At 41.5% G+C, this 72,089-nt stretch overlaps 1 protein-coding gene across 1 annotated transcript; it reads left to right on the forward strand.

The window, feature by feature from the left end:
* The first annotated feature begins 2,461 nt into the window (after positions 1-2,461).
* Positions 2,462-59,612, forward strand: LOC142098082 (baculoviral IAP repeat-containing protein 1-like). The gene is made up of 11 exons (XM_075180560.1): positions 2,462-2,513; positions 5,284-5,905; positions 7,130-7,229; positions 8,454-8,535; positions 24,250-24,298; positions 40,136-42,280; positions 42,810-42,980; positions 48,339-48,500; positions 50,178-50,264; positions 54,172-54,336; positions 56,344-59,612. The coding sequence occupies exons 2-11, from the start codon at positions 5,356-5,358 to the stop codon at positions 56,706-56,708; spliced, it is 3,876 nt and encodes a 1,291-aa protein (XP_075036661.1). The 5' UTR covers positions 2,462-2,513; positions 5,284-5,355; the 3' UTR covers positions 56,709-59,612.
* The last annotated feature ends 12,477 nt before the right edge of the window (positions 59,613-72,089 follow it).

The following is a 72,089-nucleotide window of genomic DNA, read 5'->3' on the forward strand; positions in this document are numbered from 1 at the left end:
TGCTGAATTTCTAAAAAGAATGACACCCGCCCACATGCTGCTGTTTCATGAAGGCATAGCTAGTAAAATTCACTAATTGGTCCACTAATTGCAGCAAAAACACATTGAAAATCTCTGTGGCAAAGATCTATCAAGTTATCTACACACACACAAGATAATATAGACCACAAATCTCTGGTGGCTTTGGTCAATTCTTTAACAGTAGACAAGCCCAGATGTCAAAATTTTCTGCTCAGTCATCTGCATCATCAATGGGTGTCTAAGAGTTCTGAAAAGCACACAACACTATATAGCACATGTAGGTAACATTGGCACACAGCGGTAGCTGAAAGGAAAAGTGGTGCAAGATGGAATTGTCCTTGGGTCCTCTCACCCACCCTTATGTTGGATCTTAAAAAGGACATGCACACTTTACCAAACCAAGCACTTCGGCGACAAGGAGTGCCACTTTTGAGGCTGATGTGCTTGGTTTGTTTGGGCCCCCACAAAACAAGCTAACAAAGGGCTTAAGGCACCTAAGGTAACAGTGCTGTTAATGAACTCTACTGTGGCAAGATGTTCTTGTCATCATTCTCAGCCTCATCCTCACCCTCATCAGTGTGTACATCATCCTCACACATTATTAATTCATCACCGCTGGAATCTACCATTACAGAAGGCTCAGTATTTTGATGTAATTGGCAGGAAAGGCCTTCCTCGTAGAATTTGAAATTCATTTTTAAGATCATCTTTTCCACATTTTGAGGAAGTAGCCTCCCACGCCGATCGCTGACCAAGTTCCCAGCTGTGCTGGAAACTCTTTACGAGTACACACTGGAGGGTGGCATCTTAGGCAGAGCAAAGCGAGTTGGTCCCTGGGTCTCTTGGGAAAGCTAAGTTTTTTCCTAGCAGTGGTTGAGTGAGAACCTGAAGGAGGAGATGCCATCCTGTGACGTAACACTTGAGCTGTCATCTTGCTCACCAGGAGCTCCTTGCATCTCTTCAGATCTGGGTCAGTTTGAAACAAAGAGAAGATATAGCTCTTAAACATAGGTTCAGGCTCAGTCTCCAAAAGTTCTAAACCTATGATGGATAAACCATCAGGATTACAATTATATCTAGCACAGAAATGTCTAGATATGCTATGGGACAGCAGTCCTTTTAGGATGTTCCTTCTGTGTTCATTAAACCGTAATTTCAGTTTTCTGTTAGTCCGGCCAACATAATAAAGATTGCAACTGCATTTGAGGCGATGATTTCTAATTAAGTTGAACCACATATAAGATCGCTAATATCTATGCATATTAGATCTCTGATGAAGTTGCCTGGAGGCGATGAAATGCGTTAGTTTGGATTATACAACAATTTTGATTTTTCCAACATTTTATGCTGGTTTTTATTATTTTTTGATTCATCGGACATTTGTGGACAGCCGCTGTATATCTGAACATATCTGCTAAGACTTTTGCTTATGTGTTGCGCACATCCAGTGCGCTAGGAAGACTTCCATCTGCTGTGCGTGTCTAGCCAGCTATTTCCTAAGAACTTAGTTCATGACACTTGTTTCCGGGGGCTGCAAATTCATTGCACCAGGGACGTGAGCGCTCTAATTTCTCAGTGGAGGTACCTTTGTATATTGTTGTCTTTCCAGTTATCTGTTAAGGAATTCATACTATATATCAGCACACGGATGGGCTTTCTCTCTGACTTTATTCTCTCCATATCCCCGGTTCAATCAAGTTGTCATTTCCTCATCTTCGTTATTCTGGAACATTGTATTATCCATGCGGTTTTGATTACCATCACAATTCATCTATACCGATGAAAAGATAAATATTTTTTCTTCTCAATTTTCTACATTTTACATTTATACATTTTTTCCAGCTGTTGGTTTTTTTATATGCGCATTAATAGGTTATACGTAGGTGCACCTACTGTACCATTCATTGTTGTATATATTTTAGTGGTTTTTACACTACCTTGAGCACAAGTATATTTGTGCTTGTGATTACTGTGTTGATTACATTCAATAAATTAATTCTTTTTTTACCTCTCTACAGTGCATTACCTTTTTGAGTGAGTGTGGTGACCATTGCAATTTTTGGGTTTATTATTGCATTTATTGTTTGGGATAGCAGATTCCCTAGCTTTGGCATCTCACCACTCAGTCATTATTAGTACCGGAAATATCTGTCTGTCTGTCTGTGTGTGTGAGTGTGTGTCTATAGTAGGGAATTTAGACTGTAAGCTCCAATGGGGCAGGGACTGATGTGAGTGAGTTATCTGTACAGCGCTGCGGAATTAGTGGCGCTATCTAAATAAATAATGATGATGATGATCTGTTGTGTTTATGTCCCAAAAATGTATCTTTTTTGGACAGATACTTCTCCTTAATATGTGGTCATTTTACTTCCTCGTTCCTTGTATTAGCACATTCAACGCTACACTTGCTGGCAACGCCTTTATTGTAATATTAGTAATGCAACAGCTTCTTCCCAGCAGTTGTGGGACTGAACTCCTCAGATATAACTTTGGTAAGTAAAAGATATTACTGTTTTCTTTCAATGCAAGTTAAGTGTAAACTATTATATTTCAACTATGACCACTGTTTACTAGATCTTTTTGGTCATCTTCATAACATAGAAAAACTAGCTAATTAATTATATAATACACACAAAAAATCAAATATGCAGTAATATTTCAATGAAATAAACAATAAGGCGCATGAAACAAACATCAGTAGAAAAGCAGTAGTAGTATCTTACACATATACTTACACACACAAGTATAAATGGAGAAAAAATCAACATCATTCCCAATTATTTCTATAGCATCAGAAAGCCTGTAGTGCTTGGGAATTAAAGTTCCTTTAATTAAGTCAAACCCATTTCTCCCTTTATAACACACATCCTGTGTTTATTATTATCTGGCAAATTCAGAAACATAATTTTTCATATAAAAATAGACTGCTCAAATCTGAAAGGTGCAATATGATGTACTAAATGATATGGTATTCGGGCATATAATATTATTTTTGTAGCCAGTACAAAAGAGATCCCTGTGGAATTTTTAACTTACAATTTGGCTAATATTTGACATCCATTTTCATCAGCGCTATCAGTCCATAACTTTCCAAATTTCTGAAAATAAAGTTTGAAATAAATATGTGAACAATTCACTTCTCCTTTGCTTAAGTTGCTTTGCAATTCTTTATAACACATAATAATTCTCTTCCAATATAATACTTTGAATCTCCTAAAAATTATTCACATTATGCAGTCTTCATATTACCATATTTAATAACAACTCCAACCGGCCTGTTAAATGTTTAAAAAAAAAAAAAAAAAAAAAAAAAAGCTTGATTAGGCTTGAATTTCAAAGGTAAATTTTTTTCAAGTAATATATCAAAGTCAACTCAGTGCATTTACTTGTAACTGCCCCAAACCTTTGCAAATAAAGGTCACTCAATAATTTTACACATGTGGATGGCTATATTGCATGGCATCTATTTTGTGCACAGGCTGAAAAGCCAATTATTTTTTTTTTTTGCGTAAATAGACCTTGTTAGTGCTGTCTGACCACAATTACCAACATACCCAATATTGGTTTTGGGTCATATATGCTGAGCTAGCTGGCAAATTGCTCAATATCTGCTGCAATATTTGCAACATGTGTGGTCATAGTTAGCAAACCGATCTTATCACCATCTCAGACTAGACAGAATTAGTTCACATACTGTGTATGTACCACAATGCACAAAATAAGGGAAGCATTACATTTTATCCTGTACCACCATGTATTTTACTTATTTAAATCTCTCATGGTGCACTTCGTCCAAGAGGAGAATGTATTGGTGCACTTCAAGCAATCAAATAAGAAGCCTCACCAGTCGAAGTGTGGGTGTATATGGTGGTAAGACATACCGCCACGTCTTCTATTGCCTTCATTGTAAACCCATAAAGGTCCAGTCACTTACATTTCCTTTACAATTTACATACCGCCACTTCTAAATTTCCACTTGGAATACTGAGCTGCACACATATAAAATTACCATTTCCAATAAAACCAGTCCTGGGGATTTATTTAATAAACAGCGATTATTGCAAGTCGCCGATATTCGTCAAGTTTTAAGTTTGACAGCAAATATTCGGCGAGTTTGACAGAAAAATTTAAAACTGCAATGTCTTAAAAGGCAAATCCTGCCTTTAAACACAATGCTGTATTAAAATTAGCTTTCAAACTCGCTGAAAATTGGCGACTTGCAAAATGTGCTGTTTAATACATTTACACCCTGATGTCGCCTCACTCTCTTGATGAACTTAAGCCATAATTGAGACTAAGCAGAGTTGTATATTTGGAGAAGAAAAGAAACAGTTTAATGAAAGGGATGGCCCTAAAGTAGTAGGAGGTTGAATGTTTGCTTTGATATTACATTTACATTATGAACAGCGCACCTTTGCAGATTTTCCACCTCTGCATACCTAAGTATACTAGTTCACAGAAACCTCCCCTGAGCGCGGAGAGTAGGCAAACACCTTGCTGTGTGCTGGGCACTTCTTTCAGATGCACTAGCGCAAACCAAGGTGTTTTGCAGTGTGAATTGTGAATGAGGCCCACTTTATTTAGGTGACAGATATTTGTAACCTTTTACAATGATTCAAATGGTTTTAAGCAACAGATAGTGTACTGGTGATTTTAAGACATAACTCCCCAAAAATTTACTTGCGTTAGGCTTTCTTAATAAATATGTATAGAAATAACAATGTTGGAGAGCCCAAGAAATCAGTGTTATTCTATGTCTTAATTTTCTTGCTGTATATTGATAAAAGTGTATATTAAACCATCTGGTTATAGAAATAACTATATGACAGAGCCCACAAAATTAGTTTTTCTGACTAATTCGGTGATCATGGTATATCCGTTCCAGGTTGATTCAGTTTTCTCTCACGTGAATCAGCATGGACTATGCTCTTTCATTTAATATTGTACTCAAATGCAGGGGGGGTGTTTTCCTCCCGTGTTGATGTACTGCTAAACTGAGTACCGGCTCAGCCCCCTCTCCAGCATGGCTCCACTAAATCCGATCTTGGAGAATTTTTTATTTTATGTCTTGAACTATAAACATTTGCAGACATTTTTTCCACATAGATTTTACATTAATACAAGGCACCCTACACTGACAGTGTTTAATAAAACATTTCCCATAGCACGTGTGGGAGGTGTGTGTGGGTGTTGGAGGGGCTTAGTGGACCTGGCCACATACAACATAAATTCTAGTACTATTTTTCCCTTATATTTTTACAGCTTCATTCTGAAAACAAATTCTGTATATTACGTTTATGCAGTATATTGAAGCATCGTTTATCTTCTGAAAGTATGGACCTCACAAACATATCTGAGTTTGACCCATCTTTAAAGCCTGTTCTACCAGCTTCTTTTATGCATATGGACTTAGACAAACTTATCTCTGAAATGAAAGAAACCCATAGAAAAATACGTGAGCAACTGCCTAAAGGCCCCAACTACTCTATGAGAAGTGAAGCAAAGAGGTTAAGGAATATCTTGGAACTAAAACCCTCGTCAACCTGGTCCCCAAAAGAGCTGGCTTCTGCTGGATTCTTCTGTACTGGTTTGGAGAACAGCTGCCAATGCTTCTGCTGTGGGCTGGTACTGTGTAAGCAATCTTTAAGTGCCACCCCAATAGAGAACCATCGAAAATTCAATCCGACTTGTGGGTTTATTCAGGGCAAGGATGTTGGTAATATAGAAAAATATGATGTTCGCTTGCAGCCAGCGAAGTTTAGTCCAGGGCATCACAAGGAATCAATGAAGGATGAACCAACCAGACAACAATCTTACAGCTGCTGGCCTGTGTATGCTTTAATAGAGCCCTCTGTCCTTGCACAGGCTGGATTTTTCTTCATTGGTAAGTTATTTTAATATTCTTGTATACTAATGACTGGAAGGGAACCATTCTCCCTGTCCACTTTATACAATAACAACTATGCATTAGTAGGTTTCCTATTTTTATACCAAGCTCTCTGGTTGATGATAGCTCCACCCACTGGTAAGCCTCCCTTGTGCCCTAGTTGTCCAAGGAATGTCCTGACTTTTGCCACTGGAAAATGTCATTTTGTAATCCCATTTTTCTCCCAATGGACCTTGAATTGGGTTGTGTAGGGTGGATGGGGGGGTTAAACCTACAACTGTTTTATTGTATTTGGCACATAAAAGAAAATGTGTATTTGGTTTTACTGAGTGAACAAACGTCTTGTGACAAGGAGTCTTAGTTTCATGCTTACACATATGGGAATCCTGCACAGTGGATATATGGCAACTGGCACTAAAGCTGCAGAAAGAAATTGATTTTGATGTAATTCCAGAACCAGTTAAACATATATCATTTTGTATAGTTATAATTCTTGACCATTTTGTTGCTGTACAAGTTATAGAGATATATTAGAAGGATATTGGGTCATTTACAAGTAAATGCGTATCCGTAGTGCACTTATTTATGCGTAAAGGTGCCTATTTATCTGGCTAGTGCATACATAGGTGCACACTCACATTCTGCTTTTGGGAACTGCCTTTGTGAAACATCACTGTGGTAAATATCTAGGTTCAGTAAATCCACCTAAGCAAATAAATAAATCACTAGCAAAACCATGTTTACCTGCAGAGGAGATAAGTTTATAATGTGCTGACAGATTTAGAGCTGGATATTGGGGGTGGGGGGCGAGGGGGCAAGTCCTTGCACAATCCTAAATTGCAGTGTAAAAATAAAGTTGTCCAGGAGATCCCAGAGGGAGAAGTGTGAGGAAGGGGGTGGGGCATGGTGAGTCATGACACAATTCAACATGAATTGCGCCACAGATGCCCCCATCCCACTTCACTAGGAAGGGGGCAGGATGCAGGATAGTGGCCTGCTACACGAATTTCGGGAGTCTCCCAGACATTCTGGGAGAGTGGGCAAGTATGCTATATCTCTGACAATAAAAACTGTATACTATTGTCTTTGTCAAAACATTTATTCCTTCTAAAGTGAGAGGATTTACCTTATAATGAAGAGCGGAAAACCATCCAATCGGAAAGTGGTTAGAAAACTTTGTTGTCAATTAACCATAATCTTTTACCATATAAAATAACCTAGGAACAAGAGACACCGTCCAATGCTTCTCCTGTGGTGGATGTTTGGGCAACTGGGAAGAAAATGACGACCCCTGGAGAGAACATGCAAAGTGGTTTCCTCAGTGAGTTTTATAAAATTATTGATTTTTCTGATATCATATAACACAAGAATACACAGTACATGACATTAACAATTTCTGTTTTCACTGCCAGACTTATGAAAAGTTTTATGTTTTGATGGTCATTGCCTTACCAGTGTTTCTTGCAGAAATATACGCACTTACCAGAAAATAACAATTTACCCTGGTAAGTGCTTAAAAAGCAGTGCAAGTTTTATGACATTCTTTCCTATGTTGCTGCTAGCATAGATTCAATTTTTGTTACCATAATGTACAATGAGCAAACAACCATTATTATGTTGCCTTTTTGAACATATTAGACTTGATTCATGTTCAGGCGTAAGTCAGTTCGGGTATCTTGCATGAACTAGCTCTGTGCATGCTCAGAAATTGACCTTACGCAAATGAGCCCAATTCCATGCGATTTATGTCTGAAAGCAAATGAAACTTACTACTGACCTATGACTTGAAGGGCTGAACTGGGGTGGAAAGGGGGGATGGACATGGACACTGCAGAGTAAGTGCGTTCCAAGGGCGTGCCAACTCCGATGCAACCGATTCAGGTTCTGGTTTAATCTTAAGTGCGCTTAGTTTCAGACCAGCTGCAAGGCAGGTGTGAGTGCCTACTGATAGTGATCACTGGCATGGCATAGTCTTTGAAAAAGTAAACATATGTGTATTCAAGTAAGATAGACCATAAAAACACATTGTATGTACAGTAAGCTTTAAGAACATCTTGATTTATGTATTTAATGTAAAGAAAAAAATGTAACAAAAATTATACAAACCACCATATTTTTATTAATGATTTTATTGCTATTCATTTATTTTATAATATAGATATTTTTGTATGCGTTCTGATGTAACCTTATGTTGCACATATGTTTATCTCTTATGGCAAGTACCGTTTAGGCAGAGTATACTTACATCCAGATTCATATCTAAATGCATCTTGAAATCTGTTTGAACTTGAATACAGTTGGAACACACTGAAGCTCCGTGATATTTATTAAACCACAACTTTCGTGCAATGTGCATTCTGATTTGAATCAGGTCCATTATCTAGAGCCACAAAACACATTAAATATTTACATAATGGCTTCTCCCTTAAATCAACATTTCTTACATTTCAAATCTGGGCATCAAAATACATAGTGACTGATTTGATTTGATCAAAAGTTTAATATGTGATACAAAATAATTAAATCAATGATTTTTTTTTAAAAGGTGTGAATTTCTCCGGAGCAAAAAATCTGAAGATGACATTCAGCTGTACATTAAGAATTACTCCAGATTTGAAGGATTGACGGTAAATATTTTGCTTTGGTAGAATTGGAATTTGTACCCACATTTACTTCTAATACACCACTTATCTGCAATTTATGATTTCATTACTTTTACTTACCAGTACCTGTCAGGACCAGTATTACTCAAAGCGAGACCAATGACATAGTTCAGTGGTTCCCAAGCTTTTTCAGCTCGCAGCACCCTTAGAGTCTCCATAATTTTTTCAAGGCACTCCTCCAAAATAATTACTGAGCAGTACCGTTTTATAAGTAGTTGGGTCAAAATAACGTAAAAAGTATTTAGGTCAGGACAGAAATACTTATTAAGTAGTTTGCAAAAATAATACACATAAATCCAAGGGAAAATACTATTTTTATATATTTTTTTCAATTATATTTCTGTCAAAGAATAATTTACAGCTAATATTAAGAGGAATAATCAAACAAAATAAAACAACAACATGTACAAAAATCATCACACTGTGCTCCTTCATTCACACACTCTGTGCCCTCCTTCATCCACACTTTGTGTCCCTTCATCCACACACTCTGTGGCCTCCTTCATCCACACACTCTGTGCCCTCCTTCATCCACACTTTGTGTCCCTTCATCCACACACTCTGTGCCCTTCTTCATCCACAAACTCTGTGCCCTCCTTCATCCACACACTCTATGCTCTCCTTCATCCACACACTCTGTGCCCTCTTCATCCTCGCTCTGTGCCCTCTTCATCCTCGCTCTGTGCTCCCTTCATCCACACACTCTGTGGCCTCCTTCATCCACACACTCTGTGCCCTTCTTCATCCACAAACTCTGTGCCCTCCTTCATCCACACACTCTGTGCCCTCCTTCATCCACACACTCTGTTCCCTCTTCAACCTCGCTCTTTGCTCCCTTCATCCACACACTCTCTGACCTTCTTCATCCACAGACTCTGTGCCTTCCTTTATCCACACACTATGTGCTCTCCTTCATCCACACACTCTGTGCCCTTTTCATCCTCGCTCTGTGCTCTCTTCATCCTTACTCTGTACCCTCTTCATCCTCACTCTGCCCCCTCCTTCACTCTTTTGCCCCTCTATTGCTGTTTCCTATCAACATTTCCCATCCATTTCTTTACTTACCATACTTGGCCTTCTTTCTTCTATTTCTTCTGTCTTTTCTTCTATCTTGTTACCAATCCGGCAGCGCCGGGACCCAGCATCCTCCTCTCTCCTGCCGCTTCTCACTGAATATGTTGGGCGTGATAACATAACACCCGACATATTCAGCGAGAAGTGGCAGCAGAGACGAGGATGCTGGGTCCCGGGCACTGCCGGATTGGTAAGTATTTTTTTTTTTCTGGCCATTTTGACAGCGCCACAACACCCCTGGGAACCGCAGCTCACACTTTGGGAACCGCTGACATAATTTAATAGAGATGTTCTATTGTTTCAGATTAGTTTTTGACCTAGTTTGTAAAACCTAGGGAAATTATCTAAATTTAGACAGATTAAAAATTTTGAGGTAAACAATTTTTGAGCTGAAACCTGTTGGAGCCAGTTTGAGTGTGGTCAAGCTTAATTGCTACATTGTATAGTATATTTAAGATTTCCATGTGAGGGGAGAACCTCAAGTGTTAAACTACGAATTTCAATTTTGAACAATGCAATATAGTTTATTTTTAAGAATGAGAAACCATGAATCCGAGCCACAAACTTTGAACTGAAAATTGGAGCCAGCTCAAATTCATGATTACACTGCAGTATAGTTAGAGGCCCTTAAACCTTCCAAACTCAATTGAATTTTTTACTTCTGTTTTTACTCTTACTGCATAGATGACAACCTGGGAGTTTTGAAATGAGCCTCCTTCTAATTTCCATTTTCACTGAAGAATTCTCTCTGATGTCTAATATAAGCTGTCATAGCATACTTGTCTACGTTGTATACCTTAGTTCTGGGAGATGTGGGTGTAGCATTTGAAAAGAAGAGGTGGCCGGAGCTTTATGGTGCAATTTTGCATCATCAGGTGGGGGGTAACATGTGATTGTCACAAGTCGCCGCTACAGCAACTCGTTTACTCTCTGTAGGGGCTGGTCCCGACTATCCCCCTGACAGCAGGGACATCAATTCCAGGTTCCACGATCCCAGCTGTCAGCCTTAGGAGGCTGATAATTCTTTTATGGCACCCTCTGAATCGCCACACTCTGTATTTAAGGCAGGGAGGGCTTGGCCTCCTTGTCGGTTATAGTGTGAGTGTATTTCTCTGATTGCTGACCTGCTGTACTGTGGATACCCTGCTGTCCTAAGATTGTTTGTTATGACCTTTTGTCTCCTTTACCTGGAAGCATCCTAGTACCTCCGAATTATTCTATGTCACGGTCTCAGGCGATAGGCAAATCCTAGGGTCTGCACAGTTTAGCGCTACACCAACAGGGCGCGGAGTCTAATGAGCAGACGGTGTTCACCAGGAACTGCCGCAAAACAGTATGGTTGTCACGGGCACTAGGAGTCTTTACCCAGGGATCACCAGGTGATAGGCTTACCAGAGCAGTATAGGTGGTAATATGGTACTCTGGTAGCAGGGTGATCACGGAACAGGAAATAGCAGATGATGAGATGCTCAGGAAAGTCTATGACTAGCAGCACTGGCAATATGGAGGTAGTAATACACGAGGAACTGTATGGACAAAGGACACGTGAAGGTAGTCAGTGGTCTGCGGTAGCAAGTTGTACCACTGCTATAGTGAGGAGGAATGTCCAACAGAAACGAGGAGGTGATGAGAGTCAGCGGTCTGCGGATAGCAAGTTGTACCGCTGTCTGAGTGAAGGAATGGAATCCAAGTGGAGGTATCCGGGGAGTCAGTGGTCTGCGTTAGCAAGTTGTACCACTGCTATGTGAGAGGATACTGGAGCAGGTGAAACTGGAAACAGGGGTCAGTGGTCTGCCACTAGCAAGTTGTACCACTGAATATATATGTGAGGAGGTGCACGGGGAGAGACTGCAACACAATATATACACGGGCACCTTGACTTTGATCCACAGTAATATGCACAATATAAATGTATAAATGACTGAACAACACTGCCAATATAGAAAGTCTCTTGAAGTAATCCAGCATGAGATAACACAGTCAATGATGGCAATAGACTCAGCGGATAGTACACTCCAGAGGAGAACCAACACAGTCCAGCAAGGTATGCAATACACAGCACAGTCAATGGGAAGTATGCATACCGTGGTTCAGGAGAAGGCAGTCAGACAGAAGTGCAGAGATACCTGAACGGCAGGAGGCCGGCAGGATGCAAAGTCCCTGGATGGGTGAAGCGGTGGTCTAGCAGGTGCAGCGCACAGGTAGGTAGACCAGCAGGGAATCCAGGAAGGCGTGGAGAGCGGATCAGCAGTAGATGGATGCGTAGCGCTGAGAAGTAACAGCAGCGGGTCTCTGCGGGAACACGGAGGTAGCCAATAGCAACCAGCAGGTGCAGTAACGATAGGACACCAGAGCAGAGTTGAACTGGAACAGTTGATCACGGAGAGTAGCGGGTAGCAATAGTGGCAGCAGACTCAAGGAAACACGGGAGAGTTGACAAGGGCTGAAGACTGAAGCGCACAGAGGCGGCGGATAGGAATCAGCTAAACAGTCACGATGAAACACAGACAGGTTGCAGGTTGAAGACTGTAGTGCACGGAGGCAGCGGATAGGAATCAGCTAGCAGTCACGATGATGAAACACAGACGAGTTGCAGGTTGAAGACTGTAGTGCACGGAGGCAGCGGATAGAAATCAGCCAAACAGTCACGATGATGAAACACAGACGAGTTGCAGGTTGAAGCCTGTAGTGCACGGAGGCAGCGGATAGGAATCAGCTGGCAGTCACAATCATGAACAGGTGAGTGGATGTGAATGAAAGACTGTAGTGCACGGAGGCAGCGGATAGGCATCAGCTAACAGTCCCAATGATACAAGGTAGAGTTGAAGTGGTTAGAAGACTGTAGTGCACGGAGGCAGCGGATAGGAATCAGCTCACAGTCACGATGATACAGTAGATGGTAGAAGTGGTATGGGAACCACAGTAGTAGAAGTGGTTTGGAAACCACAGAGGTAGAAGTGGTTTGGAAACCACAGGAATCAGCTGGGCTGAATAAACGAGGAAACACAGGAACACCTTCAGAGACTCATGGGGAATGAGACTCCAAGATCAGGCGATGTGGTGATGACCACAGGTGCTTAATATAGGGAGGTTGCCTGATCTGCCAATTAAGTTAAAGGAACATACACTGGAGGTATAGAAAGGGCTGCGCATGCGCAGTCCCTCAGGATGGAGGACGGCCACGGTTCCTAAATGTCCGGGAAGAAGCACTCACAGTCCGGTGAGTGACAGTACCCCCCCTTTTAAAGGTGGGCACAGAACGCCTGGAACCGGGCTTGTCCGGATTTTTGGAATAAAACTTCTTCAGAAGGGCAGGAGCATTAAGATCTTCAGCTTTGATCCATGAACGCTCTTCAGGACCAAAGCCCTTCCAATGAACGAGGAAACGGAGGACTCCTCGCGAAATTTTTGCATCCAATACCTCAGTAATCTCGAAATCCTCCTCCTGATGAACTTGAACTGGCTGCGGTGCTGAGGGAGGAGTCGAGAAACGGTTGATGATGAGAGGTTTGAGCAAGGACACATGGAAGGCATTGGAAATCCGAAGATTCTTAGGAAGAAGAAGTTTAACACATACTGGATTGATAACTTGAATGATCCTATATGGACCAATAAAACGAGGGGCGAATTTCATAGATGGAACCTTCAAACGAATATTTTTGGTAGATAACCAGACACGATCTCCAATTTTTAGTGGTGGAATAGCCCGCCTCTTCTTATCTGCGAAAGACTTATATTTATTAGATGTCTTCTTTAAACAGGTTTTGACCTGAGACCAGATATTTTTGAAGGTTTGACAAGCAGTCTCCACAGCAGGAACTTGGGTGGGCGGGAGGGCAGGAAATTCCGGAAAAGACGGATGGTGACCGTAGACCACAAAGAATGGAGTTTTGGATGATGACTCATGGTACATGTTGTTATGGGCGAATTCAGCCCAAGGGAGCAATTCTACCCAGTTGTCTTGGTTGGCTGAAGAGAACATCCTAATAAAAGTCTCAAGATCTTGATTGACTCGTTCCGTTTGTCCGTTAGATTGCGGATGGTAAGACGATGAGAGTGCTAATCGTATGCCCAAGGTTTTACAAAGGGCCCGCCAGAATCTGGAAACGAATTGTACTCCTCTATCCGACACAATCTCAGACGGACATCCATGGATGCGGAAGATTTCTTTAATGAAATGTTCAGCCAGAGTAGACGAGGAAGGTAAACCGGACAGAGGGACGAAATGGACCATCTTCGAAAATCTGTCTACCACTACCCAAATAGTATTGTGATTCTTACTTGGTGGCAAATCAGTAACGAAATCCATACTAATATGGGTCCAAGGCTTGGACGGAATGGGTAGTGGTCGCAGCAACCCTGCTGGAGTTCTGCGGGAGGATTTGAACTGAGAACATAAATCACAGGAAGCAATAAACTCTTTGACGTCTCTCCTCATTGAAGGCCACCAGTAACTACGAGAGAGAATCTCAAAGGTCTTGTGTTCACCGGCGTGTCCAGAAAAACGAGAGGCATGGAACCACGAAAGGATTTTCCTCCTCAGAGTAGGAGGCACAAGGGTCTTCCCAAATGGTAGCATTTTGGTGGATGAAGCAGCCAGAGAAATACATTTGGGGTCTAGAATAGCATGGTTGGGAACCTCTTCTACATCAGAGGACGTCACAAAAGCTCGAGATAGAGCGTCAGCTTTCTTGTTCTTAGCGGCTGGTTTGAAGGTTATAATTAATTCAAAACGGGAAAAGAAAAGAGACCATCTTGCTTGACGAGGGTTCAAGCATTGAGCAGATTGCAAATATGACAAGTTCTTATGATCCGTGAAGATCGTCACCGGATGGCGAGCTCCTTCCAACAAGTATCTCCATTCCTCTAATGCAGCTTTGATGGCCAGCAACTCCTTGTCCCCGATAGTATAATTTTTCTCTGCGGGCAGAAGACCCCGAGAGTAGAAGGCACAAGGATGTAATTTTTGTTGCTCCGAGCGTTGGGAGAGAATAGCTCCTAAGCCCACATTAGAGGCATCTACTTCTAGGAAGAAGGGGAGTGTCACATCAGGCTGTCGCAGAATGGGAGCAGACGAGAAGGCCTCTTTGAGGATTTGAAAGGCTTGGAGAGCCTCAGATGACCATTGCTTAGTATTAGCCCCTTTCCGAGTTAGGGCCACAATGGGAGATGCAATGGATGAAAAGTCTTGAATGAAGCGTCTATAGTAATTGGCAAAACCTAAGAAACGCTGGATGGCACGAAGAGTAGTTGGCTGAGGCCAATGTAGTACAGCATTTACTTTGTCTGGATCCATCTTCAGGCCAACTCCGGAAACTATATACCCCAAGAATGGAATCTGGGGTAACTCGAATGAACATTTTTCCAATTTACAGAACAACGAGTTTTTCCGTAGTCTGGAGAGGACCTCTGCCACATGTTGGTGATGAGAAGGCAGGTCCTGTGAGAAGATCAATATGTCGTCTAGGTAGACAACGACACATACATATAATAAGTCCCGAAAGATCTCATTGATGAAACCCTGGAAAACAGCGGGGGCATTACACAGCCCGAAGGGCATTACTAAATATTCGTAATGCCCATCTCTGGTGTTAAACGCGGTCTTCCATTCGTCACCGGAACGGATTCTAATTAAATTGTAAGCACCACGAAGATCCAACTTAGTAAATATCCGAGCTCCCTTGATGCGATCAAATAGCTCAGTGATCAGCGGAATGGGATACCGATTCTTGATAGTAATGGCGTTGAGTCCACGAAAATCTATACAAGGGCGTAATGATCCATCCTTCTTTTTGACGAAGAAGAACCCAGCTCCAGCGGGAGAGGTGGAAGGTCGAATGAACCCACGCTGGAGATTCTCCTGTATGTACTCAGATGTGGCTTGAGTTTCAGGTAACGAGAGAGGATAGACCCGACCCCTGGGAGGAGTCTTGCCAGGTAGAAGGTCGATCGGACAATCCCAAGAACGATGAGGAGGAAGACGTTCAGACTGAGCTTTATCAAACACATCGGCAAATGAAGCATACTGAGGAGGGAGTCCCGGGGAGGAAGATGAGATGGAAGATCGCTGTACTTTAAGAGGAATAACTTGAGAGAGACAACGATGGTGACATTCAGACCCCCAAGACGTAACTTGAGGGGTGCGCCAGTCAATCTGGGGAGAGTGACACTGAAGCCATGGAAGGCCTAAGACAATCGGACTTGTCGTAACTGGAAGAATTAAAAACGAAATTTCTTCATGGTGTAGTACACCAATCTGAAGGGTTACTGGAGACGTACTCTGGGTGATGAGACCATTGATGAGGCGTGATCCATCTATAGCCGTCACAGTAATGGGTGTTTTTAAAGTGATCACTGGTAGGGACCATTGATTCACTAGTGATTTAGAAATGAAATTTCCTGCTGCTCCGGAATCAATCAATGCCTGTGACTCAAAGGATTTGGTAGCAAAGGAAATCGTAACATCAAAAGCGCAGACTTTAGATTTCATAGACAATGGAGAGGACTCCAGGGACCCTAACTTCACCTCTCCAGAACTAGTTAGGGCCTGGCATTTCCCGATCTCTTAGGGCAAGAGCTGAGCATATGCGTGGAATCAGCACAATAGATACAGAGTCTATTCTTTACTCTTCGTTTCCTTTCCTCTGAAGATAATTTGGAACGTCCTATCTCCATGGGAATCACAGAGGATGGAGCTGGACGAAATTGAGGGTTTAAACGAAGAGGTGCTTTGACAGCTGTTGTTTTCTCAGACTCTCTTTCACGAAATCTCATATCTACACGATGGCAAAGAGAGATCAAATCTTCTAGTGACGAAGGAAGCTCTTGGGTAGTCAGTGCATCTTTAATTTTATCGGAGAGCCCCTGCCAGAAGGCGGCAACTAATGCTTCAGTGTTCCACTGAAGTTCAGAGGCTAAGATCCTAAATTGAATGACATACTGTCCTACTGTATGGGAGCCTTGTCGCAAACGAAGAATGCTGGAAGCAGCGGAGGTCACACGACCTGGTTCATCGAACACACTTCGGAACGTGGAAATGAATTTGGCACTATCTTGTAGAATTGGATCGTTTCTTTCCCACAGGGGGGAGGCCCAAGCCAGGGCTTGTCCCGAAAACAATGAGATAAGATAGGCCACTCTGGAACGATGGGTAGAAAAATTTTGAGGTTGGAGTTCAAAATGGACTGAACATTGGTTAAGGAAACCTCTACAAGTTTTGGGGTCCCCGTCATATTTTGACGGAGTAGGCAGGTGAAGCGTAGGAGCTGTAGACACCTGGGATGGCACTGGGGAAACGGAGGAAAGCACAGGAGCTTCAATATTAGCTGTAACAGTCTGTCCAGATGTTCCTTGGGAGGTTAATGATTGGTAACATTGAAGTAACAGCTGTTGGCGAGCATCCTGTTGCTCCACACGGCTGACCAGATGCTGCAGCATCTCTTTAGCGGTAGGTTCCGTATCTGGGTCTGTCATGGCCTGATCTTACTGTCACGGGCACTAGGAGTCTTTACCCAGGGATCACCAGGTGATAGGCTTACCAGAGCAGTATAGGTGGTAATATGGTACTCTGGTAGCAGGGTGATCACGGAACAGGAAATAGCAGATGATGAGATGCTCAGGAAAGTCTATGACTAGCAGCACTGGCAATATGGAGGTAGTAATACACGAGGAACTGTATGGACAAAGGACACGTGAAGGTAGTCAGTGGTCTGCGGTAGCAAGTTGTACCACTGCTATAGTGAGGAGGAATGTCCAACAGAAACGAGGAGGTGATGAGAGTCAGCGGTCTGCGGATAGCAAGTTGTACCGCTGTCTGAGTGAAGGAATGGAATCCAAGTGGAGGTATCCGGGGAGTCAGTGGTCTGCGTTAGCAAGTTGTACCACTGCTATGTGAGAGGATACTGGAGCAGGTGAAACTGGAAACAGGGGTCAGTGGTCTGCCACTAGCAAGTTGTACCACTGAATATATATGTGAGGAGGTGCACGGGGAGAGACTGCAACACAATATATACACGGGCACCTTGACTTTGATCCACAGTAATATGCACAATATAAATGTATAAATGACTGAACAACACTGCCAATATAGAAAGTCTCTTGAAGTAATCCAGCATGAGATAACACAGTCAATGATGGCAATAGACTCAGCGGATAGTACACTCCAGAGGAGAACCAACACAGTCCAGCAAGGTATGCAATACACAGCACAGTCAATGGGAAGTATGCATACCGTGGTTCAGGAGAAGGCAGTCAGACAGAAGTGCAGAGATACCTGAACGGCAGGAGGCCGGCAGGATGCAAAGTCCCTGGATGGGTGAAGCGGTGGTCTAGCAGGTGCAGCGCACAGGTAGGTAGACCAGCAGGGAATCCAGGAAGGCGTGGAGAGCGGATCAGCAGTAGATGGATGCGTAGCGCTGAGAAGTAACAGCAGCGGGTCTCTGCGGGAACACGGAGGTAGCCAATAGCAACCAGCAGGTGCAGTAACGATAGGACACCAGAGCAGAGTTGAACTGGAACAGTTGATCACGGAGAGTAGCGGGTAGCAATAGTGGCAGCAGACTCAAGGAAACACGGGAGAGTTGACAAGGGCTGAAGACTGAAGCGCACAGAGGCGGCGGATAGGAATCAGCTAAACAGTCACGATGAAACACAGACAGGTTGCAGGTTGAAGACTGTAGTGCACGGAGGCAGCGGATAGGAATCAGCTAGCAGTCACGATGATGAAACACAGACGAGTTGCAGGTTGAAGACTGTAGTGCACGGAGGCAGCGGATAGAAATCAGCCAAACAGTCACGATGATGAAACACAGACGAGTTGCAGGTTGAAGCCTGTAGTGCACGGAGGCAGCGGATAGGAATCAGCTGGCAGTCACAATCATGAACAGGTGAGTGGATGTGAATGAAAGACTGTAGTGCACGGAGGCAGCGGATAGGCATCAGCTAACAGTCCCAATGATACAAGGTAGAGTTGAAGTGGTTAGAAGACTGTAGTGCATGGAGGCAGCGGATAGGAATCAGCTCACAGTCACGATGATACAGTAGATGGTAGAAGTGGTATGGGAACCACAGTAGTAGAAGTGGTTTGGAAACCACAGAGGTAGAAGTGGTTTGGAAACCACAGGAATCAGCTGGGCTGAATAAACGAGGAAACACAGGAACACCTTCAGAGACTCATGGGGAATGAGACTCCAAGATCAGGCGATGTGGTGATGACCACAGGTGCTTAATATAGGGAGGTTGTCTGATCTGCCAATTAAGTTAAAGGAACATACACTGGAGGTATAGAAAGGGCTGCGCATGCGCAGTCCCTCAGGATGGAGGACGGCCACGGTTCCTAAATGTCCGGGAAGAAGCACTCACAGTCCGGTGAGTGACAATGGTCTTAGCTGCGTCTGCTCGCAGGTCGCGGCCCCTGCCAGAGTACTGAGCAAGGCCCTTTTGGGAAGTCAGGAAACCAGCAGGTAGGATAGCAGGTATTTGAATAGAATGTCAGCCTTGCAGACGAGTAGAGTAGTAGGTACTAGAATAGAGTGTCAGCTTGCAGATGAGTAGAGTAGCAGGTACTGGAATAGAGTGTCAGCTTTGCAGACGAGTATAGTAGCAGGTATTTGAGTAGAGTGTCAGCTCTGCAGACGAGTAGAATAGATAGTCGGTACCTGAGTGGAGTGTCAGCTTTGCAGACGAGAATAGTAGCAGGTACTTGAATAGAGTGTCAGCTTTGCAGACGAGAATAGTAGCAGGTACTGGAATAGAGTGTCAGCTTTCTAGACGAGTATAGTAGCAGGTACTTGAGTAGAGTGTCAGCTCTGCAGATGAGTAGAATAGATAGTCAGTACCTGAGTGGAGTGTTAGCTTTGCAGACGAGTATAGTAGCAGGTACTTGAGTAGAGTGTCAGCTCTGCAGATGAGTAGAATCAGAGTAGCTACGTCTTAGGCACCCAAAGGCAACTGAGGAACAGGCACTGAGTGAATGGAGGAAGTGCCTTTTGTATTTGGAGCCAAAATTGCCTGGCCAATGAGGAGACAGCCATAGGTTTTATAGATTGCGGGTCTGCGCATGCAGAATCCAAGATGGCGGCGCCCGGGACCGAGCGCAGCACCGGAGCAAAGTAAGATTGCCAGGGGTCAGGTGGGCAGCCCGATACCCCGGCGAGTGACATTCTAGTTCTATGGAAAAGTCAGCTGCTAAAGGTTCTAAAAATGTATCTTTTAGCCATGGTCCTTACATTATAACCAGCCCTAAAAGGAAGTACTGGAAGACTCTGTTTTCACGGACCCCAGCCAGACATTTCCCGCTCCTGCCCAGGTCTTGGCAGATCAGATCCATACCTTGTATTAAATTGTCCAGAAAGTGTCGCTTAAAGAGGAGGTGACCAAGTCTTTACAAGCCACTCTGGCACTGTCTGGGGAGCCCAAGTTAAACCTTGTGGACCACTTCTCTGGAGATTGCACTTTATTCCAGAATTTCAAGGAGAACTGTAAACTATATTTTTGTCTGCGACTTCATTCCATCAGAGAGTGGGTATAGTAATTGCCTTGCTTCAGGGAAACCCTCAGACCTGGGCTTTCAGCTTGCCTCAAGACAGCCCCACTCTACAGAGAGTGGATGCATTCTTCAATGCGTTGGGCCTTCTATATGATGACCTGGATCGGGTGGCCTCTGCCAAATCAGACCAGCTGATGTAAGGTTTTGGCGGTGATCAACTGACAGCGAGTAGAAGGAGCCAGTCCTACATAGTCAGTTCTGCCTACGGTTGTCTGAACAGATCAAGGATTTTCTTGTGCAGTATCCATCCCCCACTTCTCTAGAAGGTATGATGCAACTATCCATTAATATTGATAGGTGTATCAAAGAGAGGAAAGCAGAAAAAGAGGCATCATCTTGTGTACCTTCAGTTCTTTATTCTCCACCTGCAAAGGGAGCGCTGAACTCATGCAGCTAGGAGCATACTTTCTGGAAGAGAGGACAAGGAGATGTACCTTGGGCCTTTGTCTATACTGTGGTAACAGGGGCCATTTCCTCCATTCTTGTCCTAATAAGCCAGGAAAAGAACAGGCCTAGAGAATGTGGATGAGGTTCATCTAGGTCTGCAGATTATATCTTCCAATAATGCCCTGCTATTTCAAGCTCTGAATTCTTTGGGGGCACATACTACTTCTGTCTCTGCCTTCCTGGACAGTGGTGCTGCTGGGAACTTCCTGAATCTCAAATTTGCCAGCTCTCTGGGCATTACTTCCATTAAGATTGATCCAGCTATCACTGTCTGTGGTCTTTACGGTGATCCGTTACCTGGGGGCAAGATAACTTCTCAAACACCTCTTCTGCAACTCACTGTGGGGCCCTGTATACTGAGTCCTTGGCATACTCTCTCATCAGTTTCCCTTCTGTTGACCTAATCTTGCAGCATCTCTGGCTCCAACTCCTTAATCCAAAAATTGATCAGAGCAAGGTGGAAATTGTTTGTTGGGGATCATTCTGCTCCTTTTCCTGGCTGTCCTTTCATCTTCTGTTGCTTCAGTCCCTGCCTGATCAGTTACCATTGCCATATCATGACTTTCGGGATGTACTCCCCAAAAAGGCAGCTGATACATTACCCCCACATTGTGTTTATGATTGTGCAATAGATTTATTTCTGGGCCCTAAATCTTTCTGTACCCAAGACTCAGGCCAGGGAAGATTATGTAAAAGAGAATTTTCAAAAGGGCTTTTTCAGGCCTTCAAAGTCCCTTGCATTAACCGGATTCTTTTTTGTGTCCAAGAAGGACGGGACTCTACGACCTTGCATAAACTATTGTAGGTTTAATAAGATCACCAGTAAAATTACCTACCAGCTACTGCTGACTTCAGTTCTCTTTGATCTGCTCCGGGGTGCCACAATTTTCACCAAGATTGACCTATGCAGCGCATACAGCCTTGTACGCATCAAAGAGGGTGACGAATGGAAAACCGCCTGTAATAGCTAGTCAGGCAATTACGAGTATCTGGTAATTTCCAGGTTCCACAATTCCAGCTGACAGCTGGGATCGTGGAACTGCTCCTGCGGTTTTCCAGGACCTAATCAGCAATCCATCCAAAGATTCCTGTGCTTTCCAAACTTTTATCAGAGATTCATCCATTAATTTTCGGATCTGGTGGCCCCAATTACTGCCTTTACCCACAAAGGAGTTGATACTGCTAACTGGATCCCTGATGCTATCGCTTCGTTTGAGGCTCTGAAGGCTGCATTTATTTCTCCATCCATCCTGAGACATGCTAATCCGGATATATTCTTTATAGTGGAGGTCAATGCTTCCGATATTGGCGCTGGCACCATATTGTCTCAGAAAGACCCTCTTGACCACAAGATACATCCATGTTCCTATTTCTCGCAGATATTCTTTTCTGCCGAAGCTAACTATGACCTAGGCACCCGTGAACTCCTGGCTATAAAATTGTCCTTATAAGAATGGCGAGACTGATTAGAGGGGCAATGCATACCATCTCTGTTATTACAGATCATAAGAATCTGTTATTAATTTTAATAATTAATCTGCTAAACGTTTGAATTCCAAGCAGACACGTTGGCTTTGTTCTTCACTCACTTCATGATCATCATTCCTTATAGACCTGGTTCTAAGAACATCAAAGCCGACACACTCTCCCAAAGATTTGTTTCTTGTCACTCTCCACTGGCTGAACCCCTTCCCATTATTACATCTTTTGCAATCAATGCTGGGTTAACTCAAAATCTTGGAGAATCTCTTCGACAATTACAAAAATTGGCACCACCAGACACCCCAGGTTGTTCGTATCTGTCCCTCTCAGGAAGCCGGAATTGTCAGAACCACATGAAAATAAAACCGCTGGGCATCCAGGCATTTTCAAGACCACTGAAATTCTTTCACAAAGCATCTGATGGCCCTTCTTGTCTTCAGATGTCAAAGCGACGGCACCCCTCCTCCCTGCTCTGTTCGCACTGGATGTCATTCACGTTCACTGAGGAGCAGCGCAGAGAGTAGTCGGCAAGAAAACAGAAGAAGAAGCTGATAGAAAAGGTAAGTGAAGGAACGGAAACAAGTTGGGAGCAAAGGCAGCATGGCAGACTGTGAAGGGGGAGCAAGGCAGCATGGCAGACTGTGAAGGGGGAGCAAAGGCAGCATGGCAGACTGGGAAGGGGGAGCAAAGGCAGCATGGCAGACTGGGAAGGGGGAGCAAAGGCAGCATGGCAGACTGGGAAGAGGGGAAAAGGCAGCATGGCAGAGGAAGCAGAGGAAGCAGGGGGACAAAGGCAGCATGGCAGAGTGTGAAGGAGGGCAAAGGCAGCATGGCATAGTGTGAAGGAGGGCCAAAGCAGCATGGCAGAATGTGAAGGGAGGCAAAGGCAGAATGTCACAGTGTGAAAAAGGGGGTCCAGGAGAAGGGGGGAGCAAAAGCAGCATGGAAGGCGCAGTGTGATCATAAGGGGGCACAACATGGTTATGAAGGGGCACAGTAATGTGTGTGTGATGGCACAGCGGGCTTGTGGAAATGTAATGTGTGTGTGTGTGTGTGTGGTAGGTGGTGGCTAACTAATGGGTGATATTTTGTTTGTAAGGTGATGGTGGGGCAATTTAATTTTATAGTGGGAACTATTAATTTAAGAAGGGGTGGGTTGGGGGCTATTAATTGAATGTGGGACTGAGTTTGAGGAGCATGAGGTTTATTTATTAAATGTGAATATGAATTATTTAATGGCAGTGACGGTTGTGGGAAATAGGTATATTTATTATATGTAAGTGCTATTAATTTACTGCTGTGGCTGTTTATAGATGTAAATAGATGTATTTATTAAATGGGAATACTATTACTTTAATGTTGGGGCTGGAGGAAGGCCTAGGTATTAATTGTGGGTCCAATTGATTTAATGCCAGGGCTGCTTGGAATTTTCAAAATGTACCCATTTTATTTTCCAAATAGGGCCCCCAACATTCCAGGATCCAGACAAGCCACAACTAAAGAAAACAGCAGCCACAGGTGGTGAAAGTGACAAGAACAGGTAGGAGAGAGCAGGACAGTCTGTCAAGTGTTCTGATTCTAGTGAGACAATTTTTGGTTACTGTTCTGCCTAATCTAAGGGGCAGGTCAAGACTCTGTACTCTTTATATACACACTGCATTCTTTATATACTACACTATGGTGCTAGCTGTCCTTCGTGGGCTGACCAATCCCCCTCTAGTGTCTGGTTCGCCTATATGATGGATGACCACACCCCCTCTGGATGGGCCCCTAGTTCTGCAGTCCCCGGTGGGACCTTCATGCCCCAGTCTGACACTGGGCGTAATTATCAACAACTTGTTACATTTGTGCATAGAACACACTATAGACAGTTACAATTCTGAAGTGAAATCAGCATTTATTATTTAGTATTCTAATTCTAATTTGTATTCTAATGCTTGTATTTTAATTCATTGAACACCAGTAATTTTGCTTGTTGGTTTGAATAGTTTGGCAAACTGTGGGCACAGATTCTTCACAAAAGACTTGGTTTTGTTGTAGGAATCCATGAATTAAAGGGGTTAAAAATGTTTTTTGCACAAACGTACAATAATACTCACTGACTTCTACTATTTTAATCTTGTTTTTAGAGTGTATCATTCACAAGTATTCTGTGCAATCAAGAAATATCAATACCAGGTAAGTGTCATGTTGTGAATGAGCATTTAGACTAATTTTGCCTACAAAGATGTCTGCTTTTAGATGACCCCTTCTGATAGGAAGTCCCTACCATACATGTTTCACTTTGATGGAGGTAACCTCACCTGAGGTTTATACTGCTAATAGAACTGTGTCACTGGAGAGCTATGTTTGACAGCTAGGATGGGAAAGGAGTTGTCAGCGTGGTAGAAACAACTGGGTGGTTAAAACTATTGTGTCTAAAAATGTGTAATGTATCACATAATTGGATAGGAATATCAGCCATCAAATCAGGTGGAGCATTCAATCTATACATGCAGTCCCAGAGCACTGAATCATTAAGATATATTGAGTGCACTTGAGTAGGATTTGTCTTTTGGTGCAAAGATGCCACCAGGGCATAAATAGCACATGGGCCCCTTGATCTTCCTTGGGGTCAGTGAGGATGACTTGAAGAGGACTGAAATAAAAGGGCTGAACTACAGACAATAGAAAGGGCTGGAAAGACAAAGGTAAGCTAAGGGCAGAGTCAGACAACAAGACAACAACACGGATGAGAATAAGACTGAGCAGAAGCACTGAATACATGAATACACTATAAACAGGAAAGACTATATATATATATATATATATATATATATATATACACATATATATATATACATACATATATATATATACATATATATATATATACATATATATATATATATACACACACACACACACACACATATATATATATACAGTGCTTTTTATGTAAGAAAAAATGTGCCGGAACTCACTTCACGTAGTCAATCACTGTACACACACCCACACACGTCGTCGCCCGCAGTAAGCACTCAGCGCGCAATCACACAACCAATCACAAGCTAAGCAGCGGCACAAGCCAAGCAGTGCCATCAAAACCAACGCAGACAATGTACACATGCATCGGACTTGACACCGCATGCACCGTTTTAATGATTTCACCGCCAACTTGCTACGCTCGACAGAGAAAAGGTGCATATATACACATATATATATGTGTATATATATATATATATATATATATATGAAGTAGGCGCCGTCTCCGCACTGACACTTTGTGCAGGAGACGGACGCCTGCACCTTCTCAGCAACCACGTCCTGTTGCCTAGCAGCAGGACGCTATATCTGCTCACCTGTCTGCAGCCAGCATGTCTTACCTGTCACGATCTGCCTGAAGCATCTGCTTGGTCTGGCAGCTCCTAACCTGGACTATCAGACTTTTTTATTTGTATTTGTTCTTTTTATGTGTTTGCAGCAGTACCTCTGATGTCCAGAGGTGCTGCTATTGTGCATTTCTTGTGCTTTAGGAGTTAACCTTTCTGCTTCACTAATTATCCCATGCACCTGGGTGTGGTCTCATTTTTCCTTTATATACCTGTCACTCCCAGCACACATTGCTGGTTATTGATGTCATTTCCTGTTGTTCCATCCTGTGAAGTCATATCCTTGTTGCAGCCTGTGGACTCTTCCTCCTGCCTTGCTCCTCTGGTTCATGCTGCTTGGAAATCTGTTCATACATCCTGCTTCCCTGCATTAACTGTTTACCTGCTGGTTTCTGAACAATCATATCATTTCTTGCATCAGCTTGCACCTGGTATTTATTTCTACAGACTTGATTACCTGCTTTGTACATTTCTGCAAATAAACAGAGTGTTTTCACCATAGTCGTGGCTCCCAGCTGTATTCCTGTATGCAACCGTGACATCACCGCCAAAATCTCCCTAACCCAATCAGGAGGCACCTTAGGGTATATAAAGTAGCCTCTGACACATGTCTAGTGCCAGAGTATTTGGTCTTCAGCCTTGCTCCAGCGTTTGTTCCTGTGTTGCTGTTATTTAGATTCTGAACCCAGCTTGTTCCTTTGGTTCCTGATTCTGGCTTAGAGTGATATTTGGTATTGACCTGGCTTCCTGACCATTCTCCTGCTTCTGATTTTGCTATATTTGTTCCTCTGGTTTTGACCTGGCTTGCTGACCACTTTTCCATCCTGCACCCTGGTGGGCTGTAACCGCTGCCTCAATTGTTACCTCGCCAGCTGACTGATCCTGCAGCAAAAGTCTATACCTCCTTGTGGGGGTTCCTGGTGAAAACCAGGGGCGTGTTAGACTCCGCGCCTCAGTAGTCAGTAGCGCCAACTGCTGGCAGGTATCATCGATTCCACCTAATGATTCTGACAATTCAGGTAATACAAATCTTCATATATTAACCAATATGTGTGTGTGTGTTCACATTTTAAAACAATACAACGAAAAACAAAGCAAAACATAGATTTGTCAGCTGTCACATAAAACCCTGCTGTTTATTTGACAGCTATGTTTGCCCTGGTGTGACAGCCATGTATAGTTGTATGTGTATAAGTGTGGATTTTACTAGCAGCTACTTCAGTTGGTAACTGTGTCACTGTATCAAATCCTCTATGTAAATGTCCTACTCATGTGCTGGTATTGCTATAAAAAGATTTTTCAGTCACCTCAATGTCGCCACCTAGACTAGAAAAATACCCTCTGCCAACTCACATGCCATTTTCAGTACCCCACATTCAGCTACTTGAGTAAGTGAGAAGGGCAAAGGGGTCTATCTTTATAACACTTTCTTCAAATATAACAGTATCCAGTACATGTCTAACAGTGAAAAAATATAAAACATGAACATTTTACATTTTTTAGGGTTTCACATTATGTCATATATTGTGGCAAAAATCCTACTCCAATGTTCTACACAGAGATGCATATCTGTATGTCTAACCTCCAGCAATCTCCTAACCACCCTTTGTGCATACATATAAAGGCACATTTTGTACAGGAGGCACGAGAAAAACAAAAACAAAACAGATATGCAATCTATAAAACATAAATCGTATTTCCACCACAAAAACTTTCTGCTTAAAATTAGCAGCTTCTATAGACACAAAACAAACCCCTAACTGTTTCTGTGACTTATGTCAATCTAATGTGTATATCCCTGAGTCCGTCTTATGTCACAAGCGTCTTAACCCCCATGAATGAGACCATGTCTACGTCTTTTTGTATCTCTATACAAAAGAAGAGAGATACTAACAGAGGTGTAAAGAAATGAGAAGTAGGAGAGCAACGAATAATATGAATATGAAGATTTGAATACAAGGGTTTGAAAACAAACAGAAATGCAGAAAGGGAGATTTTACAGCAAACATGACAGCTGGATTGGACACTATGGGAAAATGGCTGTATTATTTCCACTAATCCCCTTAGCTATCTGCTAAAACTATGACTACCTCCCCATACTTGCCTAGGGGGTCTTACATCAACCGTGCAATCCATTGACGTCCGTCATTTGTTCATTAAGAACTCTGTATCACCATAACTATATACCTTTGTGACGGACTTCCTGACTTATAATAGAGAAATGAAAAATTAACTTAGTGACTCATACTTATCTCAAATACATAAAGCGATATTTTAGACCAAAGTGTACATACTTCATTTATAAATAATGATTCTCAGCCACACAAATTATTATGAGCCACTGCAGCCTAAAACAAAGAGTGTTCCAATGATCAATTGTTAATTTGTCTTTCAAGAGTAATTTTTCCACTTCTCTATCCTGTCCCCTTAATCACTAAGCCTATATTTCTTTTGTCAACCCTTATCTGTGAGAAGAAAAGACAAGATAGTTATCTTTAAACAACAAACGAAACAAACATTTTCATTCCTTACCATCGGCCAGCGATCAGGAAAGCGAAGATATGACAACATAAGACAAACAAGCAATAAGAACAAAGTATACTTTTAAACCAGTTTCTTTTTAACCCTGCACACTAATACTTACCATTGATTATTATTTGCCTTGTGTCACTCACCGGACTGTTAGTGCCTCTAGGTTGGGACATGGGTCTCTCTCGCTCCTGCCGGCGCCTCTTCTGAGCCGCGGCCGTCCGCCATCTTGACTATGATTGCGCATGTGCAGAAACCCTGAACTGTTAATACCTCGCCTCTAGTCTCATTGGTTAATTAATCACCTCTCAGTACTTAAGGCACCTTTTGCCCTATTACCTTTGCCTGTTCTTGGTTCTCATTCCTTGAGACTCTGAGGTGTTTCCTGTTTCTGCTCGTGTTATCCGTTTGCTCGGGACAAGTCTCCTCTCCACATCGGTAGTAGAACTTACCCGCTGCAGACTACTCTCGCTACCTCCGTTACCTGCCTGCTCCTGGACAAGTCTCCTCTATACATCAGTGGTACAACTTGCCTATTGCAGACCACTCACGTTGCTCCATTACATGCCTGCACTTGGACAAGTCTTCCCTTCACATCAGTGGTACAACTTTTCTATTGCAGACCACTCACGTTACTCCGTTCCACGCCTGCACCTGGACAAGTCTTCCCTTCACATCAGTGGTACAACTTGCCAATTGCAGACCACTCACGCTATTCTGTTACACACCTGCGCTGGACAAGTCTTCTCTACATATCCGTGGTGAAACTTATCAGCTGTAGACCATTTATGTTTCCTTGTGATATAGCTACTACTCTGTATGGTACCTATTAGCTGGACTAAAGTCTACAAGTGCCTCTGTATTGTAGCTGCAAGTCGCTGACTCTTCTACTATATTGTTGATTGGTCTGTGCCTAACGTTATCCAGTATAAAGTACTGGCCTGCTATATGCTACCTGCGTGCTAAGGCACTTGGACTCTTTCCTCATTTTATCCTGTTTTCTAAACTGCTGTACCATCACAGTTCCACGGTGCCAAGACTCAGCATTTATACTATTGACATTCCTTTCCTCTATTCTACTGTATGGTTCCACTGATTCACCACACTACCCAGAGGTCCGCACTTCTGGTAAGTGTAGCTACACCTGGTGAATTCTGGGTAAAACTCCTAGTGCCCGTGACACCTTGCCTGGTCCTAATTTCCTAGCTTTCGCTCTAAGATTTTCTTTGCAATCTTTCCTGAAATGTCCCTTCTTAAGGCAGTTAAAACACTTCAAAGATTTCTGTTTCTTTCGTCCCTTATTGTGGTTTTTATAAATCTGAGGTTGTGAATGTAATCTTTCTAAAGCCTGGATGCTTTTTACATATATTTTTTTATCATGTTCTACGGCATTCTCTCTAATTGCATTTACCGTGAGACCTCTCCAATTAGGAAAAGAGGTTTGTATCCATGTATCCAGGTCCTTAGATCCTCCCAGAGACCATTCATTAGTACTGCAACAACTACTTCCCGGTGTTCCACATTTTCCTTTATATCTGGTATCCCTGTGTGCTTCGTTATGGCTTGTCAGACGGCGCTTACTCGGCTTCAATAAACAAAGACTAAGACACTCACCTGTGCCTCATTAGCAGCCCTCAAACCCTTAGTCTTGATCTGCGCATGTGTAGACTGACTACCTGTCTGTTGCTGGCAAGATTCCTATTGGTTCCTGGTTCTGTCTCTAAACTTGAAAAGGCACCTCCTCCCATTCCTCTGGGCCTGTTGATCAAGTTACCTGTCTGATTAGGGTCCTACCTATTCTGTGTTCTCTCACCTGGATCGTCAGTGCCTCTGCTGTGTAGCTGTTCAAGGGCTTTACTGCTCAAGCTGCAGTACCTCTGCTGTGTTGCTGTTCAAGGGCTATACTGCTCAAGCTGCACCTGTCTCTGCTGTGTTGCTGTTCCATGGGCTGGACTGCTACTCAAGGGCCATGATGCTCAAGTCACATCTAACTCTACTGTGTTACCCCTCCACGGACTGCACCACTCAAGATCATCTACTCCGCATTTGTCTTGGTGGCTCAGTGGTTACAGGTCATATCATCAAAGCTGCTGGTTCTTATCTCATCTTGCTGGCTGAACTGTTCATATCTCATCTATGCATATAATAGCATAAATGGGGTATTCCACTCTGGCTGCATCGACTGTGATTACATTGCTGGCTCGACTGCTACTTGTACCTCCTGTATCGTGCTGCCTCATTGTGGTCTCATATACCTGCTGCATTACCATCTCCACTTTGTTGCTGGACTGTTCATGCTATTGCTATATTTGAATACACTGATTATACCGCTATATTGTATTCACTCATACTACATTGCTGGTGGCACTGCTCACCCTGTTCCTATGTTCCTTGTGCCAATATACCAAGACTGTTCTGTGATCCTCCAATCATCATTAAATCGCTGATTGTACGTTAATCCTGCATCTGTTGTCTATTCGCTGTCTGGGTATAGAACGGACATTACCAGTGTGCCTACCCCACACCAGTTACTATCACTACCCCAGGATTCTGCCCAACACCCTGGTAGGGACCGCGACCTGCGGGCGAATGGCGCTAAACCCAAGTCACCTTGCGGTGACCGCTGGTGAAAACCATTCGCTTGTTATACTCTGCGCCCTGCTAGGGGTAACATCTGTTGAGTGGATCCAAGAGTCCAGAATACCAAACCGTGACATGGCTGCTAGAGCCGTAGCAAAATAGTCAGTTGTAATCTCACCACCTTCTTGTTTGATAGTGAAAATTTTTCCCCATTCCACTAACACTGGAAAATATATGGCCTGTGTAATACTGTGTGATTATACGTCTAATATTGTCCTGATTATCATCCTTGGTTAAGGATTTATCCTCCTCCAACATACAATCCTTAATGAACTTTTGTATGTCAGTATCGAGAGGAAAACAGGCTCTAAACACCACTCGCCAATATTTATTAGTAGGCTCATGTGCATTACCTAAATGTCTAATAAAATTCTGACACTTGGCCAAATCTTTTCTAGGATCAGGGAAATCAGACATAATTGTAAACAGTTCCGTCCTAGTCCATGAAAATGCGTTACTCCATGTTTCATGGGAACTACACCATCTCTGTTCGCCTTCCCATTGGAACTGCTGTTGTGCAGACAGGATGCAGACCTACCAAATCACTACATTCTGAACTAGTTGCTGGAATCGCTGTTGCAGTATACGGAATGTTCCCCTTTCTATTATTTTCTTTATTATTCTCACCAATTTCAGCCGCTGCCCCTGCTGGTGGAACCATTCCCTTTCCCTGTCCATGTACTGCTTCTTGTATGTTACTGGCATGGGCAATGGCTGAAATGACGGAATGACGGTGGGTACATTTTCTTCTTCTAAAACATTACTCTCATCATAACTTAAGACATCATACAAATTACTCATTACATTTTTAACATTTTTGGTATCGGCTGTACTTACTGCCCCAACCGCATTTGGCGGTGAGGATGTGCATGCGCTCAGTTCGCCACGCTTTGCAACGCTCACTTCCATTGTGTGCGCGCTTTGCGCCACGCCTACTTCCGCTGTGCACTCGTTGCTGTGCCATGTGTTACCTTCCATTTGCCACAACTTTAAACAATCCTTATGTTTAGATCTCACTTTTGTTGATTTAATCAACCACACCTTTTCTTTAACATTATTGAGTACCTCTGAATTAAAACTACTTATGTTTGGGAAAGGCTTCACACACTCCCGGGTCATCTTGACCCATTTGTCACAGTATGCCGTTGCATAAGCACCATATTTATTATGCATAACATACTTTGCCGCAACAACCGGCCATTCCTTAGGCAGCACACAATTGGCCATCTCTTCTTGGCCCTGGATGATTTCAACAGGTACGTCCCCTCAAAAATATCAATGCTTTTCCTAGTTTGAGTACTTTACAACTGTTAGCAACTGATAGCCATCACGAATATCAGTGGTTGCAGTGTATTTCCTCCCACATCTCCCAAATCACAATCACGGCCGCACTAAATCAACCATGCGGTCCGATCGCACCGCTTACAGATACTAACTATCAGTAAGCTATGCGATTACTGTTGGGAATGCCGCGAAAACCTGTTATTTTTGCTTCGAGTATAGCTGCCATGTATACTCTGTGGCATCTCTTTTTCCCCTGCTCTTTGTTAGAACAGAACACCACTTCACACAAAGGTTTCTTTATATCCTGTTCACACTTAGAACAGAACCTTTGTTGTCAGGTCACCTTTTTTTACCGTGCCCCGTCAGACACACCTGAACCATAGCGCTATCTCTTTTCAACTGTATACAAACTTTAACAGTATACAAACTTTTATCTGTCTTCTTTCAACAGTACATAAACTCTTGTCTTTATGCATACCATTCGCATACACACACAACCTTTTGTTTTCTGCACAGAAAATAAATTTCCCAAACAATAGTAATATCTTTTCAAAGGCTTTAGCAAGTCATTATACTATACATATAACAAACTATACAGACGACTGTTTAAACACGTGGCAAGTTCACATACGCTAAGCAGGAAGTACACATACGCTATGCAATGCAATACCTTGTAAAACGCAAAATGACAATAAAAAGAAACAGATTTCTTTCTTGTCCCTATATTCAAGTTAGCGTTCCTTCAGATTATGCAACAACGGACATTCGGTTTCGCAACACAGAATGAACAACAGGTTTTGAACACATTGCATTCTTTCCCGTATCAATCCACCCTTTGTTGAGGAAGCGAAATCCGTATGCGTTGTGTACCTTCCTGTAACGTAACCTCACCGCTTTGAGCCCCCAAATTATTAAAGTAATTCTATCATTTTCAAATAAGCATTGTCTAAGCGATTGTGTTGTGTTTCCAAAGCATAAAGTAATTTATTTTAGCAGATGCAAAATTTAGCAGTTCAATACATAATTATAATACAGTACAGTACAATACAGCCGATACCAAAGATAAATACATACATACTGCCGCGCCCTTCACTGCGCAAAGCTGCGCTTGCTGGTACCATCTTACAGTACTTCACTCCAGAATACTGTGGTCAGAGAAGACTGCCTTGGTACCAGCTAGAGTTGTATTATATACACTCAGTGTTACAGTGAAAACAATGCAGATGGTGTGGCTTGCTTCTATTGGTCCAGGTATCAGGAAGGTCAAGTGTGCTGCAGGTCATAGGCCGGTTCAAACCAAAATATCCAAAGGTGGGGGTCATCTCTCCAGCGTTTGTGCTCTGACTTTCCTGCCAAGACTCCAGTTTCAACTAGTCTATTAGCATTTTACAGTTGGTATCACTCTGATCATTTATTCCCTAACATCAATAACTAGAGTATGCAATGTGCGATCTCTTCGGCGAATGAACTGGACATCTGCTGATGAATAGGGGATTAAAATAATACTAAACATGACACAATTCCTGCAACCTGAACCTCAAATAACACTAAAGTGTACATATAATCATAATATATAAACTAATAATAAACTAAATACTATCTGCTCATAAATCACTGTAGAACAGAACCAATATGAATATGAAATATATAAATAACTAAATGTTAGAGTGCGAGTGCGTGCATGCGTATTTTACCGTACGATCACTCCATGCCACGTGTTACGTGGCATACTGATCGCAATCGCAGAGCAAAACAATTTTAACCAATATACTTTCGTTCATCCAATTATATGACTTTGACAGAGCTGCCACATGTACTTATGGGACTCATCTTCATATGAACATATGAATATATATATCATATGATATATATATATATTATAAGTAGATGTTTTTGAGGTGTTTTGAGGAGTTTTTATTATTTTTTAATTAGAAAATAAATATAACATTGTTCTCTAAGGCAGTTCTTATCCTATGCTGTTTCTGACATTGTGGAATGTAACAGTAATAGAAAAAAGCAAAAATGAAGTAGTCCTTATGCTGTATGAATAACTAATTAATATCAGGCACTGCCTCATCTCACTTGATTGCACCACCAAACATCCATTAATTTAAGCATAATCTGTCTGCTGCCAGAAGCCTTTCATATACACAAACACACACACACTTACTTCCACACACACACTTACTTTCACACATAAACACACATTTACTTACACACACACACTTTAACACAGACACACTTACTTTCACACACTAACTTCGTCTTGTCTCCAGCTTCTTTCTTCTGTGGTTTGGGGCAGGGTGGGTAGGAGGCGTGTCTAAACTCCAATAGTCTGAGTGACTGTTTTATGTCACTCAGCCAATTGGAGCACAGTAGAGGATGCTGAGGAAATCCTGCTTGAAACTCCTCAGTAGTAGAGAGATGCAGTTTGCACCTCCACTTGCACAGGTCCTCAGTGCACAGGTTTAGTCACGCACCCTTAGGATGAGGGCAGCCCATTCATCAGTGGGGCCCTTTCGGGGAATACCCTGGTAAGTCAGTTCGACCCTGCATTTGTATATTTCTGAATGCAATTGTCTGTTCCTGTAATGGTGTGTCATGTGTGATTCTTTATTTGTAAGTATATCTACATGGAATGGTTTATCCATGTCTTACTATGCAAAGTTCTAACCTTGTGTATCCTTATTTGCATTTTACAGTGTTTTCATGTCAATGTTGATATATGTACAGTGGATAGTTTACACAACCTTATTGAAATTGCAGGTGTTTGTAATGTAAAGCCTGGGATACGTACATATCTCACACAAGACACTGCAAAAACTTTAATTCCTGCACTCATCATCTCCCACAACTACGATTGCAATTCCCTCCTTACTGATCTTTCCAAAATCAGACTCGAGCCCCTACAATCTATTTTGCAGCTAGATTGATTTTCCTTGCAATTGTTGTCTGCTGAGCCACTGTGTCACTCACCACATTGGTTGCCTGTTTTTCAACGAATCCAATAAAACATTCTTCTACTAACATACAAGGCCATCAACAAAACTGTGCCAACATACATCGCCTCACTTGTCTCAAAATATTTCCCAACTCGACACTTCTGTTCTGCACAAGATCTGCGTCTCTCTTCCACTCTCATCACTTCCTCCCACTCTCGGTTACAGGACTTTTTTTGGGCGGCACCCAATTTATGGAATTCACTCCCTTGCACCACAAGACTTTCCTCTAGTCTTTAAACCTTCAAGCGTTCTCTGAAGACCCACCTCTTCAGATAAGCTTATAATATTCCTCTACCACCCTATTAATCTCCCTAGGTTACCCTATTACCACCCTCTACACAGCTAACCCAAGACAACAACCCTCTGACCAACATAGTTGTTTGACTGAGTATACAGCCCACTATATACTTTGTAGCCTTTGCACTCTAGCTGGTTAAATATTCAATATGATGTTGCACTTACCTCGTGTATCGAACCATTGTCCCATAGATTGTAAGCTTGCGAGAATGACCTTCTTACCTTTCTGTATCTATGTATTACTGTCAGGCACCGGACTCGCTGAAAACCGTGGCTTGCATTGGTGAGCACCATCTTGTCTGTCTGAACTACACATGTGCAAAACCAACCCTTTTCAAAACTCCTTCCATTCACCTGATTGATTGCCTGTCAGCCCTGTCTATTTAAAGCACCTGTTTCCTTACTTGAGTGCCAGATCTTCAGGTCTCCAACACGTGTTCAAGTATGGCTCCTGTTCTTCTACTGCTGCTGAGTACTATCACCAATACCTGCTTCCAGTTTTTCGGTGTTTCAGCATTATCCTGCTGCAGAGTATTACTACCTTTACCTGCTTCCAGCTCTCCAGTGTTGCAGTATTATTCTGCTGCAGAGTATTACCACCTTTATCTGCTTCCAGCTCTCTGCTCTCTGGTGTTGCAGAGTCATTTAGCTGCAGAGTGTTGCCACCTACATCTGCACTCTGGTGTGTCAGCACTATACTGCTGCAGAGCGGTAATACTAACACCTGTTCTCAGCTCTCCGGTGTTACAGCATCACCCCGCTGCAGGGTATTTCTACCAGTCTCCATCTCCTGCACATCAGTGCTTCTGTTCTCTATCTACCTGCAGACCATTGACCTCATGATCCTGACCCTAGGGGCTTCCTCGCTCCACAGGACCTCTGTGCCTCATTTATCTGCAGAATATACTCATCATTATTACTCCTATCAGCAACCATCTTACTCCTGTGACTTGGTGCTACTCTTGGTTTCGCTTGTGACCCTCCTTGAGAACCGCGACTTGCAGTCCACACCTTGTAGGGAAGCCCGAGTGAATACCTTCTTCTCCAATAAACTTTGCACCTTTTGGACGGTGGCATCAACTCAAGCAGACCATATAGGTTCTTCCAGACCCTAGAGCGTGACAATTACCCAGTATTGTTTTATTACTGTTTGTTCCCAATTGTAAAGCACTACGGAATCTGCTGGTGCTATATCAATAAATGTTGATGATAATGGAGGACAAAACAATTACCCAGCATGAGAGCTGCCAAGTTACTCTCACAGTTGGAAAAAATCCTTCTTGACCTGATAAATGGAAATTAGATTAATTCCCTGGATCAACCATTCTATAATCCGTTTAGCGGTTCATTTCTTAAGTTTCTTACACCTAACAAAAGTTATCTTACCACTATAATAACCACACAAGACACTTGTTTGGCCAACTGAAAGGTCAGAAATTTATTGAAAGATTAAATTTACTTAAATGGTGGCAAATATAAGCAGACCAATCAGCCTTAGACCACACCCAAAAGTTGTAAACTTTGAACCAAATATTGGGACACTACTAGGCGTTAGAGGCCAAATCTACCCCATCTTTCTCATTAGCTGTGGCCCGCCCACCTAAGCGGGTATTCTCACTAATTGCCCAATCTCTTTTAGGGGAGAGTGCCTAACACTCAAATGTGTCCCAATGGCCGCTGATTGGACTGCTTTCCGCCACAGCTAGGTTCCCATACCCCAAGAACCTAAGCCCGGCACCAACTGACCTCTCACAGCCAAACAAGAGAACGAAAAATCTGCTCAACAAAATATGATACTACAAGTGCACACCATCTGCCCTATAGAACTGCTCAGCGTAACCCTCTAAAGCCTAACCATCTAATTAAATTAGCACGGGAAAAATGCTGGAGTCACGAGCGGGGCTAGTTTTACTGGCCCAAATTAAAAATGAATGGCCAACCATCCAAACATTCTTGACATCCCACTGATGACCTGTAACATGAAAAGAGACATAAAACAACAACCAATACGAAAAACATATATACCGATAACAAACACAGCGCCAGACGCACGCAACGCAGGATGACCCATCTGGAGGCAAAACCGAAAACCTTGGGGTGCCACCAGCCAATCAAGCCCCCATTACAGGAAAAATAATGGCAAATCCCTTCGTGCCTCCCTTTAACAAGACAAGCGACGCATGTCATGGGTCATCCTCGCAATTAGCATTATCAGTAACCTTAGAGCGCTATAGACAGCCTATAATACCTTATGAAACACTTCGACTTCCATCTACCCAAAGCCATAATATTTTTTTCGGACACTCCCTCCTTGGCCACTACTGTAGCTGCGCCTATTCTAAAAGAATGAGTCCCATAATCTGCACTACTCACACCAATTTTACACATACAATTCTTAACAACAATTCAATTTATCCATTGACAAATTTAAACTTTGTCAATGGATAACCATCACAGTGCCTAAGCCAATTACTACCAGGGGTCGAACCCATATCCTGATACAACATAGCTTAATGCACAGGGCAAACTTTAAGATCTTGACTGCTTTGTAAAGCCCTTTACCGAGCAGGTCAGTCTTAGACCTATGAATCTCACAGACTATGCTATCGTCTTTGACTATAACATTTTTATATAGTAACCCCCGAACGAATAGCCAATTTAGATGAAGTCACAATCTCACTTATTCTGAAAGCTCAGAAAAAGGCCATTGAGAAAGCTACATGAAACAAGGATGCTTCAAACCTATCAGTAGCAACTTCCGACGCGACATCCAACAAGCGAACTAACATTCCCCTATCAATAGGCCTCCTCCTATCTTCTACCGTTGGTGGAAACCTAGCCCAACCCTTTAACGCCTTGCGAACTAGAAAAATCTTATTGACATCACGAAAACCCTTAAGCTGCAAGAAAAAGGAAATGCCGGACAGGGCCATCACCATATGTGCTTTAGATTTTCCCGTAGTAAACAATGCCAAAACCAGAATGCGCTGTTCATCAATCTTACTTCTGGCCTTCCTCGATGAACAAAACCCTTGCCAAGCTGCCCTGGCCTCCTTATATTTCTTCAAATTACCCGGGGCTACCTCATTTTTTGCAAGGTCTTCTATACCAGACCTATAATGTGACAGACAACATCAGGGCATGAAACACCAACATCGTTAGCATCAGGAGCTAGAAAATGAAACTTCCGCCAATCAAATCTTAACAAAGCATCTGCAATCCCATTAGAAGATGCACATGTCTAGCCTTAAAAACAATGTTAAGCATTAAATGTTTACAAATCAAATGTCTCAGTAACCTTAAAGCAGAAGGGGAGGTGGTTCTCTGATTATTGGTAGCATATACAACCCCCAGATTATCACACCAGAATTTTATGTACCTATCCCTAAGGCGATGAACACACAATTCCACCGCAACAATAATCGGAAACAATTCTACAAAAACAACAAAAGATTTTTTGTGAAGCCTTCTCGCTGCCAAGAAAGGGGCCAATTGGCGGCACACCACTCGCCTTCCAAATAAGCCCCAAACCCAGAAGAGCCTGCAGCATCAGTAAAAAGATGAAGCTCCACATTATTGATGGGAGGAGGAGTCCACAAACAAACCCTGTTGAAATTGTTCAGAAACAGGTGCCACATAGCCAAATCATCCTTCATTTCCTTATAGAGTCTCACAAAATGATAATCCTTAGTTACCCCAGCTGTAGCCCTCTTCAGCTTGCGACAAAAAATCCTCCCCATTGGAATAGCACAACAGGCAAAGTTAAGAAGGCCCAGCAGTGACTGAACTTGCTTTAGATTCACCCTGCGCACTCCATGCAATACATACCAAATACCATGCAACTTAGCTACTTTCTCATTTGGTAGCCTGCAACACCCAGCTTTAGTGTCAATCTCCATACCTAAATAAGATCATTTTACTGTCGGCCCTTCCGACTTGTCTGCTGCAACGTGAACCCCATGATCCTAAACAATAATTGGACAGAAAACAGCAAATCTTGGCAGACCATGGAACCACTCTGACCAATAAATAAAACATCATCCAAATAATGGGCCACAGTCTGATGCCTGGACTCGCCACCCGGCCACAGAGGAGGGACCACGGAAAGCCTCAATGAGGCAATGTGGGGCGACCCGAGTCTCTTAGAGTGCAGCATCTGCCTATCAGAAGTGGGGGATTGAGTAGCAAGTGGGGATACTTAGCAAAAGAAGGGGAAAAAGAGAGGACAGCTACAAAATAAGTGCTAAAGCAGAAAGAAAAAGAAAAAGGTGAAAGTGGGGAAGAATAAGAAAATAGCAAAAAATAAAATCTAATTATATGCAAAGGACCTGAAAACGAAAGGGGAAGACAAGGAAACAAATTAGGTGAAAGATAGAGAGAGATTCTGCAATCAGCAGCACAGAGAAAAGCACAATCAGGGCAGTCACGGCTATACTCACCAGAAACTTTCCAGACAGCAAGAGGAAGCTAACTGTAACCACTATCCTTATATTCCTTCATAGCTATAATCCCTCCCTCAGCCCTATCTCTGATTGGCTAACCCTTACCTGAACTTTCCATGCTAAGTTAAATCTTGCTGAGCTCAATATTTTTCTCTGTTTAGACAACCTCAACTTTTATGCTACTTTGTGCCAATTCCTGCCCTCTATTATCCTTCTGACGATCATAGCTGTAAAAACAATTTCTTGTAAGAAAGGCCATTACCACCTCCCTGGGTAAAGACATCCATAGTGTGAAAAGTCTTACAGTGCTGATGGTGAAATGTCTTTCTTCTCATTGAATTAGAAAAATGCACAAATACTGTATATAATAAAAAGTATTTATTTGAAATGTCCAACTACATAAATTGATAATTCCTTAATTACTTATTTGACATTATAATATTTTTACAGAAACTGCAAATGTTCAACTCTCTGAAAGTTTGGAAACTTTGAAGAAACAGCTTATTGGAAAATATTGTGATGCCACTTTCCATAATATGTCCCCTTTTGGAGACTCTTTTTCCATAGATCTCAGCTCACTCTTTGCAGACATATTTGTTGTGTTGAAGGACACCAGAAATCATATAGTGAGGCAGCTCACATTACCGGACATCCTGTCAGAGCTGAGGGACATCACTATGATAGAAGGAGAAGCTGGCAGTGGGAAAACAGCTCTGCTCAGGAAGATTGCCATTCTCTGGGCCTCAGGGAGGTGTCCTATACTCAGCAGGTTCAGCCTTGTATTTTATATCTCTCTATCCTCCACTAAGAGCCAACAAACACTGAGTGACATCATCTGCCAGCAATTGATGGGACCCACATCTATCACTGACGAAATCCTGGGGGAAATTATAAAGCAATTAAAAGAGAAGGCTCTGTTTCTCCTGGATGACTATGGTGTAATGAACTCAGTTCCAGGAGCCATAGAAGACCTTTTACTGAAAAATCCCTGGAACAGAGTGAGTTTGGCAATCACAGTGAGCACTGACAAAGGATGGATGCTGCGTCAGAATGCAAGGACCATACTAAGTATTCAAAAATTTCCTTTATATAGCACTATTTATTTAGTCAAAAAACTGTTCTCACATGATATTGAGCGGGCAGAGACATTTTTCATGAAGTTAAAAACATCCGAAAACCTAGCAGCCATTTTGCAAACACCTCTGGTGATTCTTGCTCAATGTTCCTCCTGGTTTCAATATCCTCTTGGCAATACAGTTGGCGACATACATGCTTTTAAAGCATACTTGAAATATAACACAGCAAAATTCCCTGATGAGACTGAAGTAGTGGATTCTCATGTATCATCATGTGGAGAACTTGCCCTAAAAGGTCTTTTTCAGTGCCAGTTTCAGTTTACAGAGGATGACCTAAGAGCAGCTGATGTGGAGAGTGACAAAGCCATCAAATGTGGACTTTTGAGCAAATTCACAGCACAAAGACTTCAGTCGATGTACAAGTTTTTCGACCCCTCATTCCAGGAATTTCTGGCTGGAAAGAGACTGAGTGAACTATTAGAGTCTGAAAAACAGGAGGACTTGGAGAAAGGTTTCCACTACCTTCATCAGATAAATACTTTCCTCAAAATCATTGGACCTTACAGCTATTTCCTGAAGTATGCCAGCAGGATTTCTACAAAGGCAACTACAAAGATCCTGTCCTATTTATTCAGTTTGTATGACAGCACTGATGCATTGGACTGCCATCTAGACAGTACAGAATATTTGCAGCGGCACCCAGAACTTGAACTTGAAGAGAGCCTTCTCATTAACACCCTACGTAAAGTAATCATTCAAGACATTAATTTATATTGTATGAATCGATTAATGACATTTGCTATTTTAGCAGCAATCGAAAGTCATTGTTTACCTGACTGTGCTCCCATAGTCATGCAGTTTCTTACTGGGAAAACAATGTCCTTCTCTGTAAGTCCTTTCAATGTAAAGTCCTCTGAGAGCATACTCACTTTCATTGAAATATACCCAGAAAGTATTAGTTTGCTCAGTTGTGTTGATTTTACCATGTATAATACAAAGTTGTCACATAAAGCACCGTGTAATGAATCAGTGTTGGAAACCGCTTATGGCAAATATGTTCCTACAGTGGAAAAGGATTACGCTTCTGCATATATTTCCTTTAATAAAACAATGCAAGATAATCAAGAGAAAATCAAAAACTGTAATCATTTTTTTTCACTGTTTCCTCAAGAAATTGTAATAAGTGACTCAGTTATCCGTCCATTCAGGACACTTATGGGACACAAAGTGCCTATTTTCAAACTACAAGCAAATGATATTAACAGTGGCAACTTTTCTCAACTAAACTGTGAAAAATTCCATATTTTTTTCTCAATATCTGATCATATTGAGATCCAGATCAACAATTGCAGGGACTTTGTAAAGCATATTGCATCAGCCATTGAGGAGTTCTTGAGTTCCTTCAGGAAACTGACTATACATGACACATATCTAGCCGCTGAAGAACAAGATTTGATTCTCAAGATGTCTTCTCTAGAATCCCTAGAGATTGAAAATGCTCATGGCACTTATTATCCAGGTACAGTATCCAAAGCTGTTTTCTGCTGCACTAATGTTTTTCTACACTCCATTTATAACAGTTTTCATTCATACTAAAATATGCATATCCACGTAAAATGTAATGCAAACTATTCAATTAAGAGAAAGGAAATGCTTACAAATTAGGCATGTATCCTATGGTGGGAATGCAATATTTATATGCATACCTTCCAAAATTTTATCCAACCAAACCATGACCAAATCTGCCTAAACTATGCCCCAATGACCCATATCACCCCCAGATCAGCCCAGACCACGGCCACATTATCACAAGGCCATGCCCCTCTCTGGTCAATGAATCGGGGCAGTACAATCAAATTAATGAGTGTTGGGTGGTATGTATATATATAAGTTGGATCAAATGATGAAACAATTGTTTCATAAACAGACATATACTAGATGAATATAATATGAAGCAAAGCTCATCCATCCAAATTATTTTGATTACATTCTGGCATCTGTAACATCAATGAAAAGTTTTAACTCTTCTGAACTTCACTGTATTTTAGAATTGTTGATTCGCGGCATTCACAAATTTACCAGCTTGACGGAAGTGTCTGTCGTCCTTCTTGAGAATCCAGAGGTTTTAGACCATTTGCCAGATGAATTTCAAAGACTCAATGGAATAAAAAAAATTATATTTCATTCCCCGAATTGTACAAGCGTTTCTACAAGGTTTGGTAAGATGAAGAGTCAGTGGTGGTTATTTACTATCTGTTTAGGTGTATGGGTTAGTGTACGCACAGGTGCACCACAGAAACTTAGGAATTGGGTGTGCACCTTTCTATGTGCATGGTCCAGAAAAGTGAAAATGTTTTTACATAGCACTGCCTCACCACTCACGTATAAAAGTTAGGTTAAATAGGGTCTGCCTTTATTTCATAAGATAACCATATGTACTGCATGTATATTAATGTATTGAAGTACTTGCAGCTTTTCCTGTAGACCATACTTGCCAACTCTCCAAGAATGTCCGGGAGACTCCCGAAATTTGGGTAGGTCTCCCGGGCTCCCAGGAGAGCAGGCAAATATCCTGCATATGGCATCTGCTCCTCAAAAGGACGTGAATCGCATCATTTTGGCCCCGTCCCCGCGACAAAATCTGCATTTTGTCGCGGTGGGCGGAGCCAAAATGACACAAATTACCGCACCCCGCCCCTCCCGCCCACCGATCACGCCCCCTTGCCTGGGAACTCCCGGAAGGAACTTACCAAAGGTTGGTAAATATGCTGTAGACTCTGCATTACTTATGTCTTCATGTGCATATATAATTATAAAAAAAATATTTGGAAAAAAAAAAATCTTCATATGTTTCTGTCTATTCTCCCTGCTACGGACCCCTGACCCTGGCTTGCTTTTGACTCTCCGCTCTCATCATGGCTACCGCCTCCTATCCACTTGCTGCGGTATTGCATAATGGCTTTCAGTTACGCTAGAACTTAGGACCTGGGGGCATCCACGTACCTGTGAGCGCAACAAGCTCTATGGGAAAGACAACTGCTATAGGCAAAGACCTCTGTCTCCTGTTCTGCAAGCTTATATCAATAGCCGCTAGCCCTAACAAAAATTATAAATTTTAGACTAGAATTCTCAACCTAAATGTTTAGTGTATGTTCTTTTCCTGACATAGAATTATAAAGCCATTATTATCTAAATTATATTTGAATGTCTCCTGTGATCCAAATCATACAGTAAAATATAATTTGTTGGTAATTGAAGGTGACTGTGTTACTGTAACAATATGTAGCAATGTAAGTTATGAAATATGGAGTACTTGCCTTACTCTAGATTAGCGCTGGCCAGCCGGTGGTGTAGAGTCTAACGAACCCTCTGGTGTTCGCCAAGAACCGCCGCAAGGCGAGATGGGCTTTGCTGCGGAGGATCGCAGGTCGCGGTCCACTGGTCTGCCTCTAGAGGTAAGGATTCGGAGGTAGCCCACGATAACACTGGAACTGGAAGGTAGGGTCAGGATGGCCGAGGTCTGGTACACTTGGAATGGAGATGAATACGTTGTTAGCAAGCCTGGGTCTGTACACTTGGAATGGAGGTAATACGTAGTCAGCAAGCCGGGGTCTGGTACACTTGGAGTGGAGATAATACGTAGTTAGCAAGCCGGGGTCTGGTACACTTGGAATGGAGATAATACGTAGTCAGCAAGCCGGGGTCTGGTACACTTGGAATGGAGGTAATACGTAGTCAGCAAGCCGGGGTCTGGTACACTTGGAACAGAGATAATACGTAGTCAGCAAGCCTGGGTCTGGTACACTTGGAACAGAGATAATACGTAGTCAGCAAGCCTGGGTCTGGTACACGAGGAGTTAATGTCTGAAAAGCCTGTAAGGAGCTGGTGCACGGAGACACACGAGAAGCAGGGTACATAGGAAGTTGCTCTGACGCTGTCCAGGCGTCAGAGCAGGACTTTAGTAGTTTCCAGATTTGAATTCCCCGCCCCAACTGTCATGTGACAGCGCCGCCCCGACCCAGAAGGGAGAGAGGATCGCGGCGCTGGAGCGAGGACAGGTGAGTTGTAACAGTTACAGAGTGTGTGTACCAGGCATAAGAAAGGAAAAATAGAATGTAAATGAAAGAGTAATTTATTAATTTAATATGTAGACTCGCTGCACATTTAATCATTTGTCAGCCAATCGCATGTATACTGTACGTGCATGTATGATTAGGATTTTGAATAGTGCCTTATAGTGAATATACAAACCACCCCCTTCATTAATGAGAACTTTTAAATGTATCTCCTAAACAAATCATGAAGGTTAGATGCTATTGGAACTGTCTTTATTACATGTATAAATTAAGTGATTTAAGCGCTCCTGGTGTCTCCCACCATTACCAATTGATATAACTTTAAGATCATAAATGAATACTTATTTTCAAATCTTAATGTGTCAATTTCTTATTATTTTTACTTTGATATTCCAAGTATGATCATGTGTATAAAGAAAAATCAAAATAGTGTAATCCCATGTATAACAGAAAATATCTGCTCTAAAATAAAAAGAAATTGTCACATAAAGATTTGAAAATAAGTATAATTTATTATCTTAAAGTTCTATCACTTGGTAATGGTGGGAGTCACCAGGAGCGCTTAAATAACTTAATTCCTTTTTGTTACACATCCTATATTTACAACTGGTGTACGGTTGTTTTGAGATGATGCTAAGTAGCATTTGGATGTAGAGTGCTGGTGGGTTTACAAATCTATTTTACTATTTTATTACATGTATGCAATTTGTGTTTATAGCAAAGTCGGTGATTGGCCATGTCTATTTTTGTTTTCTATTTATATAGCTATGCCTAAAATAATGTGATAAATCCTTTTCTCCAAGGTGCATTTGAGAGTTAAAAAAAATCCTGGTTATGAAAGTAAAGACACCTGCTGAATCTCTATCTCCTCCAAGCACGTCTAAAAATTAGATTGTTTTTTGGGGGAAAGTGGCTATGTGGTCAACTGCTGAACCTGAAGCACCTATAAATGCACACTCTGCAATTGTAAAACAGCAGCATATGCTGGCGCTATATAAACAAATGTTAATAATAATAATCTCCAATTGTTGAGGCTCATTCAACTCTTTTATAGTAAAGTGGTTTCCTCTGTAAATCCCATATTAGACAATAAATATCTGCATCCAGACAGATGTTACTATGAGAAAGAAATGCATGTTAACACCCCACGGTTATATTCATATTAACAAACATTAACATTAAACCGAGCGTTCCACAATTTTAACTTACAGCACCATTTAATTATTACCATCTTGCATTGTATAACAATAATGTCACCTCCTCAAAATCTCAGGACAAATATGACAAAAGTCTTTGATATATTAAATTTCTTTCTCCTCTGTGGCGTCACCAATTTATTCAATGAATGCGAGATGTGCAGGGAAATGTAAAAAAGTGTTTAAAGTACAGTGCTGTACATGCCCTTACAGTGGTGTGAAAAAGTTTTTGCGCCCTTTCTGCTTTCTTCTATTTTTGCATATTTATCATGAAATGACCATTTAAAAACTGTCTTTTGTGTTTACTCAGCTTTTCTTTCCCAGTCTAAGCTAACACTTTATATAAAGGACTTGAAACCAAAGATAAACTGTTTCATTTTTAAGAGAGTCTAGATATAGCTTAAGGGATTTAAGCACCAGATACTGCTCTTTTAATATATATATTAAAATTGTAAATAAACCACTGTAGTAATTGTGAGTCCTCGAAATTAATATAACCAATTAATTTATTATTTGTAAGTAATAACAATAAAAAGCTATAAGAATAAAAACAAAAATACAATGCAAGCATGGACATTTTAAGACCTTAAACTAGTCCAATTTTGCAGTTATAGCATTTAGAACTAAAAAATAGAGAACATCCTATCTTGCAGTGATGAATATTGTGTCCCAATTTAAGTTCAAACCGCCTCTATTTTGATCATCTAAAGTGGGTGTCACTATTGTAGCATAGCACAATCCAAAATGATTATCACAATTAATGTTGACAGATCACAAAGTTTAAAACTGGGGAATCTACGGATAGAGAAGGTTTTAGCATGAGTACTTGAAGTATGAATGTTTCTCCAGCGGTTCTGTGCAATGGTCCTCTCTCGATATTCCATGTCCACGTCTCAAGGATCCAAACTACAGTCCCAAAATACCATAGTAGGTACATAGGATCCAGCTGGTAGAGACTTGATTTACCAGTTTTATATTATATACATTTATTCTGAAGCTCTATGTTTGCTATTTGTCTGTACTCTCTAAGGTGGCCTTGTAGCCTCTGGGTATAGCTGCTGAGGTTCAGCATTATTGATTTGAATGATTTTCTTTAACAAAAATGTAACTTTAAAATGTCTTTACTGCAGAATAGTCATACCTCCGAACTATCCCGATTTAGGAGGCACAGTCCTGATTTGAGGGCTCTGTCCTACCAACCCGATGAGGACAGCATTGTCCCACAGGTGGGAATATTGGAAAGTATTCTGTTTATTGCTGCTCTATATGACAGAACAACAATGAATTGGTGCCGTAATGGAGGAGGCAGTGAAGGGGTGGGGAGGGGGGAAAGAACAGGGAAGCTAGACACGCCCCCAGGATCATAGAAACATGCAAAAATAATTTAGACACCATTGGTGATCAGCAGTTTTCAGAACATTCCACAAAATCTTAATGTGACTTACGTCTTTGTTTTCACTGGGTCACTCCTAAACATTTTTTTTATCTACACGAATGTGGCTTTTGCTGTGCGCTTTGGGTCTACTGGGATATAAATCCTTTCCCAAGCCCAAGGTCTCTTGCAGACTGCAGCAAGATTCTTTCTAAAATTGTTAATTATATTAGCTTAGGAGTTTTGTCTTCTTTTGTTTGTAACTAATCTTGACAGGGCTTTAGAATTGTTTTTTATGTGACATTACACATTATTTTGTGTTGAACAGTGGATTAAGTGTTCCTAGATACATCCATCTCGATTCCATGATGTAAATAAGGAAATTGTGAAAAATGGTAAAGGGGTTGAATATATTTAATAATTATTGTAGGTATCTACTCAAGTAAACAACATTTACAATTGTGTTAGTGACCTTTAGGGGTATATTTACTAAACTGCGGGTTTAGAAAAGTGGAAATGTTGCCTATAGCAGCCAATCAAAATCTAGCTGTCATTTTGTAGAATGTACTAAATAAATAAAGCTAGAATCTCCACTTTTTTAAACCCGCAGTTTAGTAAATATACCTCTTAGTGTTTAAAATTTAGCCTAAAATAGTCAAGTCAGTTTTGATTCGTTTTTTATTGTGTCCTGGTTAGCTACACCATAATGGTACATCTTCCATAATATCTTAGAAGCTCTCAATTAATGTGTTCTGAGTAAAAGTTGCTAGTACTTTCTTCCTCTTGATTTTAAATGAAAGATATTTAGTTGCCTAAAGATCTAATTAAAATTAATTTGCTCACAGATAGTGTCAGTATATATTCCCTTTGGTGTCAATGGTGTGTCACTAGCTTTACCTGGCTTGTGTATATAAACATTTATTTTATTGCAGTTCAGTTCATCGGAAGCTTTGCAGATTTGGAAGTACTGCACTTAGGTTTTGGTCATTTTCTGGATTGTAATGGTCTGATGAACTCACTCACAACTTGCAAGAAGCTAAAAGAATTGAATCTCTGTGGATCAGTTCTGCAGGACAATGACATGGCTTTACTGGGTAATGTTTCTAAACTAATTTACACAATTTTTAGCACTATTACAATTTTTTGAAAGTAAAATTCAAATGAATATTGAAAGTGAATATGCTTAAAAAATGCAGAAATTAGTGTAAGACATAGGGCTATATTTACTAAGCAGCGGGTTTGAAAAAGTGGAGATGTTGCCTATAGCAACCAATCAGATTCTAGTTATCATTTATTTAGTACATTCTATAAAATGACAGCTAAAATCTGAATGGTTGCTATAGGCAACATCTCTACTTTTTCAAACTCGCAGTTTAGTAAATATACCCCATAGTGGCATAACTAAAGGTCTCTGGTACCTACTCAAAGCTCTTTTGGATCATAAATATTTTGCATGTATACATGGCTAATTACGCAAAAGGATGAATTATAAATATGGTGTACTGTAGTTGTTGCTGTAGTTGTTGTCATCATACGCTATTACAGAGGAATGAATACTCTACTGGCAGAATAATGCTCAATATTCAATGACTGTAATTATCAAAGCAACATTAACTATATAATAGGCATCCTGAACATTGTGTCATATATTGCTGAATACCAAGGTATCGTAAATCACCAAATATATTAAAAAGCTTATAAAATGTTGAGCAAAAATACTCACGTCATTGTTTTAGGCTCTCTCTAACCTTTGGCACCCTAACCAACCACCTAGGTTCACCTAATGGTCCTGGATGGAGTCCTTTTTAAGTGATTTTAAATAGGTTATGACTATTTTATTCTACTTAATGTTCAGCTCCTGCTTATCATTGTGTGCTCTGTTTACTAGCCTACATACTGTTCAGATAAGAAAAAGATATGAAAACCAATATTATTGAAGGAAACAGCAAAGATTAGTGTTGTGAGTCTCCATAAATGTGTGTCTGACGCACTGAGTAAGGAAAACTGTGGTGTTAAACATTCCACTATATTGAATGACATTCACACATCCAACTGTTTTATATCATATCATTTTTTTTACTCCTCTGCAACATGCTAGAAAAATGAATTCTGCACAATTCAAGAGCTACCACTGGTAGCCTATTAGCTGTTTATAGTATTTATTTTCCCGACTTTTTTAATGAAACTTTTGAAGAATACATTATGTTAACTTAGACTTCGTGTCGTCAATAATATTCTTTGGAGAGTAATTTATTTATTTGTTTTTTCTTTAGTTTCTAACATGGAGCACCGTCTTCCCTAATTATGGTAACTACTACCTAGGCTGGCCAGACATGGGATAGTTACTCTAATTAGAAGGTTCCAAAATAATGCAATCTCCTCAAAATCTAGTAACAAGCCACATTCTGATAAAGCTTCTGGCCAGCTTTGGTAGCATGGGTGTTATTATATTCCAGTGGTAACAAGTAATTCTACCTGCAGGGCTTGAGTATAAAGAAAATAGGTTTAATTTAAAAGCAAATAAACGCAACTGCAAATTCACCACCAGCCCTAGTATTAAAAAAACCTCCTTATTATTTAAACAGTTTCCAAGTAATCATCAGCCACCAATTTTCTCTTTGATTTGATGCAGTCATTATATGTACGGTAGGTGTTTGTTCACGTCGGGGGGGCTGAGGACCAGACTTACTGGTATACTCACTAGTAAATTGAATGCTCTTTATGGTGCAGAGTGTGTTCTGTACTAATTATTCTTGTATGTTCCCTGACAGCTCAAGCAATGAAGGCTTTTACATCTTTGAAAATTCTAAACTTGAGCCTACAAACAATAATTGGACACGATATTTCAGAAGCCTTTGGTAAAACACACAGTCTATGCAGATATTATTATAATTTTTATGTTTTGATAATTAACTATTGGTTGAAATTTTTTATTTGATTAATAAAGTGGAATTGCATCGTATTCAAAGGTGGTTTTGTGAATACGACATTAGATTAAGAATAGACTAGTTACCATACTAGCAGTATTGAGGCAAAGAAGTTTAACAGGGTAGACAAACCACGGCAGAGGGAGGGGAGGCACCAAAATTATTGATGATCTAGGTTCATTAGATGAAAGATCAAGAGTGTGGTGCTATAGTTCAATGCCTTAAATATAAAATGATGCGTTTGGTCTAAAAAATTGAAAGGCAGGTCTGTAACGGTCTCATATGTCCCAGGCTGACATCAGGTGTATATTAAAATTCCTTGCGTCTAATTCTGCATACGAGCTCAGCGCAACTTAAAGATTCAGAGCAGGTGTATCACATGGAGCATATGACATCTTATTCAATAAAAATTAGTCATAGAAGCTAACTCACAGTTAATGCATTATTGTCACCTAAGTGTTACTAATTAAATGGACCTATTGATTAATTAGAAATGTCCCAATAGCTGTTGCCTTAACACGCCTGGGTGCAGTGGGAATCTTCTACTTGTTTGGCATAATATTAGTAAGTAAGAAATGTAAATAAACACATAACACATAGTCACAACGAAATTACTTAAGCACATTGTCACGGGCACTAGGAGTCTTTGCCCAGGATATCACCAGATGATGTTCTTACCAGAGTAATATAGCTGGTACTATGGTCCTCTGGTAGCAGGGTGACAACGGAACAGGAGAATCAGCAGATGGTGAGAGAATGCTCAAGGAAAGTCCATGAGTAGCAGCAACTGGTAATGACTTAGATGTATGAACACGAGGAACCAGATGGACAAGTAAATGTGAGGAGAGTCAGTGGTCTGCATACAGCAAGTTGTACCACTGCTATATATATGTGAGGAGGGGCACGAGGAGATGAATGGAATACAGAGGATACACGGGGGGCACACGGAACTTGATCCCACGATGATAACCACAATACAATAATAACTGACAAGCGCTGCTTGAAGTATACAAAGTCACTATAGAGATCCAGGTAATAGGAAACAAAGTCAATAGTAACAATAGCTTCAGTAGATGGAAGACTCCGGAGATGAACACAACACAGTCCAGACGGATATGCAATACAATAGCAAAGTCAATGGAAAGTATGCATACCGCGGTTCAGGAGAGCAGGCTGTCAAGGAGAAGTGCAGGGATACCTGAACGGCTGAACGCCGGCAGGAGGAGAGACCACTGGAGGATGGAAGCGGTAATCAGGTTGGTGCAGCGCACGAAAGGTAACCAGTAATCAAAGGAGCAATACTCAGGAAGCAGTAGTAAGTAAAACTGGAAACATGATGAACACAGGAGAGTTGAGGCTGTCTGGTATCCGGCAGTAGTAGCGGAGGCAGCGGAGGGGAGACACGCTGAACACAGGAGAGTAGAGGCGGTCTGGAATCCGGCAGTAGTAGCGAAGGCAGCGGAGGGGAGACACGCTGAACACAGGAGAGTAGAGACGGTCTGGAATCCGGCAGCAGTAGCAGATAGGAATCAGTGGAGAGATGACACGATGAACACAGGAGAGTTGAGATGGTCTGGAACCCGGCAGTAGTAACGGAGGCAGCGGAGGGGAGACACGCTGAACACAGGAGAGTTGAGGCGGTCTGGAATCCGGCAGCAGTAGCAGATAGGAATCAGCTGAGTGCAGACACGATGAACACAGGAGAGTTGAAGTGGTCTGGAAACCACAATCGTAGTAGACAGGAATCAGCTGGAGCTGAATACACGAGGAAACACAGGAACACCTTCAGAAGCTCATGGGGAATGAGACTCCAAGATCAGGCCACTAGGTAATGATCACAGGTGGTTTAAATAGGGAGGGTTGCCTGATCATCCAATTAATTAAAAGCAACAGGTACTGAAGGTTTCATAAGGGCTGCACATGAGCAGACCCTCCGGATGGCGGACGGCCACGGTTCCTGAACACAGGAGAAATGGCACTCACAGTCCGGTGAGTGACACACATTCAGCTGGAGAAGGTAATCCGTAAACAGCCAATCACAAGGCAGCCAATGAGAAGTGTGTACCTAATGCCGATGATCGACATCATTATCATCATCATCAGGGTGGAGCACCCACAAGAAATATCCCATACCTTCCAAATGTACCAATTACGCCAGGACAGCCCCGATCTTAGGACTCTATCCCACTGTCCCACTCTGGACATGTTTTTCCCATGGGTGGGAACAATGGGAGGTTACTTCTGTTCACAGCTGTTAATGGGTATCGCACTCCTGATATTGGCGCGTGCTGCAGTGTTTGGAAGGGAAGATAAGTTTTTAAAGGGAAGGCTAGTGCTCAAAGTGCTAGGCAGCCCTCTGGGGGAGTGACCATGCCCCCACTGTCATGTGGGCTTGCCCTCACTGTGACATCACCATGCCCCTTGTTTCAATGCCAGCTACTTAAATGTTGGGAGGCATGGATATGCCTCCTGATAGGTATATATACGTCTGCATCCAGGTCTGCCTCATTCGCATTTGCAAGAACCTTCTCTTACTCTGTCGGCCTGTTTTTCGTTTACAGAAAAATAAAACACTCCAGCTGTACTATACATCATGTTTAATTTCATTTCAAAGCAAACCTAATAGTGAATACGTATTTTACTATCAAAACAAATGTAAAAAAAACTAATGATAACATAAACCTAGCGCACATGCTACTGGTGCAGATCTGGATGCATATGGAGATGTGTCCGTCTGAGCATATGTGTGTAATGTAATATTTACATGCAGTTTTTTGCAATATTATTTTTACTTATATCACTGTCTCAGTCCCCATATCCCCAGAAGGACACAAATAACTAAAAGATTATAAGTCGAAAGGGTGCTAAAATGGCGCATGGTCTACATCACATAACTTGCCATGAAAGACTAAAGAACCTTAATATGTATAATTTGGAGCAGCAACTTAACAAAACTACAAATCATATACATTACAGTATGTGTTGAAAACCACATATCGGTCAAGAGCATTTGTGGTTATCACTTCCTTTTTGTAATATTGCAAAAATATATTTTTTTTTTTAAAAAAAAACAAACCATTCAACGTGTGCTATTGTCTACAATTTGGTAATGTTATACTGGATGTATTAATGCCATATTACAATGTCATGAAGCCATTGGTGACAGACTAAAGTTGCTGGCAAATGCTATTTCCATGTCACACAAGAGGGAGTTTGAGGTACTTCAGCTCCTAAAATGTCTATTTTCTATTAAACTCAATGTTTCACATTAGCTTATTGTAGATCAAATGGAAAATATGTGATCTACTGGCTTAAGGATTATTTTAATTTCCATTTCTAAATAATAGTTTCTTAGGAAGAAGAAACTTATTTTTGTGATGTAGACAAAAAAAATCTACCACATGTTTAGTTTTACTGTGTCTGATTTTTCCAATAATATTTAAATTTACATTAATTTGCTCAGGGGTGTGCTCCAACTAAATGTAAGGTTTATAACCTTGGCAAACAGAAAAAGATCTATCTACGGGTTGTGAACTCTAAGACAATAATTGTCAGTAACACATTTTATCAACCAATCAAACTTTTGCAATAATTTGTGTAGTCTGATTGGTCGCTATGGTTCTTGCACGTTTTCAACTTTGTAACCACTTCGTATCTTAGCATTTTCTTAGGACTAGGATTTCAGGACAGAGTTTCCATCACGTACAATAGCAATACAAAAAAAAGGAATATTAAATGTAATAGCATTGTATATTAAGGAAATGTTAAACTAATACTGGAATAAGGATACAAAACCTTCATACAAAAAAAAGTAAATAAAAATATATTTTCCCCACAGCTGGTGCATTGGGTTCTCTCGTTCACCTGGAGAAGCTGTGGCTGCCATTGGGAGAAGGAATGACTCATGCTGCTAGACTGATTATTGAACAGTTTCAGAACCTTCCTAACCTCCAGTTCCTTGCCATGACAGGGATATTAGATGATGAAAGTATTGTGCTGTTAGGTAAGTCATTGATTATCACCAGGTATATTAAGCTGGTGTTTTTGCGATCATCTATGGAACTATTTCTGCTTACCTTTAAAAGGTTTGGCTACTTTTGAGAATATAAAAGAATTTATACTTCCTTATATTATGTTGCAGTTGGTAGCATTTCTGATGTTCTGCAGCAGCTGCAAGTTGTCTTTACACACTGTACTTACAATGTGTACCAACACTCTCAGAGCCAATAATATCCTGCAGAACCCTGCACTCCAACAACATGGAATCAATGTCTTTACAAAAGAACTCATGGATCAACTTGAGAAATATGTCTTAAAATGAAAACCCCAAAATGACCTGTGCTGGCCAAGTCAAGATGCCAGTGTCTCGTGTGTGTGTGTATATGATTGTAAGGGGAGGGGGGGGACAGACACGAGACTATTAGTGGTATTGGGCTGGGATCCAAGTCTTGTGAAAGTCAAGAATGAGCCTGTTAGTGTTAAAAGGCTCCCATAGGACCAAGTTGATGGTGATGAATGAAGCAGCCACATAATGTTGTCTACACAAAAGTGGGCAATGTAACCTATAAAAATCCTGCTCCTGCCAAAAAATGTAATATGAGACTGGCATAGGGGGCATACACCGCCCTGCCCATAGTGAGGCGTGCTAATATATATATTTACCATTTGGACAAAATAATTTGGATGCTTGATCTGTGTGGATACGATCCTAAAACGAAGCCTATTGTTTTCAAAAGGTCCTTGGACTCTGCGTATGCCATCTTTATTTCAACATCTTAAAGTGAATCTACGAACTATAATTTAATTTTCCCTATATGTACACCATGGGAGGATTGTACTTATAATACCAAGGCTGAGCTAGGTCTGAATATTCGTTCAAGGAGTGAACTTAGAAAGATGATTTTATGATTTTTGTATGTATTGGATGCAATTTGTTTTTTAATATGTTGTGGCAAGAGTACACTTCTGATGAAACAACAAGCGAACAACTTCTTACTTTTTACTTAGTTTTAATGTCAGTATGATATAGGTATTTGACACCATACAAATTCCACACAATTTCTTGTGACCCTAAACACTAGCTAGACAAAGGCCAGCTCTCTAAAGACCAGCCAGCTTTCCCAGCATTGGTCACACTGATCAATGAAAAAAACAGGTTTTTATACCTGACACTCCTCCCACAGCCCTAGTTTGATGGGCAGGTGACACACCCACCTTCCCTTTAAGAGGGAACTCTCATCAGTGATTCTGTTTGCTCTAACTTCAGGCACACCTTGTCAGTTTGCTGTGGGAAAACACACTTGATGTAAGATAAATCAAACTTTAAACCACTTTAAACTTTAAACCACAAGTTTCCACCACTTCTAACTCTGCTCTCCAGCTACTTAGCCCTCCTCCTCGAGGGTCCTCCACCCCACGTCCACTCTCGCTCCCTCCTCCCCCCTGGGGGTCTCCCTGTCTTCCGCGCCCTCCTTCTTGAGCCCCGTCGTTTGCGGATCCTCCCTCCCCCTTCCCCGCCCTCTCTAGCTGTGCATTGAGCGTACTGAGTTGCTGTGTTTACTGTACTGTGCTGTCTCCCATTGTATTGTGATTTTGTTTGTCTCTGTACGGCGCTGCGGATGCCTTGTGGCGCCTTATAAATAAATATTAATAATAATAATAATAAAAACTATTATGTGTCACACATATGTCTTCTACTAGTTTGTCTTTAAACCAGGTACATTGCTGCACAAATGTGTTACTCTGCTTGCATGCTTTCTCTGCATATTGCCAGCTAAATGCCACCCTTTGTTACATTAATTTTTTATATTAAGTGATTGCTTTGGTAAAAATTGTGTTGTTTTTTTTAAAAAAAAAAAACAATTCCTATGGTAGTATCTTTACTTTGGAGAAGGTTTTTTGCTTTTCTTAATTATTTTTTTTAACTATTTTTTTTTTAAAGCCACTTACTTTGCAAACAGAAAACAGGGAACTTGCTCTCAAAATTTAACAATGTATTTCATATTCACAGCTGAAGCAGCAAAAGGCAGCTACCTGAAAAAGCTTCAACAACTTGAGCTTCAAGTCAATGCCAAAATGTCGGAATCTGGATGGGCAACATTTTTTGAGAGAGCAGAAAATATGCAGGAGTTAAATCACCTGGATATAAGTCGGTTATATACTCAGCAGATAAAGTCTCACCCCAGCACAGTCACATCATTTGTACGATTTGTGTCCAGACTTCCCAGTCTGGTGACTATACTCATGTATGGATGGCTGCTTGATCAAGATGATTTCAACATGTTCAATACAATGAAACAGAATCACCCTCAATCCAAGAGTTTAAGCATTTCTTGGCAGTGGTGCTTGTTGAGTTCACCAATCATTGAGGATTAAAAGTATTCACAACACTTGTACCTTTTAACAGAGCAATAAGTTGATTGGACGTCATAAAACATCATATGGACCACAGCACAGTGTATAATGGTAAAAGCAATAGAAAGCAACTAAGCTTACATTTTTATGGGGCAGGCAGATAGTTATCTTAGATGACACATTCTCTGTATAGAGGGTTGTGGTTGCCCATCTCTACACATGTCTAAGAGACTGTCATGGCATTTGATTTAAAAACTACATGTATGCATGCCACTAGATAGCAAAAACATTTGTATGCAAGAAGGAGAGAATATAAAAATGCAGGAGCTACCATTTAAATGAATTTTAGTAGGGGGGGGATTTAAATTTGACACTCCTCTGTACTATAAATATGCATATAACAGACATAAGGGGGTAAATGTATCAAGCTGAGAGTTTTCCGACGTGTTTGAAAAATCAATCAGATTCTAGCTATGATTTATTTAGTACATTCTACAAAATGACAGCTAGAATCTGATTGGTTGCTATAGGCAACATCTCCACTTTTCAAACTCGCCAGAAAACTCTCAGCTTGATACATTTAGTCCCAGATATCATACAAGGGGTGAAAGCGAAGATACGTTAAGAGCATAGATGTAGATATGGGGAACATACATAAGTGAGACATATTATACATATATGAGGTATAAAAGACAGACAAGGGAGACACAAGGAGATAAAAATAGACCAAACAATGGAGATGGAGTAGACTGAAAAATACAGACATCAGGGGAAAAACAGCAGTTAAACCTTAGGAGTGAAGTATAATCGCTATATAGTGGTCTCTGATGCTTTTATACTGTACATTATGCTTATGATTTACAACTGCTTTTTTATTGTTTCATACAGTACGGTTTTTAGTAAAACATAGTATTACTACCCATTTAGAGGTAGATTTATCAAAACATCCAATAAGGGAAAGTGGAGATGTTGACCATAGAAACCAATCAGCACCTAGATTATTTGTAAACAGAAAACTGAACTCATTTATCTTGTGCATTCTAGAAAATAATAGCGAGAATCTGATTTATTGCTGTGAGCAACACCTCCACTGTTCCTTTTTAGAAGGAGTGATAATCCCTTAATTCAATGATGGGCAACAAGCATGATTAGAGACTAAGGGTTAAGGTCGCCCTAGCCTAATAAGGTCATAGGGCCCCATACCTTCTACCCCAGGCTAATACGCGGTAGGTAAAAACTGAAACTCAATTTAAAATGTGCCTTCCTTCACCCCCACCAATATTTAGGTTTCAATGATTTTGAAACTAGCTCCCCCAAAAGTCCTGCACCCTAGGCTGCAGATTAGTCAGCCTTTTGGATAATCAGGCACTGGTCCTTAGGCCTGCATGTGGCCCTCTGAGTCCCGACTTCCTGCCCCCAGCTTTATTGTCAGATTAGTTTATTGTAGCTTGTAACACTTTAAAATGCCTGCTGATATACAGGCATCTCTCTTTTTTATTAAATGTACTGGTTTAACTTAATACTGAGATTAAGGGTACTGTGTGGCCCTTTTGAAGATTAGAGAGCCGTACTATGCGGCCCACAAAGTGTATTAGGTTGACCATTGCTGCTTTAATCTGTGGTTCTCACTAACCCCTGCTTTTATCCCACAACATTATTATGTGATCTAAATTTGTTTAATTAATAAATAAAGCTTAATAAAATATTTAACATGGAGGTGGTAATAAAACTATGTGATACAACACAGCCCTTTTAAACATGTTATACATTTTACTAATATTTTTAAAGTTTTGTTTAAAATTTTGAATAATTCAATCATTGTTTCATTGTATGATTGCACATAGGAATTGCCTGGGACCTATAAATAGTTTCCCTGCTCTACAGCGGTTATAGGTCCTGATGCAAAGTTGAACCTATGCCATTCCCACAAAAAAAAAACTCAAGTACCTATGCAGAGTTGCACACATCCACACTTGCGCCTGTAGAGGCATGATGGGGAGGGAAGGGGCCAAGTGCAGTAAGAGCATGTTTACAGAATTGCAAACCACTGCAGACTGGAACACCTTTTACAGCTGTATTATTTGCACCTAGGAACTGGTGCAAATACATGCTGCTGACAATGACGATCACCAGCACAAGGTAACTGCTTCTGATTGGTCGATTGGCGATTTCAGCTCTGAAGCTGCTGAGTGCTTTCTTCATTGATTGTGAATATATTATAGGATTTTGTTTGTGTATTCACACAAAAAATTTACCGTTTATACTTGTGTATAAGCCGAGTTTTTCAGCACATTTTTTTATGGTGAAAAGCCCACCTCGGCTTATACACGGGTGAACTTACCTGGTCTCCGGTCCCTCAGCTCCTAACTTCCGCAGTGGAACGCATTTGCGTTCCACAGACAGGAAGTTCCGCAAATGCCGAACTTCCTGTCAGTGGAACGCACATGCGTTCCACTGCGGGGGTAAGTTCAAGGGTGAAATATCTCTCTCTCTCTTACTGAACCAATGCTACGATTAAAATTCACCGCTCCAACCCCTACATCGAGCTGGGGATCAGAATCGTTGGCGGTAGCGAGACTCCTTTAATAAATATTGTCATCCAAGAAATATATCGGGATATTATCATTGCCAGAGATGGAAGACTATTGGCTGGAGACCAAATACTTCAAGTAAGCTGCTGGAGTATTGTCTTTTATCCCCGTCTAGCTGCTAGAGTACAAAGACGTGGTTTACTGTGCAAATAAAAAAATAACTAATTGTCCTTTCTCCCGTTGTTAATGGTATCTGATGTGTGAGCCTTTTCAACAGCAGCCGGTCTACAGTGTTTATCTAGATGGAGAAGCAGTGAACTTTTAAACATTTGACGCTTAGTTTATTAGTCCATTAATCTTTGCTATAATGCGGTAGTAATTCAGCCAGACTTTTGCATACAGCTATTGCATGCTAAGATAGCACACTCCTATGCAGTGGCCACCATGGTGAAAGTATCTCTACAAGTAAAAGTGTAGGATTTACACTGAAAGCTTTCACCTTCACTAAAAAATGTAATATATATCATTTTCTTACTGACAGAAGATAACCTCATTGGGTGGCAGTAAATCATTCTGTAAGTGTCTCCTGGCCTTTGTTACTTCTGTCACCTGGATTACAGATGCTGACCTTAGGCTGTGCATTTACCAGTAGCTGCTGCATTTCCCACCCTAGGCTTATACTCGAGTCAATAAGTTTTCCCAGTTTTTGGTGGTAAAATTAGGTGCCTCGGCTTATATTCGGGTCGACTTATACTCAAGTATATACGGTTCTTTCATGTATACACAAGAAGAAAGGTTATATCTGCTGTATTATATATATTAATAGCAATCGAGTTTTCCCTTATGAAAACATGTAGTAAAATAATTTTTGGGGGGGTTAACCAATAAAGGTATCACTCCTATAATACTTTTGTCTTTTTTGACACAAAAGTATTTAACATCACATAGATTTTTCTGGCTAACACGGTACTGCAATAATAATAATAAAAAAAAAAAAAACATTTTGATAATGGAAGATACCCCAATGTACTGAACACAGATGGATCTTAAAAACCTACTGAAGAAACTGGCACAACTGAACAGCGACTTCTTTTTCCTATCCAGATGCAAAAAAGAGAATCTAATTCCCAAAGGCCTCATGATCAGGAATCCAACTCGACACACCTACAATACTCACTTCTCACAAAAACTTTGCTACAGATCAGCTGAATGACTGCAAAATCACCTTGTTGGACTTTTCTATAACAAGAGGAGAACTATCCAAGATAAGATTAATTCCCTAAATACCACAATATAGGGACCTGTGTCATATCCAACCAGGAAAGTACTACGTTATTTCTTTTATAAAATACAACATCACCTAATCACAATAAGGAAAAGAAACTCAACAGACTAAGGATGAAAGTTTGTATGTTCTCCTTGTGTTTGCGTGGATTTCCTCCGGGTGCTCCAGTTTCCTCCCACACGCCAAAAACATACTAGTATGTTAATTGGCTGCTATCAAAATTGACCCTAGTCTCCCTCTCTCTCTCTCTCTCTGTCTGAGCGTGAATGTTAGGGAATTTAGACTGCAAGCTCCAATGGGGCAGGGACTGATGTGAATGAGTTCTCTGTACAGCGCTGTGGAAACAGTGGCGCTATATAAAAAATACCACACTCTGATTATGGAAGACCCCACCAAACAATACACAGAAGAACTTATAAAGAGGTTTCAAACCTGGATCATCCTCTCTACTGGACCTTATACCGGACAATCCCATAATGAGTACCTTCTACATGTTACCTAAAATACATAAAGAAGGCAATCCAGGGAGACCAATAATTTCTGGTATTGTGACCTTAACAGAAAATACTTCTGGCTGGATAGAGAATGTTCTAAAACCCTTGGTGAGACACTCAGCTATATCCAAGACACCACAGACATTCTCTGCAAACTTTCAGCCCTGGGTCCACTACCAGAAGGCTCAATGCTGGCAACTATGGATTTGGAGTCTCTGTACATACCACACAAGAATGGCATAGCCACATGCCAACACTATCTGCAAAAAACAGTCTAGCCACAGAGCCGACCCTGCAGCTGAGCAGGTTCGTACGCAATCATAATTACTTTCCTTTTGGGAAAGACATATACCTGCAGCATATGGGAAGTGCTATGGGTAGTAAGATGTCACCTCAGTATGCTAATCTTTTCATGGCTAAACTAGAGGAGGAATTCTTATCAACTTGCACAATGAAACCTCTAGCATACTTCCATTATATTGATGATTTGCTACTAATCTGGATGGGCTCTGAATATGAGCTGCTGACTTTCCATAAAAACTTCAACAAATTTCCCCCAATCATTAGACTCACTCTTAACTACTCACGATCTCAGATACATTTCCTGGACATGACCCTATGCAATAAATATACAAACATCAGTCTATCATAAACCTATAGGCCGCCCAGCATATCTGAGATGGAACAGCTTTCACCCAGGACACATAAAGAAGTTCGTCATTTACAGCCGAGCTCTGAGAAACATTCGGATTTGTTCATACAGTGAAGACACCTGCTATCACTGAGGAGTACATTCCTACACCAAGGATACCATCCAATAGTTATAGATGTACAGATCCACAAGGATCCCAAGGAGTAGTCTCCTGGATTACAAGCAGAAGGAGATTACCAGCAGGGTGCCCCTAGTGGTCACTTACAATCCCCACATGAACATCTTGGGGAAAAATTGCTGCTGAACTTCAACCCATATTTCAGAAAGACAATAGACTGAAGCAAATATTCCCAGATTTACCTCTCCTTTCATACAAACAGCCTCCAAATTTAAGAAATCTCCTCGCTAGAAGTGCCCTCTCATCAACATCATAGACTAGTACCTTCCCTTGCAAAAACAAAAAATGAAAAACATGCACCCATTTCCTACCAACAAACACAGTCCACATACCCAACACACAACGGGACTATAAAATAACTAACACATTCTCATGTACATCCTCCAATGTGGTGTACATGATACAGTGTACAAGGTGCCCTGAGGGATTATACAATGGAGAGACCAAGCAGAAACTGCAATCCAGAATGAATCTACACAGACACACAATAAGGAAGTCTTTGGACACCCCCGTGGATAAACACTTCTCTGGACCAGGACACAGTATGACAAATTTAAAAGTCTTAATACTAAAAGGTCTTTTGAAAAATGAAAAAAATTGGGAATTCAAACTGATAACAACATTGCAGTCATTGGGGCATATTCAATTGTTATGAATCCCCGCGGCGTGAAAACTATTACCGTTATTACAGTAATAGTAAGCTGGATTTCAGCTCGCAGCTCCCTGAGCCGCGGCCTGAAATCCAGCAAGAAATCTACCATAATAACGCGAGATTTTCGGCATTTCCGCCAACAATTGAATATGCCCCATTAACTCAAGGACTCAATAAAATACCTGGATTTATGACCCACTACATGGACACACTTCACACGCCACAGCAGAGTAACTCAGATCTCTGAACTCCTAGGACTCTTACTCTTCCATCCGTAACAAAAACCTTTGTTTTATTACTTTAACTTACCTTAATGATGTAGTCCCGTCCCCCCTCCTGTACAAATTTCTTGATGTAACAGCTCTTTAATGTTGTGCCTCTTCCTCAGTCATTCATTTGTAAACCTTCCTCATGAAGGGGCCTCTGTGCTCTGAAAGCTAGCAAATTGAATCAGTTATTTTTTAGTTAGCCAATAAAGGTATCATTCATATAGTACTTTTGTCTTTTTTGACACAAAACTATTTAACATCACATACCCTTATGAAAACAAATGTAACAACATTCTAGTATGCTTACAAGCTTGTTCACGTTCAAGTGACGTTCATGGAAAACTGTCATTGAAATATTTATTTACATTCAGTAATGAACTGCTATTTGTAACAATCAGTAATTGTAATCGAAACAAACTGTAACAACTACTACATTGTTGAAATTTCTTAAATAGGCAAAAAACAATTCTTTGCAGAAAGAGGAAGACAAATTGAAAATAACTGACTGACTTCCTCATAGCTGTGGGTGTTACATATGATTTTTTGTTAAGGCCTCATAAGGCCTTTGTTCAGTCATTTATTGTAACTTGCATAGAAATATTATTTGCTAAAAAAAATAATTAATTTTTCTGCTGATTACAAGATGTAAGCCCACGGCCTTGAGATTAAGTTGACATAGAGAACACCTGAAGAATGTATAAAGATATGAGAACAATAAGTAGCTTCATATTCAGCTAGTAGTATGGGAGCTGTGCCCTTGATGTTGGACATAGCATACAGGAGATAAACCTCCAGCTCCCCTTCAGATAAAAATAATAGGCTCATCTTTCCTTAGAAGGGGGAGAAAGTAAACACCTCGAGAATACGTAAGATAGTTAATTAGTAGCGCTTCCCATAGACATTGTATGCATATGACGTAGGATTCATTTATTCAGTAGGCTATAAAAACTCTGTATCAATAAATCAGAGAATATTCCTTGTATACAGAACTTGGTCTATGTCAATTCTCTCCAGCTGATTGAAGCGCTTCCAGATATACTTGACACCACAGGCAAACTTGGATCAGAATTTTAGATATAACATGGGTTATTTGTACTTCTCATCTCTAGTAACAATGAAGCCAAGAACCAGCTATTAAAGGAGGTCATTTATGAAAATGATAATCTATGGGGACAAATTAAGTTTTGCGAAGTCAGGTGACTGTCTTTGTGGGACGAGCATGGTTTAGCAGTCTGCAGAGGCTAGAGGAATCGGGGCATTCCTTGCTAAATGGGGTCTAGGTGCTCTCACACACATTTTATTGCATGAATAGGTTGGGTACCAGACTGTACTTTTAATGCACCCTTTTATTATTTACTTGTGTAGCTGCTGTTTGAAGGTAAATATGGCATTTTCACCTAATGGACAAGGTAGGCCAAGTTTTCAATTGCTAGTTTTGTTGACAATTCTTTACAATGTCCCTAGCCATAATTTTAATTGATGCAATCCCTCTAGCTTGAGCTTGTTGTAATGTAGCTTCAGCTACTCTGTGGCCTAATATCTCATGTACCAAGCATCCCAGCACCATCAGTGCTTCCTCATCTGGGGTAACTTTCACACTGTGGGCCTGATTCATCTAAGGAGGTAAGACCCGTTGCATGCCGCTTTTTGCGTGAAATACCCTGTGCATGCTCAGAAACAGACTTTATGCTAGTGAACACAATGCCAATCAATACATGTCCAAATGTAAATGACACTTACGTCAGTCCGTCAGTCTATGACTTGCAGGGTGGAACAGGGGCTGGTAAAGGATGGACACACATAGGCAATGTACAGTAAGGGGCGTGCGGAGGTTGAGCACAGGCAGCAGCATTCGATTCAAACTCTGGACATCTCTTAGGTACGTGTTTTTTAGCCGTACCACTTGCACCAACTACAGGGCAATTGTAAGTACTGACTGATAGTGATGACTGACACGTACTCATGCAAGAACATGTGTGTGCAAGTAGCAGAAACTATAAAAATGCATTTTATGTACAGTACGCAATAAGAATATCCTGAATTATGTATTTCCTGTAAAAAAAATGTACATAGATTTTTATTAATGATTATGGTACGAATAGTCTGTAAATTAATTTCATAAAAAAAATTGGGTGCATGCGTTCTGATGGGAATTGATACTGCACATATGCATGTTCTTATCTTGCACTCTATTCTGTCTGTAGATAAATAAGCTATATCTATACTCTGGGGTAGCAAACTAGGCTTAACATTTCAAATTGCCTCAAAACTAGAGATATGCGTAGAACCCGTTGTGCTGGTTTTGGCCAAAAATCCTCATGAGTTTTGATTTTGGATCTGGATTTCATTAAACATTGTGAAAAGCAGGTAAAATTATGTGATTTGTAGCTGTTTTTGTTCCTACAGTATTTTATCATTAATATTCACTTACTGAGATTTACAGTCTATATTCTAATAACCTCTTCAAAGCTGTTACATGTTAAAATTCACCCAGTCATAATGTGAAAATAATACTTGCTCCAATATCGGCAATGAGGAATCCTGCGGCAAGTCTAAGCAGGGAGAGCCATTTTGCTATCACATTCCTGAGTATTTTCCACAGACTGACACTGATATGCTTCTTAGTGAAGCCAACGAAAAAGATAGTAGCTTTCCTGTGTTTGACTCTGAACAGCATCCCCACCCCCCCAAAAATAATATTTCTTTATTTTAAAATCCATGTGTTTGACAGTGAAGGTCAGAGCATGAAAAGAACACTGAGGCTGAAGAACAAATTTGGCATTGACAAAATCCTGAGCAGTGTCCATGAGCGATATATGTGAGTCTGACTGGTACTGATCAAATAAAAGACTACATGACAGTGACAGCCCACTGGGTAGGTGTATCGTCTTCAGCAGCAACAGTGTCTGTAACATCATCATTCTCCTCCTCACCCTTCCAGCATAGTAGTGCTAGCACAGAATGCTGCTTATTAATACAGATGTGATAATGCCCCTCATACATTTGCCTTCACAGTCAAACACTTGGCTTGTAAAAGCAAGAAATATTTTATACTTTATATCTTATCCTCAGACAATTGCGTTCATATTGAAACACCTTGAATTTTAAAATCAAGAAAAATAAAAGTTATAACATATATATATATATATATATATATATATATATATATATATATATATATATATATACACACACACACACACACACACACACATTATATATATATATACATATTGAGGCAAAAGCACACCTCTGGTGAATCACAACCTTTTGCCTTTTTACTTTGTTTTAATGTCAGGATAATAAAGTACTTAACAACATAACTATTCCATACAGTTTTTTGTCACCCTAAACACTAAATAAACAGAAACCAGCTCTCTAGACACCAGCCAGCTTTTCTAGCATCAGTAACACTGAACAGTGAAACAAAGATATTTTATACCTGACACTCCTCCCACAGCCCTAGTTTGATGGGCAGGCAACACACCCACCTTCCCTTTAAAAAGGAGTTCTCATAAGCTGCTCTGTTTGCTCTGACTTCAGACACACCCTGTCAGCCTACTGTGGGTAAATACACTTCGAAACCATATAAGTTAAATCAGACTTCATATTATTAGTTTGTCACACATATATCCTCCACCTTTTTATCCTTAACCTAGGTGTAATGTTGCACAAATGTGTAACACTGTGTGCATCATTTCCCTGCAGATTGCCAGCTAAATACCTCCCTTTTTTACAATATATATATATATATATATATATATATATATATATATATATATATTGATATAACAAGCACAGTAAAAGATGATGATCACACAGGTTTTCGGAAGCACTTTGCTATAGTTTATTCAACAATGTCAGCAATAGCTGTAGTTCCAGCAATCAAACAGATTAAGTATTCACACTTTCCCATGAATCTGCTTCAAGCTAGACACTCGGTTACCTCACTAGTTAATGGCTACTGTTTGGCGTCAGTTGCCCAGCCCACAAACACAAGCCCAACTATTTCTGTTTCCTCCCCAGCACTAACTACCTAAACTAGAAATCAATCACAGGATCAGATAAAGCAGATATACTGAGTTGCAGTAAGATGTAGTACCAATCTCCACCAGTATAACTGTTTGGCAGTGTTGAGTAGTAAATGGGTGTAGTACCAGTAGTGGCCTGTGTGGAGATGGAGCTGGAAAGCAACACAGAGCTAGGTACCGGAGCAAGATCGAGCTGGAATTCTGGAAGGAGAAACATAGGTGACACATGTGAGTCTGATGGAGAGGATAGCGGACACCTTGATCACGTAAGAACTGGCAAGGGGTCAGTCCAGGCAGCAATAAACGTAGTCAAGGTCACAAGCAAAAGGTCCAACCAGGCAGGAAACAGGGATGATCAGGTCACAGGCAGAGGTCAAAACGGAGTATCAAAGAGGAGCAAATTATCACAGAAACAGGAGAATGGAGAAGCAAGCATGTGAATTCTATAACCGGCAAAAGGTTCAGTGAAACTGACAGGTATTTAAAGCAGTAGCAGACAATCAGGGCAGGTGTCAGATTGAGCTGCATGTGGGAGGAGTTCAAGTGATCACCCGCAGGCTGACCGCAACACTGCAGTAGACAGAATGAAAACAGCAATTACCTGCTTTTCCTAACATATATAACACATACAGTATATAAAAAGTGATACTGGCACCCAGTAGATGACAGACACAAACAACTTCTTGCTTGTAAAAACAGTGATTTTTATTGTTTACCTCACAAATAGCACAGCAGACTTTTTTCAGAATGACAGAAGGCGACCCTTGCTCTAGCTATACACAGTTTATCTGCCTAATCACCGGCCAACTAGCTGGCTTCGGTCGCGCTGCGCAAAGGCACATTACAGTTTTAAATACACAAAACCCCTCCCTTTGGTCTAATTACTTCACTAGACCCCATTCTCCACCTGTGTGTGTTTTATTATGCAGGGACTTAACCTTCTCTCAGACTCCCTGGGACCTCACCTGTCTCTATGCAGGAGAGGTTTGGCAATAAGCCTCTTTGTCACATACCCCTACCTTTTGCGTCGCCAACCTCGGTGAAGTGGGCACTATGGAGATCTCACCTCTGTGAAAGATAGTCTCTACTTTTTTATGTAGACTGTCTGGTATATGCTCTATTCTATTTAACTGTGATTGCACTGTGACAGTGGGATGGGCTTTCTGGCATACAGAACAAACCCTAGAGTACCTTCTTATGGCTAAATAGACTCCAGGCCAGAAAAACCTGCTTAGAACTTGTTTCCTATTTCTATCTTCTCATAAGTGTCTGCCACCCGCATATACTATGGGTATATGAACCTGTGGAACTACTAATTGTTTTACGTGTCTTTCCTTCACAGTAGCAATTCGGAGCAACACTTCATTTTTGATAACATATCGTGGCACACAGCCTGCTGAGATGACACATCTTGCAATATCGTCAACATTATTAGCCAATTTAAAGACATGTTGTAAAATCATGTCATTTATCTGGTAATGTGCATAGGTCAGCAAATGTAACAGTTCAGGAATATCAGACCAGTCTACAGTCATGACCAAAAGTTTTGAGAATGACACAAATATTATTTTTCACAAAGTCTGCTGTCTCAGTTTTTATGATGGCAATTTGCATATACTCCAGAATGTCATGAAGAGTGATCAGATGAATTGCAATTAATTTCAAAGTCCCTCTTTGCCATGACAATTAACTTTTTCCCCAAAAACAACATTTCCACTGCATTTCAGCCCTGCCACAAAAGGACCAGCTGACATAAGGTCAGTGATTCTCTCGTTAACACAGGTGAGAGTGTTGTCATGGACAAGGCTCTGTCATGCTGATTGAGTTAGAATAACAGACTGGAAGCTTTCTAAGGAGGATGGTGCTTGAAATCATTGTTCTTCCTCTGTTAACCATGGTTACATGCAAGGAAACCTGTGCAGTCATCATTGCTTTGCACAAAAAGGACTTCACAAGTAAGGATGTTGCTTTTAGTAAGATTGCACCTAAATCAACTATTTATTGCATCATCAAGAACTTCAAGAAGAGAGGTTCAATAGTTGTGAAGAAGACTTCGGGGCGCCAAAGAACATCCAGCAAATACCAGGCCGATTCAGCTGCGGGATCGGGGCACCACCAGTGCAGAGCTTGCATCTGGATAACCGCTTGTCCGGATAAGGAAAGGTTAGCGCTACCATCAGTCCTGTATCATGCCATCAGTAAAGCACCCTGAGACCATTTATGTGTGGGGTTGCTTCTCAGCCAAGGCAGTGGGCTCACTCACAATTTTGCCTAAGAATACAGCTATGAATAAACAATGGTACCAAAACAACCTCCAAGAGCAACTTCTCCCACAGATTCAAGAACAGTTTGGTGACAAACAATGCCTTTTCCAGCATGATGGAGCACCTTGCCATAAGGCAAAGGTTATAACTGAGTGGCTCGGGGATCAAAAAAAAATCAAAATTTTGGGTCTATGGCCACGAAAATCCCCAGACCTTAATCCCATTGAGAACTTGTGGTGAATTCTCAAGCGGCTGGCGGACAAACAAAAACCCACAAATTCTGACAAACTCCAAGCATTGATTAGGCAAGAATGGGCGGCCATTAGTCAGTATGTGACCCAAAAATTGATTGACAGCATGCCAGAGCAAATTGCAGAGGTCTTCAAAAAGAAGGGTCAACACTGCAAATATTGACTCTTTGCATAAACTTAATGTAATTGTCAATAAAAGACTTTAACACTTATGAAATGCTTGTAATTTTACTTTAATATACCATAGCAACATCTTACAAAAAGGTCTAAAAACACTGAAGGAGCAAACTTTGTGAAAACCAATACTTGTGTCATTCTCAAAACTTTTGGCCATGACTGTATAACCTCACCAGAAAGCAAGGTAGGTTCCTCTGCAGAGTCACCAGCTATTGCAATTACTGGCTGCTCTGATCTGGGCAATCAACAACACCTCCAAGATGACTTGACCTTTTCCCCAAACCTTTTAGATCTCAGAGCTTTATTTTCTCGAACTGCACACTGGTTCAAGTTTTGTAGCAGAAAATGACACTTCTCGTGTCCCTTATCCTCAAGCTTGACCTTCAAGGCTGAACTTTCAGCCGGTGATTCAATTGCAGACGTGTGCGGCTAAACTCGCTCCTGGAGTTTCTCTTTGAACAGCGAAAATTCTCTGCCAAGTATTAATGGGTAAGGTAGTTTTGCGGAAAATGCCACTACCACTGTGACTGTTTGTCCATTTAAAGATTCAGGCAAAAGTGTCCTGCCATATTCCTCAGCAGTCCCATGGACACAGAGGACCTTTACTTTGGGCAGTTTGTGAGCCAGAACCTTTGGCAATATAGAGCTGGAAACCAAGGACAGTTCACTACCTGAATCTACCAGAGCCAGCACCAGATGGTGATTCACAAAAACTCGATAGGTGCGCCAGTGAATAATCCTTAGGTTCAAATAACGTTGAGCATTGTATCTGCAAGTGTGCAGGATGTCTACACTCTGAGCATATTGGACCCAAAGCCATGTTGGCTGCCTTTTTGTTTGGCAACCTTGAATACAATGATTAATACCCAGAAATGCGATCATTCTGACCACAGTGTTCTTTTCTGGCTGCAACCACTTCTTAAGTGTTTTACAAAGTTCAGCAAGCTGAGCATGAATTGTTAAACCTTTGGACAGTCTCCAGTCATGATACCATTGAGCCTCACCCGTACTGGTGACTCCAATCCTTGCCAGGATAGTGTTTTATCAGCTATGGACAATTACCAGCCTGGTCCTTGTCTAGGTCTAAATAGGTATACTGAGCTTCCCTGAAAGCTAGATGTTCAGCCCATCTCTCAGGTGGTGACACAGTCAAATGCAACCAGATATGCTTCCACATCATCATCATAAGTAAATTTCTTCAGCTTGGGTACAGCTGAAGCCCTCCTGTCCCATCTCCCCTGCGAAATCACCTCATGGAGAAGACGGGTATTCTTCTCCTGTGCTGCTGTCACATTCAACAAGGCTCTTACAACTGTAAAGATGGTGCCCGTGAAGATGTCCGGCTTTGCTGCGCCCCTTGAGGGGCTGTAGACGTCCCTGCTTCCTGTGTCCAGCAAGAGGGTGAAAAAAGAAGAAAGAAGTTACTTACCGATCCAGCGATCCAGCGGCGGTGAGTATGCATTCTTTCTTTCAGTTTCCGTCGGCGAGGAAGGATGAGCCAATCAGGGCTCATCTTTTCCCGTTGACCAATCAGTGGCTGGATACGCGAGCCAATCGCGGCTCGCGCCCGGCCATTTGAAAGATTGGTGCCACGGCGAGCCAATCAGCGCTTGCGGTGGTGCCAGCTGATGACGTCGCACCGGCGACAATATAAGTCGCCGGCTGGTGCCATTTTGGGAGAAGAGTCGTCGGCGGAGCGAGAAGGATGTCGTGGGACGTCCGGAGCGGCGGATCAAGATAAGAACAGACCTACAAGCAACAAGACGCCGGCAGTGGCAGGGAGCCCTTGTAAGGGCTAGGAGCGACCCTGCCACTGATAGTCACTCACCGCAGAGACGCCGGCGGGAAGCCCTTGTAAGGGCTGAGAGCTCCCCCACCTCCAGATCAGTGAGAATACCCGCGCCGAACAGGAGAAGAGGCGCCGCCGGCTGGAGGGTCTGGAAGACCCGAAGAAAGAAGAGGAAGACGGCGTGGCAAGCTGAGATTCCTGCGCGGAGCAGGTAAGTAGCCTCAGCATCAGGTCGGGCACTAGGCCCGTGGCCACGGTCGGGCATAAGGCCCGTGGGGACAGTAAATTAGGGGCACAAGGCACAGGGAGCTGGGCACTAGGCCCCTATGAAGTAGTGGGCCAGTAGGTCATATAGTTGTCAAAGGGCACAAGGCCCTGTTAGCTAGATAGGTAGGGGGCATAAGGGCCCCAGGTGTAAAAGGGCACAAGGCCCCAAGTTAGGTAGTGGCCTAGAGGCCATAGGAGGCCACAGGGCCTGGTTAGGGGGCTGAAAGCCCATAGATGCTGAAGGGCATAAGGCCCCTAGTTAGATAGGGAGGGCTCAAGGCCTAAGTAGGCAGGGGCTAGTGCCCCTAGGTAGCAGGGCATAAGGCCCTAGGTAGTGGGCTCAGAGCCCTGAGGTAGAGAGGGGGCTAAGGCCCATAAGCAGAGCACAAGGCTCTGTAGGCAGCTGGGCAGAGGCCCATGGTGTGTAGGGCAGAAGGCCCTGGTGGTGTGTTAGCCTTGTGAGAGTAGGCGCGGTCCTGTGTGAGGTGAGCACACTAACGTTAGGAGGTACAGCAGAGCGGAGGCTCCTGTGGGTGCTGTAGCAACCGGCTGGTTGGCTAGC

This window comes from Mixophyes fleayi, chromosome 1 (genome assembly GCF_038048845.1).
Source record: "Mixophyes fleayi isolate aMixFle1 chromosome 1, aMixFle1.hap1, whole genome shotgun sequence".
Lineage (NCBI taxonomy): Eukaryota > Metazoa > Chordata > Amphibia > Anura > Limnodynastidae > Mixophyes > Mixophyes fleayi.

Coding starts and splice junctions, on each gene's coding strand:
- LOC142098082 (XM_075180560.1), top strand. CDS start 5,356: ATGGACCTCACAAACATATCTGAGTTTGACCCATCTTTAAAGCCTGTT. Junction 48,501..50,177: donor CAATGACATGGCTTTACTGG/GTAATGTTTCTA, acceptor GTTCCCTGACAG/CTCAAGCAATGAAGGCTTTT. Junction 50,265..54,171: donor CGATATTTCAGAAGCCTTTG/GTAAAACACACA, acceptor TTTTCCCCACAG/CTGGTGCATTGGGTTCTCTC.